This window comes from Erpetoichthys calabaricus, chromosome 2 (assembly GCF_900747795.2).
Source record: "Erpetoichthys calabaricus chromosome 2, fErpCal1.3, whole genome shotgun sequence".
Classification (NCBI taxonomy): Eukaryota; Metazoa; Chordata; class Cladistia; order Polypteriformes; family Polypteridae; genus Erpetoichthys; species Erpetoichthys calabaricus.
The window spans coordinates 56,595,351-56,667,439 of record NC_041395.2 but is presented as its reverse complement, the minus strand read 5'-3'; the positions used below and the strand labels follow the sequence as shown (position 1 = coordinate 56,667,439).

At 37.7% G+C, this 72,089-nt stretch overlaps 1 protein-coding gene across 1 annotated transcript; it reads left to right on the top strand.

Moving 5' to 3' along the window:
• Window positions 1-34,686: 34,686 nt before the first annotated feature.
• chst1 (carbohydrate (keratan sulfate Gal-6) sulfotransferase 1) lies at window positions 34,687-43,307 on the top strand. Its single transcript, XM_028793823.2, has 2 exons — window positions 34,687-34,774; window positions 41,836-43,307. Exon 2 carries the CDS (start codon window positions 41,886-41,888, stop codon window positions 43,146-43,148), a length of 1,263 nt encoding a protein of 420 aa, XP_028649656.1. The 5' UTR covers window positions 34,687-34,774; window positions 41,836-41,885; the 3' UTR covers window positions 43,149-43,307.
• Window positions 43,308-72,089: the final 28,782 nt, after the last annotated feature.

The window sequence follows — 72,089 nt, the reverse complement described above, 5'->3', positions numbered from 1 at the left end:
TTTGAATACAAAGAGATCAACAAACCCCTCAGTTTGTAATGGTGGACAGACAGCCTGAGCCAATAAAAGGAAGTGAAAATTTCACTTGGTCAGCAGAATAAAATAACAGACCTTTTATCTTGAGCCATCATTAATGACACTGAACCACTTCAGGTTTTTATACTTCATACTCTTCTGTCTCCGTGAACAAGCTTCCCAATGTATAATTTTTGTAGGAAAAGATGACCACCATCTTTGGATTGGGAACTGTGGAGATGGCATGTGTGCCCATCATTGTTATGACAATAAATGTCTTTATATAAAAAGAGGAAGGATAGTAACAGTGGAATTTCCAGATTCATCATATGAGGATCCAAAAATTAATGGAATTTGTCAGTAGCACAAAAGTAGGGTGTGATTCTTGAATAGGTATGGTATGTCTACAGTCTGCCAAGTGGCATAGTGGTGAGTTAATTGAGCACCTATTTCTGAAGTTTATTCTACAATCGTGGAGGTGACTTTCTGGATTTTTTTGTCCACGCCACCAGGACAGATTTTCAAGAGACAATGGTAATCGTTTTTTCCACTTTGTTGTTCAAATAGAGTTTATTCTATGTGAACAGACTGTTAATAAAGGACATTATCCTGAAGTGCTGAGGTGTCTACAGGAAGGGATTCTAAAAAAAAAATACGTCTGGCGTAGTGGTACATGCAAAACTGCATTTTGCACCATTACAGAGCACCTGAACACACAGTGGTATCAGTCAAACCTTTTTTAATCAAAAACAACATGAATGTTCCTTTTAACCTCCCTGTATTCACCAGATGTCACTCCCTGTGACTTCCTTTTGTTCCCAAAATAAAACTAAGACTGGATGGGCTACCATTAAAAAAACACAGGAAAAAATATCAGAGACTCTAGACCTGGCAACAAAAGATGACTTCAGAAAATGTTAGCAGGAATGGGAGAAGCACTGGAACAAGTGTATTGCATCTCAAGGAGAATATTTTGAATGTGACTAAAAGGGGTTTTCTGAAAGTTTTAAATAAAGGTTTTGTTTTTTGGGTCCCCCCTTGTATATGCCTTGTAATGGATTGTAAGGATGGACTCGCTTCCTGAATGAGGTGAATGAACCCTTGCCTGAAAACCTGTATAGTGGAAGGAGGCCTTAAATTGATGGATGTCCAAACCAAGATGGTTGGCGCTCCCTTTCCTGGGCAGAACAGTGAAGCAGAAGGACAGGAGAAGACTGCCTGTTAGGGCTACATACTCCCCCAAAGCACTACATATCAGTGTCACGTTACTGGATCACCCGAGTGCACCCCAATGGGTGCATCCCAATTATATACCCGTTGTAGGCCCTGCTGAGTAACAAGGGTGCCGCCAGAGTCAGCTGCCGAGAGCAGATATTCTTATTTTGAAATGCTTCCGTCTGACCTGGAAATACTTCTGCTGTGCAATGCTCTGTCTCCTGAAGTACTCCTGGGTCCATCATAAAAGGAACCACCTCACCTCAATCTGGAAGTCAGAGTCAGGTACACAGGAAGGACAACGCTCATTGCAGAGGAGTGGTTGAGAGAGAAGAAAAGAAAAGACATTGATTGTGAAGGAAGACATATTTCTTAAAATAAAATAAAAAGTTTGTCTTGAACTCGGGACAATGTTGGTGCAGTGGTGTCTGGGGATTGAGGCTCTGTTGTGCCCACTAGTGGTGATCGGCTTTATCCAGTCTTTGTAGACTGAAATGAATATATCTTATTAATTTTACTGTTTTTTATTAATTGAACTTTGATGTCTGTTCTCTTAACTCTGTAAGTTTTTACTGTTAAAGGCATAATGATAAGTAAAAAATTGGAAAAGAAAAAGGTGTAAGGTATAAAAGTAGATTTTAAACTTGCTGGCATGGAGAGCTATCTTGTGTATGAGTAGTCTTTAGGGTTAACGGAACAAGATGTGCAGTGAAGTGTGCCAAGAGCGAGGCATGCGATTAAACAAGATAGGGGATGTAATATCGGTGGCTTTGTTTGCTCATATTTATCCTCTTTAACATTTCAAGCATGTTTTTGAAAAAAGAAAAAATGTATTTGAATTTTTTTTACCCTCTTTCTTTCTTTTTTAGTTTATATTTAGAGTATTTCTAATTACATAGAGGGCATTGTCAGTTTATATTTGTTTAAGTGAAATGTCCAAGGGAGGAATATGAAAATGAATCAATTACATCTACATATTATACATATAATATACACACATATGTATGTGTAAAATGCTAAGGAATGTCCATCTTTGAGCCTTAATCATCATCTCAATTGACAGTTTATGCCATGATAAGTATAACACAACACATGAATTGAACATACAGGGTACCTCTGCCATGAAATTCAGCTTCAGGTCCTTTTCACAGCAGGCAGCTGCATGAATCATGGCAAGCAGCGACATGGATGTATACCGTGGCGGACATCCTTTTCATGGCAGGCAGCAATGTGGACACTCACCTCACAGCAAGCAGTGATGCGAACGCACACCATGGCTGAAAGTAAAAACAAAGCACCGTGTGGTCAGAGCCATGGCTCACAAAAAAAGAGCAGATACGCAGCCTCAGCTGAGATAACTGCTATTGGTATGCTGATCATCCACAGGCTAACACAATGCTGGCTACAGATAACAAGGGAACTTTTCATCTTATCATCCCCCCACCTGCTTGTGGAAATGGTCGTGTGTCCATGTGCCAAATCACTACCGCATGCTGAAATCCACCACCCCTCACCACGCTCGAGGAAACAAACGTGTGTGCTGAAATCACCAAGGGGCACCACCCCTTCACTCATGGAAAAGATCTAATGTTTCCATGCACTGACATGGAGAGTGGGAACTACCACACTACATGTAAAGAACCTGGAGTACACATGCTGAAATGTTAGAAGTAAGTTCAAGGTTCAAAGAGCTTAATTTATTAAGTCATCGTGGGACCTGTGGGGGTTTTAATCTGGCTTTGGAGTCAAGCCAAATGGATATGACGTCTACTGACAATGAATGAGAAATGATGAGATTGCAGGGCAGTGCAGCATATATGAAAGTGAGAGGTTGGCCTAATGAACAACACCATAATAATAAAGTACAGTGATAAACATGGTGACATGACAGACAGAAAAGTGGGGCTGGACCAGAGGTTCCTAGTATAAACCGATTGGTTAGAAAAACGTGCGTGTTCTGTTTTCTCTTCACCTGCTATGATCTGTGAAAGATAAAATTTTATTTGTGAATTGGTTTTAAAGAGTACATACTCAATGAACATTTTTAAAACATTGCATATTTAAAAGCTTCAGCCTTCTGTATCACTCTCCATTTTGAGGGGTACTGTGAAAAACATAAAGCAATGTGTTCCATGTGCAGCAGAAATTGTCTGGTGCTCTTCTGTTGTTTCTGTCTGTCTACATCCTGACTACTTGGCAAATTATTCATTACTAGGCTAAAAAATTACTTAAGCTGCTAGAATGACATCGACATCTCCAGAGACCACTACAGCTTTATGTTTGTCTCTTGATGATTGCAAGGCTGAAACAGTTTTGCTGGCCCATAATTCTGTTGTTCTAAGACAGGAGATTGAGCTTCTGGTCAAGGTCCTCCTGCGTCCTCAGTGACAAATCACAAATTAGCTCTCTCTTCTTTAGAGTGGACACATTTGCCTTAGAAGCGCAGTCAGGTTGACCTTTAAGATGAACAGCAGGGTGGCTCAGCCTGTACTCACTCTCTCTTAAGCAGTGACGTACTGTAGTTCAGATGGAACAGCATTCCATTTAACTGGAAATATCAAAGAGTGGCTTCTTTAGGTTCATTTTATAATGTTGAACTCTATTTACTCGTATCTGCCTGCTCATTCTTTTCAGCAGACCTGCTTCTAATTAGACTTTATAGTTTGTTTCTCGAACTTTTAAATTGTTTCTTAGAAATTATTATAATTACCTTCGTATAATCTAAACACTGAATAATCTTCCAGGAGTGTGGATTATTCCTTAATCCACACAGAGAGTTGGCAATCAAAACATCTGTCCAAAGGATGATATTGCACACCAAACCTTCACCCTCACTAAGATACAGACTTTTGTAGATACAAGTAGTTAAGCTTTTTTTTCTACTTACTTATTCTGCATATGAGATGTCCATGTTACCAGTTTACTTTGGACCTGCTCACACAGCTCCTTTTGAGATTTGGACATTTCAATTTACACTTGTCAAGTTGCAAGTAGGTACTGACCTCTTACTGTTTTATTTTCTTGGCTTGCTCCTATAAACATAAATTTCTGCAAAATGCTGTCCAATCACCAGTTATATTTTACACATGAGATTAGAGTTCAGAGGCAAACAGGCCAGAAATGGTGTTCAAAAGACACTCACTGAAAAAAAGAATCAACTGTACAGTTGCTGGCACTCATTCACTGTCTGGCTTGTATTTGTGCAATTGTGCCAAAGGTAGCTAAGGGCTCTCTGCCTCAAAAGAAAACTGGGCTGTTATTTGGCAAATGTTCAGTCAAACATATGAAAACTAAATCAATCAAAAGATGATCTAGAGAAACCATTATAAACATGGGAGCTCCCTAAATAAATAACTAAGGTATGTAATAGGCTGCAATAGATGAAGACGAAAAGTAGCAAATATTTTTGGTTTTGTTGCACTTTTAAGTATGCTGTTCTGGATGGTGGATGTGTGCTGAAGTGTTCAGGGGAAACATTGTTTACTTCTGTTTCCATTTTCATGGTATGACTTGCAGGCCATGTCAAATCAATAGTCTCCACCAATCACATGTGGTTACAGGTCAAAAACAGACAATGGACAAGAAATCTGCAGAAAAATGACACCACTAGATGGCCATCCATCTACTCGTAGTAAGGTGAGAAAATGTTGATACTGTTGTGAAGAAATATGAAAAGGCACAGAAAAAGGGTTGGGGTACAATAAGGTATGTCCTGTATAATGGAAGAAAAATAAACAGTGAACAGTTCTTCACAAAGTTAAAGATCAAACAGATAATTCAATCAAAATAAGAGATCACTACTGGTGCTGGTTGTGGCACTCAGACTTTGGTTCCAGTATTGAACGCCAATCCTGTAGGCGCAGCTCTTTAGATTTGGTCCTAGGGAAGTGGTGAGCCTTGTCTGGGGGAGGAAATGATGTCAGTTCTCTTGTAATTGATCGGTCCTGAAGGTATAAGAGGAGAGGCTGTTGCCAACAGCACCACCTCTCATTTGGGGGTGGTATTACAGATTTTGAAGCTTTGTAGTGGTCCCCATTGCTTGTGTCTCAAATTTTTTAATTTAGAGTATTCAATCATTGCAAGCAAGTTTCTAGTTGCGTGCAAGTGGAATTACTCAGCAAGTGGAACTGTGATGTTTCATTTTTTGTGGCCAATCGTTTATTAACAAAATATTCTTTTGCGAAAAGCCAGACATTGTGTCCAAATGAACAGAGATGAAGAGAATGAAAAATCTCATTGTCACAATGTAAGCAATGATAACATAGAAACCATGAAGCAAGTCCTTGATGGTCCTGCAGTCAAGAGTCGGAGAGTTTCAAAGTTGATTCTCAGAACCACACTGAGAAGATGGAAAGGAAACAAGTAAAAACAAAACAGGGTATAATAATTAACAGAGATAGAGAGAGAGAGAATGTGGATTGAGAGACTAAAAAGACAGCAAGGTATCTGTCTACTAACCTCTATCAGGAGCATATAGATCACTAGAGAATGCCAACCACAGTATTACCCACCCTAGGTACTTTATTTCTGCAGTCAGTGGACTCAAAACACTAACTTTTGTGAACTTGTGGTACTAAACATGCTAAGGGCATAAAGTTGTAGAATGTGGGCAAACAATGGACATTTGACTAGTTGTTAAGATTTCCATTTTGTAATCATGAAACATTTAACAGCAATCATTCAGAAAGCAAAGATTGTTTAAAAGTCAGTAGGTGGATACATACAGCAGAATGAAAATATGGGGTAGAATGATTAAGAGGAAATCAACAGAAGAAGGTCAAAAGTAAATAATATCAAGCTAGACAGGCTGAGAGGACCATCATATTAATAAGATAGCTCCTGGTTGTAGAAGGCATAGGAAATGTCCATGGCATAAACCTATGGGGGTATTTATAGTCTGTGAACCAAATGATTTTAGTTTAGTGTTTTTAGAACATATTTTCATATTTTTGAAAGTGGTGTTTCAGAAGCATGTTTTATTTATTCCAGATATAAAGAAGAGGAAAGGGTTGATAAGGTTTGAAAAGCAATGAGAACTGAGAAAAGGTAAATCAGACAGGCACAGAGATGAGGAACAGAGAGAGGTTACAGAGATTTTAGGAAAAAGCAAACTAAAAGAATATATAGAAGTGTGGTAGTTTTTACAAACTATATTGAACATTCAAAGGCCCAGCTGGCCAAAAATTGTTCCCAGGTATTATAATCTCACAATGACTAAAAAGCGCAAGAGGGAACTCAGTTATAAAGAAAGTTGTGTTCAATTTCCACCTAGAAATAGCAAAAAGGAGGGAGCCATATTCAAACTACCAAAAGGCAAACCTGCCCTCTACACAGTTCTGTGCCACCTGAGAAGGCCTCACCCCAGGAAGCCAAATCCCAAACATAAGTATCAGTCTAAGGCCAGGTTTATACTTTATGCAACACATGCTTCAGCGGATGCTACTGCTATGCAGGCATCTTACTGTTCATATTTGCGCGCATACTTTACATAAATCTGGAAGATTCCACCAGGTGGCAGTGCAAGGTATCATCATGGTGAGAAAACGTTTCGGCTTTGCTGTGTTGTGAATTGCCTGAAACATCCATTAAATTCCAAGGCAGGCCAGTCCTGGAGAGCTACTGTGGCTGCAAGTTTTCATACTAACTCTTTTCTTAATTAGTGACCAGTTTTTGCTGCTAATTAACTATTTTCCTTTATTTTAATTGACTTTTCTTGAGACTCTGACTGCTGAATTGATTCTTTTTTCCTTAAACTGCATCTAAACATAAATTTGATGTGAAGTGAGCCAACATATGACCAACTAAGTTGGGGCCTCAAACTCCAACCAACTTCACTTCATTCAGTTTCTTACTTTGAAGCCAATTCTCGTTGCTAATGAAACCCATTATTTAATTCCACGGCGCTCATTCTGTTATGGCAGACATTTCCAAAATCATTGATTTTCTTTTTTAAGAGCGCTGTCAAAATGTTTTGTGGACCTGAGCAGATCAACATTACTGAGGCCTTCACCTTTCTTTATTTTCTTGTTCTTTTGTTGTTTATGTGTTGGTTCATTTTTTGTCTTAATATTGTCTGGTTGCTAATTAAGGAAAAAAGAAATAATTAAGGGACCTGAGTCTTAAGTTGTGCATCAATTAAAATTAAGGCAACGAATTAATTAGCAGCAAAATCTGGTCACTAATTAAGAAAAGGGTTAGAATGAAAACCTTAAGCCACAGTAGCTCTCCAGGACTGGAGTTGGAGACCCCTGTTCCAAGGACACCTTATCCTCTCTGAAAAGGATGTTTAGTGATTAAATCCATCAATCCAGGGATGTGCCCATTCCAGCTAGCATTGGGCACGAGGCAGAAACAATCCCTGGACAAGGGCATCAGCTCATCGCAAGGTGAATACAAGCATTCACATATACTAGCATTATTTAAGCGTCAGCCAAATCTGCATATCTTTGGAAGGAAACAGGAGCACACTGTGGAAACCCAGCAGGAAAACGTAAACTCCAGGCAGGGAACACCAGAGACATGGCTCCCTGTGAGACAGCAGTGTTACCGCTTCACCACCGTGTCACCATCATGTGTATAATTATTAACAGTATTCATTATTTAAATGAAATTAATGATTTATCCTGTAAAATGTAACATACATACTTTAATGCATTTCATCATGAAAATGATATCAAGTATAAATCTAAGAATTCTAAATGTGCAGAGAGTTAGAATATCTTACATTTAATGTGTTTTGTGTGGGGATCTATTGCTACTTACCTCTGCTGTCAGGTCAGAAGGAAGCCCCAGAAGCACATAGCGATTAACAACTGGGTCGGTTTTAAGATGACGTTTACAACGGTCTACTTTAATGATAAAGTAAACTAAAAGATTAAAGCCAAGATTTCCACTTTAATCACAAAATACACCTTTTCACCATGTCCTTAGTTTTTTTCTCTGTGGCTCAAATACAGCGCTGTACATTCTGTTGCTGTTGTGAAGGTGTTAGAGAGATATCAATAATTAAGAGACATGGCTCACATTTCAAGGTGCACCTCCCAGCATGCACGAGAGTGCATATTATGGGATGTTCAAAAGCGAAAGAGATGCACGTGTACTACAGTAGTCATTTCCACATAGAGAAACATTTGTTTGTGATAACTAAGTGTCAGTAGTGTCCTGAATTACTAAGAAGTGTGCGTTAATGACCAGAGACCACACATACACATATATACCTATTCAAATACAGGTATATATCTTCAAATAAATAAGTCAATTTCATTCTGAGCCTCTGTGTGGAATTCTCTGCATCATTTAACAGGGTCCTGACTGACATTACGGAGTGAACACTATAAGTCCTGAACACACTACAGATACAGTAGCCCTTTGCTACAAATTTTGGTCCTCTGAGCCAGATAGTGTGTTTACAATGGAAGAAAGATGTCAGAGTATCAGTCCTACAGTGACTGAAAGAATCTTAAAGAATTTGAAGTTCAGTATCCTGGTCAAGTTCCTTTCACATCTGTGTGCCCATACAGCACGTCCATCATCTGATCAGGAAAGGTATCAAAAGCACGCCAATAAATGCTACATCCCAATGAAGTCAACAAGTAACTTTACAGCCTCATCTGCTACCAATCAGTACAGTTCCTATGGAGGAGAGAATAGATTGTAAGCTACAGTGGTTCGGTGGGATGTACAAGATATGAAAACACCTTTACTTCAAAAAGAAGATGCTGATTTCTTACCACTGAGATACAAATTAGTTATTCATGACCTTGAACTTGAGAATCAACAGTTAAGACAGTCCACACAGTCCATGGAGGGAGGAGATCAGACGCTTATGGGAGATGCAGGTAGGCATTCAAGAGAAGTTAAAAACAATCAACTGCCCTCAACCCACAGGCAACTGATCCAAGATCAAGTTCCCCAAGTGCCTGCACCCTGAACTCCCATTAGATCAGCAGAGAAGATTGCCTTTAACTTTGATCGAAATACTCCACCAGTACCCACTCTGTGGCATAGACAAGTAGCAGATAAACAGGAATGTGCCTCTCTTGACGGCAGTGAACCTGGTAGAGGCTGAAACTTCATTAACCATAAAGCATCAGGGTCCTCATGTATAAACGGTGCGTACGCACAGAAATGTTGCGTACGAACGTTTCCACGCTCAAATCGCGATGTATAAAACCTAAACTTGGCATAAAGACACGTACATTTCCATGGTACCTCATACCCTGGCATACGCAATTTCTCCGCTCGGTTTTACAGACAGGCGGCACCCAGCATCAAAGCAGTGCTACTGTTCCTGTGTGATCACCCTTTCTTTCTTAGACCCACATTCCTGACGCGGCTTTATAAATACACTGAAATTAACTGCATATTGTTTATTAGTGTAATGCATCTGATTGTAATTAACCTGTAGCAATATAATGGTCCAGGGAATAGCCATAGTATTCCAAATACCATAACTGCTTTACCGTTGTTACGCTCACTGCATCTTCTTCTTCTTCTTTCAGCTGCTCCCGTTAAGGGTTGCCACAGCGGATCATCTTTTTTCCATATTACTCTCACTGCACCACTCGGAGTATTTATATCACTGTATCTGAGTGGGGAATCACAGCAGCAGCTGATCGGAAAGAGAATTATCGGTATACAGTTTCAAGCACACACTACCTCAGCCACGGCAAAACGCGTCAAAGCTTTTCCTGTACGGACCTCGCGTTTCAGAAACAGTTTCATCCCAAGAACTATAAATGCACTCAATCAAGTGCTCCTTGTAGAACTGTTTGTACTTATAAGTACAATTACCCCACTATAAACTTGCAATACAGTTACAGCTATAATATTGCACAACCTGCTCCACTTTATAAAGCGCGTATGATGACAATATCATTTTTAAGATGAAATGCAGCAAAATATGTTGCTTATAGTATACAGATAAAACTTTAACTTCATTTAAATAATCTGTATTGTTAATAATTAAACATGTGAGGACACGGTGCCGCAGCGCTAGCTAGTTCACGGATAGCTCCTGCCTTGCGCTGTATTATTGCTGGTGCTGACACGACACTGGAAGGATAGACGGATAGAATAATTAAACATGTACTATGAAGATATTTCAATGTTCCTTAAAAGTTTTGAAGTATCGGCATTGTAAGCTTACAGATGTCTTAACATCTATTACAGCGCTGATTGTGTGGCGATTGGGTATTTGGAGAAAGAAAGTAAGGACAGAAATTGGAGGTTAGTACGTTTAAAAGAGACAGTACTTCTGTAATAAATTATTTCATCAAAGGTTGCACATGGCGCAGCAGGCCTCTTGCGTGAGATATGAACAATCACTGCGCCACCGTGTTCCCATGTTTAATAACATGCTTTCATTCCTATCATCCTGAAAAAGATATCACGTATACATCTCAGTATTTTAATTATTCAGAGAGCTGTAATATCATGAATGTAATGGATTCTGTGTCCTGTCGGAGAAAGAGAAAGAACGGAAGCACGTAGTGATTCGCACACATAGAGCACATAGAAGATCAAACACAGAACAAAGCATTTAGCGTGCTACTTGAGAAACTAGTAAAATAAACGATTTTAAGATGAAGTTTATGATGTTCTACTTTAATGACAAAATAAACTACGTGATTAAAGTGGAAATTTCGAGATTAAAGTTGACATTTTGTGCTTTTTTCCCACTGTGTGCCTATTTTTTTTGTCTGTACCCTAATAAGCTTTCATATGACACTCAGGTCTGCTATGAGTCGCCTTTTCACGCCGACTTTGATATGTGACTTCTTTTTTATTTCGGGCACTCTGCAACTTTGTGAACTTGAGCTTTCGAGTTTCTCCGACACGCTATGTCACTCGATCAACTTTCTTTTGTTGATTATACCACTGTTTAAACCAACAAATAGTACGTTTTTCCTTTGCCTCCACTTGGTATTCACTGAAATTCTTATATTTTCCCCCGTGCTTTTCCCATTGTCTTTTCACAGAAGGCTATTTATATCGATTTGCATATTCAAAGAGGCATAATTCTGGAAGGAGTTGGAGAGGGACAGAAGGCGTGTGTACGTGCGTTACTTTTCACGCTGATCGGGATTTATGTAGTGGAAGAACGTGGAAGTATGCGTACATACAGATTCCTGCATCTGGATTTTTCTGTGCATACGCACATTCCTGCTTTTGTGCTTACGCCATGTTATAGTGTGAGTTCTACGCACGGCGTTATACATGAGGCCCCAGGAGAGCAGCAAGCTCTTATGGTTCCACAGCCCCCAGCCATTCAATACGTATATGAAGAATCTTCCCCTATGTATGGATCTATTAACCATTGCTCTCCACAACCAAGTTATCTGTTGCATACTCCTACTAGACACTATCAAGATCTCCAGAAGTCAGAGCCACTAGAACTGACTAAAACCTATTCAGTACCTGACGAACACCACTGTTCTTATACTCCCATGTTGCACTCTGCTCAAATGGGGTGACAGAACAGTGTTACTAAGCAAGAAATGACATATAGAGGTCCAAAACCAACCATTCCACATTTCAGCCATAGGGACCCCAGCAAGTTTGCCTGTCTTAGATTAGCTTTGATGAACTTACTGCCAGAAGATGCCACTGAGCTCTTTAAATATCAGGTGTTGTTGGATCATCTGAAGTTAGAAGAGGCACATCTAATAGCTGACTCATTTCTGAATTCGGTTACTCCCTATGCAGAAACCATGGCAGCATTAACAGAAAGATTCGGACAACCTCATCAACTAGCTTTGAGCAAAATAGCTGCAGTTATGGACTCGCCTGATATTTAACCTGGTGATGCAGCAGGATTTGAAAGGTTTGCCCTTCAGATACAAGCCTTAGTAGGCCTACTCCAAATATTAGGTCCAGAAGGTGATGTCGAATTACGTTGTGGCTCACATGTCGCTCGCTTACTAACCGAGTTACCTTCAGAGTTGCAATCATCCTTTAGAAGACAAATGTGCTACCAACCAGGCACTATTTATACCGTTCTGGATTTGGCAAAATGGCTTAAGTTCGAATCTTGGTGCCAAAACTATGAAGAACAGAGCAGAGGCAAGGGACACAAGGATCAAGCGATGCACAGATCAGACAACAGAAGAGATATAGGAGCTAAAACCCGATAGACCACTATCTTTCATGACACAGAGCAATCTTCAGTGTCACCTACTTCGACATCATCAGTATCAGTGTCACAGTCTACAAGTAAGAAGCCTGAGAAGAGCAAAGTTTTCTGCCCATACTGTGATAGCACTGAGCATTACCTGAGTCAATGCTCTCAGTTTCAACAGCTTAATAAGGAGCAGATAATCAACTGGATTAAAACTAAGAATAGGTGCTGGAGGTGTGGACGAGACCATCAAGCTGCTCAGTGCACACTGAAGAAACCATGTCATCTCTGTAACAGTAAGCATCTTCAAATCCTGCATGAAGTAAACGATAGATCACCAAAGGAAGAAATTTGTTTAGTGAGTTCTGCCAGTGAAACTCTGTACCTAGATAAACCCGAAGGCTCCAGCTGCGTCCTCCTTAAAATAATCAAAGTTCGTCTGGAACACCAAGATAAAGTTTTAGACACATATGCTATTCTTGATGATGGATCAGAGAGAACAATCCTGTTATCTACTGCTACCCAGAAACTAGGTCTGAAAGGAGAACCAGAGGATCTAATACTAAGGACCATTAGACAAGATGCGAAGACACTACATGGTGCTTCAGTATCCTTCAGAATAGCTTCAGTTTCTGCTACCCAGAAACTAGGTCTGAAAGGAGAACCAGAGGATCTAATACTAAGGACCATTAGACAAGATGTGAAGACACTACATGGTGCTTCAGTATCCTTCAGAATAGCTTCAGTTTCGCAACCTTTCAAAAATTATCCTATCACAAGAGTCTTTACAGCTGAACAACTGAACCTTGTAGAACACTCATACCCAATAACAGACCTGCAGCAACAATACAACTACTTAAAGGGTCTTCCACTACAGCCTGTTCATAAAGCATGCCCTCTCTTGCTGATTGGAGCTGAACATCCACACTTGATCACCCCTATTGCACCTGTGTGTCTTGGACCACCAGGGGGTCCTGCAGCAGTTAAAACCAGATTGGGGTGGACATTATAAGGTCCAGCACAACTACTTAAAGAGAACATGCAAACACAGCAATGCCTTCATATTACCCTCATCCCTTCAATGTCTGAACCTTTCAGAAATATTGAAAGACATTTGGCAAGCAGACATCATCCCTCACAGAAATGAAAGACTCCTAACAAGGTCTAAACAAGATTAAGAGGCCATAGATCTACTGCATGTGAAAACAATAAAGGTAATGGTAGATGGTGTAAACCACTATGCCACACCACTGCTACGCAAGAAAAACATGCCTTGTCTACAAGCAAACCAAGATGTGCAACATTGAAAGACGTCTGTCAAAGGACTCTACAAAGGCAGGTGCATACAATGAAGAAATTAAAAAACTTGAGGAGGCTGGATATGCTATTAAATTACCAGCAGAAACAATCACCTCCTCTGAAGAATCTTGGTTTATTCCTCACCATATGGTTCAGCATAATGGGAAGAACTGGGTTGTATTCAATTTCTCCTTTAAATATCATGGACATAGCCTGAATGAATACCTGCTCCCTGGGCCAGCCCTGGGCCAGTCAGTGTCTGAAGAAGTACTTAAAACAGTTCTCATCGAAATAGAGGAAATCCTGAACAGTAAGCCTCTGGGGTATGTGTCATCAAATGTTGCTGACTTGGACTCAGTTACACCTAATTTCCTGCCGATGGGACAGCCTGATAGTTCTCTACCACAGGTTGTCTATCCCGTAAATGAGCTGATGGGGCGGTGGAGATGGAAACAGAGTCAAGTGCTTACTGAACAATTCTGGTCAGGTTTTGTCAAATACTATTTACCCAGTTTATAGGCCAGACAGAAGTGGCATAAGGAGCCTGAAAACCTCCTAGAAGGAATGATCCTCAGCTTCCTTGAGCACTTTGGTTAATAGGCCGAATTGTTAGAACCTTCCCTAGCCCAGATGGTCATGTAAGAGCTGTAGAGGTGAAGGTGAAGGATAGACTCTATACTAGGCCGGTTGCTCGTCTTATTCCCCTTCTGGACATTCAACTTCAGGACTCTGATACAAATAAACCATAAGTTTCATATTTTTTTCTGTATGAAATGAATAGCAAATATGCACAGCATATTTGGGGGCGGCAATGTTAGAGAGATATCAATAATTAAGAGACACGGCTCACATTTCAAGGTGCTCCTCCCAGCATGCACGAGAGAGCATATTATGGAATGTTCAAAAGTGAAAGAGATGCACGTGTACTACCGTAGTCATTTCCGTGTAGAGAAATATTTGTTTGTGATAACTAAGAGTCAGTAGTATCCTGAATTACTAAGAAGTGTGCGTTAATGACCAGAGACCACACATACACATACTGTATATACCTATTCAAATACAGGTGTATATCTTCAAATAAATAAGTCAATTTCATTCTGAGCTGCTGTGTGGAATTCTCTGCATCATTTACCAGTGTCCTGAGTGACTTTCCGGAGTGAACACTATAAGTCCTGAACACACTACAGATACAGTAGTCCTTTGCTACAGAAGGTGCCAAAAAAGACAGCACAGAAGATTGTATGTGAGACTTTTAAAATGTATCATGTCATTACAATGGGGAATATGCAACACTTGAATATAAAAGCACCACAAATGCATTTGTATGTCGGCATCTTGCTTCACCACATCGAACCATTTATCAAACATCGAAGCAGGCACATCGATCCCGTAGGATCCTCAAAGTGGCTTTCTGCCACATGTAGATAGTAAACAGAGACTCTGATGTTACATTCCAACTTTTATCACACTGCGCCCCCGATTTTTTCTGGGACTGCAACTCACTCATGTGTTGCGTCAATTTCTGAAGACCTGCTCAGAGGATGTTTCAAATGAACGCTGGGAATGCGATGCAGCCATGATGCATGCGCGTATGCATTCTGAGCATGAAGTATAAATGAGCCCTTACTGCCTGCACAGGCCCAAAAATGGGGCAATTGTTTTTACATATTAACAAGTTCAAATAGATCTTCAATAAGGAGGAGAGAAAAACCATAAAACCTTTGGTTCTAATACACTCAAAGAAATGTTCCTTTAATATTTATAATTAATTTATTAAAGAATTCAAAAAATGGATGACAAAAAGACAAGACAGGGAAATGTAACAAAACTGAGAAATCTAAAGAGCAAAATAGAAGCAGGAACTTACAGAGAAAGTAGGAGTTGAAGCAAGAGAAAACAAACAAAGCACAATTAAAACTACAGGAATTAATGTCAAGAGCATAATGACAAAACTGCAATTACCTCTGCAGCTTTGACTTTTATACAGCTGGGAGACTGCGCCTTAGGCTGTACATAATAAAACAAATACAATTAATACATACAATCTTAACATAGTACAAAATTGAAAAATTATGAATAAACATCACTATATTAAGCAAATAAAACACAGAACTAAACTAAAATCAGAATTCATAGCATGATATTGTATATATTTCATAATCTAAACATTGAACACCAGAAGGTGTTAGAAAAGAGGAAACAAGAGAAGACAGTCAGTGATAAGGAGATGGTGCTGGACATTATTGGAAGGCAGAGGTAATTCAATAAAATTGGCTGGGTAAGTGTGAATATGTTTAATACTAATGTATTTTTAAAAGCAGCTTGAAATCGTTAGTCATCAATGACAATAATCAGTAACTCAAATATACTATAATATTATCTTCATATTTATATCTGGGATCTAGAGATGTAATGGTGAATAAGAAGAAGTCAGTAGGTTCTAGAACTTCGAGTGCAATCTAGGTGGAAGGCAATTCTGTCCTGACGTCTGGCGATGATCCATATTTACTAATGCTTTCTTTATACTAAAAATAGTTAGCTAATTTTCAGTACAGAGAGAAGTCACCAATATGATTAGGAAAAGTAATTGAACTCAGAGAATACATTTGATTACAAACAAAACATATGAACAATTTTCATTAGATTCACTAGTTAAAAAGTCAGTCTTGCAATGTAGAAGGCAAGATTTTGTTTCTGAAGAGTATCAGAATCTGAAGCCTATTTACAGATGCCCAAGATAATAAATACTTAGTCTGAACAAGGTGGATCTTTTATTCGCAATAATTTACATTTGAGGCATTGGTCAAAATTGATCATGAATTTCTTTTTTTTTCAGAGAAACAATAGCAGTACTGCTAGTTTTCCAGCAGTGAGGCATACAGATAACAGTCAGACCATAATGCTTAAGAAATGGTGTCTGTCAATTGGCATCTGTAATATAAGAAGTGAGTATTCATAAAGTAAATTTGATGTCAAATCATAACTGAGTCTTATGAAGAGAGGATTCAAAGCTAGAAATAAGTTCCCCGGCCTTAATTTAGTACATACTGTAGTTTGCAAAGTGTAGTTAAATAGTGAATGATGCATAAATGAAAAACTGCATTATTGATGGAACCAAGAAAGGTATGATAATAGTGATAATGTTGGAAGTTGAATAGTTTTTTTGGAACCTCACGAAATGAATACTGTAAAGGAACAGGAGAATAGACATCAACAAATGCAAAATTGGTTGCCATATATTTTATCTTATAAAAATCAGAAAATATCTGAATTATTGCCACCTGAACCTGTATGAGTCAGATAACTTTAAAATCTGTAAACATGGGTTCTGAATTCGCAGATTCAAGCAACTGCGGATTGAAAATATAAAAAAAAAATAAATACATCCATCCATCCATTTTCCAACCTGCTGAATCCTAACTACAGGGTCACAGGGGTCTGCCGGAGCCAATCCCAGCCAACACAGGGCGCAAGGCAGGAACCAATCCCGGGCAGGGTGCCAACCCACCGCAGGACACACACACGCACACCCACACACCAAACACACACTAGGGACAATTTAGAATCGCCAATCCACCTAACCTGCATGTGTTTGGACTGTGGGAGGAAACCGGAGCACCTGGAGGAAACAAAAATAATACAGAATGTCCCAAAAATCAAAACTTCACTACTCTGAATCCACACAAATAAAGTGATGCTTAAGAATAACCTGTGGGATGCCAGCTTAGGGGAAGAACAGGCAAGGAGTGGCGTGGTTGGGCGAACATGCTGGCTTTCTGCTCTCGACCCTCGAGGCTCAGTAATAATCCTTCCAAAGTTTCACCTACATAAACCTTGTTAAAATTTTTAATTACTCTATAGTCAGATTTGAATGTCTTCTTGGTACTGTACCAGAGGCTGCAAGTAATTGTGGGAGGACAGTCTGAGGGCCTCACTAAACCATCCAAGACTAATAGCAATGGGTGATGTTTACAAAGTGCAGGGACTTAATCAGTGATAGCTCAAGAACTAAAGGCCCATTTATGCTTCATGCATCCCCATCTCCACAAGTGCAATGTGTGCCTTCAGAATTTTGTAACCGTGCGGCCTTGTGCACACCTGTGTGTGTCAACTGCATGCCCTCTAGACAAGAAAACATGTGCTCATTGGAGGAAGAGTTGTTTGAAATGTTACTACCCACACATACACAATCCAACATTAAAAGCACACAGTCATAGTCAAATGTCCAAAGATTCAAGGCAACAAATCGGCCAAACCCTGGGCAAAGATGAAAAAGCAAAGAAAAAACTTCAGAGGAAAAGCCGGGGATTCTGCAACCACGTGGTAGCATGTTAATAGCTGAAGTGGGCTGTAAGGTCAGTAAGAATGAATCAAGCATTCACACAATAAAGCAGAAAGAAGATGGAATTCATGAAAGTGCAAGGGCTCCTCGTTGCTGTTACAAGTAATATAGAAATGATTGAAGTGTACAGGAGGATTTGTGAAGGTTATATGCAAATATTATGCCATTTTATACAAGAGAATTGAGCATCCATGGATTTTGGTATCTGAGGGGAGTCCTGGAACCAATCCCCTTCCAAATACTGAAGGATGACTGTATTATAATATGTTACATATAGTAATAATTTTTTAATAATTTCTGTGCAGACTATAGACTTTTGAATATCAAAGTATATTTTCAGCCAGGTGTTTTGTTCATTTATTGCATCTGGAATAAAGTATATTTTAATTATTAATATCATACACTACTATGACACCATATTGTTTTATATTGTTTTGTCTGGAGGCCAGTCATCAAGAAGTAACTCCCATCTGCTATTGTGTGCATTTTGGAGGTTTCATCATTTGATATTGTTGACGTAACACTTTAAATACAAGATTTGGATGAAGACAAACAGCTTTTGTGCATGTTATTTCTTGTCTTATTGGTTTATTGGTATTTCCTCTTGACTGTGATTTTGCTTAGCATTTTGACGTTGGCAACAGATTTAGTGGCTACTGGTTTTCAGCTTTATTTTGTCTTTGAATACGTTCATCTCCAGGTCCATTTGCAAAAACTTTACTGCTCAATTCTCTAGCAGTACATAATCAAAGGTTTTCATTTGGAGTATTAAAGATGCCTGAGAAACCTGTCTGAAACTGAGAGAATTTATTTTTTTAAATATTTTTTAGATTTCTACCAATAAGTAGAAAACATCTTTAGGGAAAAGTCAAAAATGTGTTCAGATGACATTCTGAAATTTAACTTTCAGGGAGGACTAAAGAACACCAGCAAACCCAAACCAGAAATAAAGGTTTTAAACAAAGATGACTAAATATGAAGAACCTAATCAAACCAGGATTATTCCCCTGAGTGCAACAACCAAGTTTATTTTTTAAAATCAAATCCAAAACTATGATACAAAAGCTTTGCGTGGTCATCATTTATAGGTGGTACAATTTTGAACTAATATCTCTCATGTCTTTATGTTTTTTCTGTTGGCTTTATAACTGATAATAGTGTCCAGTCCTTTTAACCTCCTAAAGTCTAAACCATTTTTCATTGTTTTTCGGTGTGTTTTTATTAATTCTGCCTTTTTGTTGCATGAAGTTAGACAGATTTTACATTTTTTTTACAGTTTTACATATTTTTTCAGCACAAATTGTACTTTACATAAATGACTACTGTGACCGTGTTTAAATTGTAGTTTAACAAAGTGATATAAATATTGGGAAATTGGACAAACACTTTTCAGATTTTAAATTCATCATTGAAAAAAAACAAAAAACATTAATAGACCCAACAGTTTTGGGAAAACAAAATAGCAAAGACATGCCTTCAACAGGTTTTTCAGCATGACTCAACATTTTCCACTCAAAGCTCAATGAACTGCTGTATATACATTTTTTCTTATATCAGAAACATGTCCTATACTCTTCAAAAGAGTTCCTATCTAAAATTAAACAAAGCAGCCCCTTAAACTCCTTCCATTGCCAATCAGTTTCCTGTCTGCAGTTCACACGTTTCCTTCTCCCAGATGTGGCATTTGTGTTGGAACCATTAATGTTTGAAACTCCAACAAACACAAAAGCAGAGTGTTCCTGAGTGGGGGAAATCTGCAGAGACACTGCACATGACTTAGCTGCTAAGCTGCCTGAGTGTATATAAAAGCAAACAATATATTTTAGGTATTTACTTAATTTCAAATAGATCCAAAGTCTCCTAAAATGGTGATTATTCATTCAGGCCCAAACTATCAAGTTGAGACAAAGTATCAGCATTGGCATCACTTTCCAACAGCACTACTTGTTTGGTGGTGAATGCCTTTGCACGTGCGATTTCAACAAATCTGCTCACCTGTTCAGCCACACTGTGTTAATGAATGATGACTTGTTAACTCTATGGTAATTTAAGCCTGTTTCATGATCTCTAAAACAAGGAGACTAATCAAAGAACAAGGAAGCTCTGTACACATCCTAACTTTACATGATGACTCTGCTAATGGGAGCAACTCTTACTTACACTCATGTACTGTATCTTAGTCTCTGATTGGTTCCAGGAAGACAATTCAGGGTTAGATTGGTACTCTAAAATGTCATTCTTACAGTATTCCTACAGGAAGTCCATAAATTAAGCTACTTTGGATCTACAGACCAAAATACCCAACCTCCTCTGAGAGGATTGTGCATATCTCAGGTTCTTTTTTTCCCTAGATTTTCCGTAATGTCAGAGATGTTCAGTTGCTCTATGGAGTTCCTGTTGGGTAATTTCGAGAGCTCTAGTTGTGCCTTTTAGATGCATTTTACTGTTTTGTTTTTCTAAGTTAAACCGATTGTTTCAAATAAGATTTTAAACGCAGGGTGCGTACCAGCTCGTGTTCCTAGCTTGTCAGTGAGCATGATGGTTAAATGTACTGATGTTCTGTGTTCTCTGTTGGTAGGATGGAACCACTCTGATGTCACCACTTCTGAGCCCTCACTCAGGCTGTTTCAACATGAGTGAAAAGCCTCAAGGGTGCTAATCATTTGTCTGTTGAGGCTCACCTCAATAGTGTTTAAGGAAAAAAAAGGTTTGCTGTATTCATAATATTTTCTGTTCCATAGAAAATATCAAATTGCATGTCTAATTTATCATAGACTAGCAAAATACCCGCGCTTCGCAGGGGAGAAGTAGTGTGTTAAAGAGGTTATGAAAAAGTAAAGGAAACATTTTAAAAACAACGTAACATGATTGTCAATGTAATTGTGTTGTCATTGTTATGAGTGTTGCTGTCATATATATATACATATACACACACACATATACACACATATACAGATATATTATATATACATATACACATATTTTTTATATATATATTTTTTATATATATATATATATTATATATACACACATACATACATACATATACACACATAGATGCACTTACAATAACATAGAAATCAATATAAACAACATTAACATCATTATCATATGAGAATATGAAGTAATATATAAGAAGCACATTTCATATAAATATAAATTATTAAACAGTAAAATCTTCTTCTATAATTTGCTACCGTGGCTTTTCGTTGGTCTGTCCAGGATTTGAAATCACCTGTAGCTTGCAAACTGTTTCACCTATTGACTTGAAATCTGGTACACATATAATACGTCACGTCTGCTATCCGCTTTATGGGTGATGATTGTATTACTCTTTTTATGTTTATTTTATTTTAGAATCAACTCCTATCTGCGCACACCAGGGCGGCCGTGGGCAGATGCGTATGGTGTATTCACTCCATGTTATCGTGCATTGCGCTGTCAGTGGTATTTTGATAAAAGAATTTGAACAATATATAAGAAGCGTATAAATTATTAAACAGTAAAACATTAACATTTAAGAAGTAAAGTTACATTGAGTACTACTGCAGTGCCTTCGGGTATACCTCATTTTTTGTTTGCCCATTACATGCTTAAATGTATAAATTTTTTTGGTGTACCTACCCGAGAACACGCGACATATAACCGACCGTGGGAGAAGCATGGATTTTAAACACGCGTTGAGTTCATCTGCTGGTCTCCCTCGTGGAATAACTGGTAACGTTTGAGTAAAATCTACAGCGAGTAAAACGACATTACCTCCTTTTTTTTTTTTACGATCTCTGAGATCTTGCTTTTTTCAGTTCAAGGCTTCATAAGCTCTTTTATGTTCCATGGTGTACTTAATAAGTACTAATTATCCCAAACCATCATCTTTGAATGTTGCAAGACTTTCGCCTTGTATGTAGATCGGGGTAATTACATTCATTGCATTCCTAGTCTGAATCACAATCTGATTGTATGGGTGGTTACCTGGCACTGTAGGGTTGCCACCCGTCCTTTAAAATACGGAATCGTGCCGCGTTTGAGAATTAAATTGCGCGTCCCGTTTTGAATCAATACTGGACGGGATTTATCCCGTATTTTTTTTATCATTTTTTTTTAAAGCAGCGTGTCATGCAAATCATCCCACACGCATTTTATGAAGATGCCTCCTTTCCTACTTTTGATTGGGTAATACTTGATGTCATCGTTAGTTTGATTGGTCTTTTTAACTGTCCAGTGAGGAGGGCGTGTCTTTTAAGTACAGTCTGCAAAGTGTTGGCACTGAGATGTGGCGTCAGCGCCATAGTTGAAGTCCCTAACGTTGCGGTCAGCAAGTCGGCTAACATCCGCCATGTGCCGTCTTTCAGTTGCGAGAAGCAGATCATAGAATGGTTGAAACTGTTGCCCCTAACGTTGCGCCACGGCGTGTGGTTCGTTTATACCTCGTGTCTTGTCATTAAACTTTTATCTCGCGAATATGTTATTGCAATCCGCAGCGGGAGCGTTTCTATAAACTTAATTGAAACTTACGTTTTACACCGTGCTTTGTTTCCCTTATGAACATGCTTGTATGCTTAACTCACTCCGTTCTCAATTGTTTAATTAATTTTTTGCTGTTCGCTGTTTGTGGCTGTTCCTCCATTTCCCCCCACTTCGTTCTTTTATCTCGCGAATATGTTATTGCAATCCTTAACGGGAGCGTTTCAATAAACTGATTGAAAATAGTTTTGCATTTACCTTTTTAGTAAAAGGCGAGCTTTTAAGCCTGAGAAATCACCCCGTAAATGCACACGTTTAATTGGACATGTGTTAATATGTATGGTTACACAGTATTAAAAGACAGTGAACAACGTCAGTTACCTTTCTTCCCGCGTTTGATAAAAGGTGAGCTTTTAAGCCTGAGAAATCACCCCGTAAATGCACACGTTTAATTGCACATGTGTTAATATGTATGCTTACACAGTATTAAAAGACAGTCAAAAATTAACGTCATTTACCTTCGTTCCCGCGTGTGACTCGTGCTGTAAATGTGTTCCTTGTTTTTAGTTCACGTGATTACGTAGGAGGCGTGATGACGCGATACGTGACTCCGCCTCCTCCATTACAGTGTATGGACAAAAAATATGTTCTAGTTATGACCATTACGCTTTGAATTTCGAAATGAAACCTGCCTAACTTTTGTAAGTAAGCTGTAAGGAATGAGCCTGCCAAATTTCAGCCTTCCACCTACACGGGAAGTTGGAGAATTAGTGATGAGTGAGTCAGTCAGTCAGTGAGTGAGTGAGTGAGTGAGTGAGTGAGTGAGTGAGTCAGTGAGGGCTTTGCCTTTTATTAGTATAGAGATTGGATAGAATCCTCATTTTTCATTCTGCTTGTTAACAGATATCTGTTTTTGTGCATGATAGCCCAGACTTTTCTATTAAAAATGTGAGTTTAATTCTTTTATTGAAACAAATTTCCTGACTGACCTTTACAACATACTGTATATAGAAACACTTGTGCACATTTCTCACCATATGCAATAGTGAAGAGTAAATGAAACTCTACACCTGATGAATTGTAGTTCTGTGAATGAGATCTGGTAAAGCTTTATAAACATACCTATTTTTGATATTTTTTATAGAAACTTTGGCTGCAGGTATCATCTTGAAATCTTCATCATACTCTAGATTCAAGTGTATTGTCATGTTTACACAGTGTAATGAGATTATTCCTTGCAGACTAGTAATAGCACTATGTTCATAATACAACAATAGACAATGAACAACCTCCATTAAATACAACATCAGACAACTGACCTTTGTAGGTCCCAAAAGAACTTAGAATCTTCCATGTGTCTATGGTTTTCTATGTGAAGAAAATAACTTTCTAATGCTTGTGCACTGTTTACCCTTAACAAGTTGTGTCACTGTGTTCTTTTTGAAGATCCACCCTAATTTCCCTAATAATTCTGAACTTTTTGCTCATGTCACCTGTTAATCTCCATTTGCTAAAACTGAAAAGGTTCAAAACCTTTAATCTTTCCCCATCGCTCATACCATGTAGTCCTTGAATCAGTATAATCACTCTTCTCTTGTCTTTTTCTCAAGCTAGTATGCCTTTTTTGTAATTTGGAGCTCATTCCAGTAGTATGTTATACAGCTTAACTGTAGCCTCACTTGACTTGTACTCCACACATTAAGTTATATAATTTAACATTGTATTAGCTTTCTAAATCATTTTTGCACACTCTCTGGCTCCACAAATTGGAGTGCCCTGCAACTCATAACATGTACTTTCATATTTCAGACCTCCCATTGTGTATTCAAAACTAACATTTTTGATTCCTATATGTAATGATTTACATTCTTATTCTTAACCTCATCTGCCTCAAGTCTGCCCCAATGTGAATTCTGTCTAAATCTATCTGTAGTGATTGAGCTGATTCTAGATTATCTGTCATTAACCTAGTTAAGTATCATCTACAGATGTAACCAGCTTATTTAAATTCATGTCAGGATCATTGATGTTTATTAAAAGGAGCAGGTACTGTTAAATATTATTATTACTATTATTATTATTAATAATAATACATTTTATTTATATAGCACCTTTCCAAACCTCAAGGACAAGACTGTGGCATAGCATACCAGTATTTTTATCTGGGAATACAAAGATGCTATGCAGTACAAGGGATACGACATCCTCATTAGACTGGCTTTAGCTACTGTATAAGCAAACTGGAGAGATTTAATTTAACTAGAATGTCATTTGAATGTATCCTAGGACCAGTCTCTCAAAGTGTTTCATCTCTCTCATCTAGTGGGGGCCTCTAGTGTGTAATCACTGACCACCAATCTTAGTTAAAACTCATTTTGTATTTGCAGCCACTGAGTGAAATTAACTGTTCATTCAGTGTTTTTTCTATTAAATTTTCCATCTTGTTTAATCCGGTTCAGGGCTGCAGGGGCTTGAAGCTTAACCCAGCAGCATTAGGCACAAGGCAGGCAGTAAGTCACCACAGTAACTGCTAAGACAAACACCCACATTCATGTTGGGGCAGTTTAGAGTTAGGATTTAACATAACAAACACAAATTTGGAGAATTAGAAGAAGAAACTAATTAACCAAAGGAAACCTACTCAAAACTGTAAACAGGCAATAAATAGGCATATTCTGAGGAAGAAGCAAATATGAAAATTAAAATAAATACAGTATATTTAGTTCAGCTCCATGGTATTCAACAACTAACAGTATGTTCATTTATCTGCAATGTAATTACACTTATCAATATTAACCTTTGCACTGTTCATTCCTATAGTGAATCACACCTCTTTTTACTTATTTCCTATACATTGCTACTTCTTCTAAAGTTTACCATTGTTAATATTGTAAAACGTGCTTGAATATGATGATCAATATGTAGGATGCTATTGTAGAGTACCAAAAAAGATTTTTGCCTCCAGACAGCATGAGTTCCTTGAGGTATAGTTTCAATTAGGTGCTTTATTTATTAGGGATTATAGGCCAATGACGACTAGAATAGCACAGTTCCTGCATGTACTTTGACTAACCATTCATGCTGTAAGCCACCTGTTAGAATATATCTCAAAAGTGCTCAGTTGGGAGGAAGTGTGGGGATGTGGTAGTCCATTAGTGTAAACTGTTGTCACTGTCATTTTGTGTCTGTTCTTTGAGATAATGTGAGCTTGTAAAATTGATAATTTCCTATTGGTGTATTATTTGGAAAACCAGTTACATTGTGGGCTCTTGTAGGATGCATAAAGTTGGCAATAAAATTTAAGTACACTACGGCATTCAAATGATGCTCAATTGGTATTTAGAAGATAAAAGTGTGCAAAGATGACTTTTCCCCTCACAATTATACAACATGTTTGTACGATGGACCCAGGATAGAATATATCTATTGTTTCATGGCATTTGTGCCACATTTTGATCCTGCTATCTTCATGTTGTAGGAAAAATCCAATTTCCAATCATATCATCTAGTTGTTTTGATCATGTGCCAACTGCAGCCTCATTTTCCTGTTATTAACAGAGAAGAGTAGAAACAGCATGGTTTACGAGTCTAGCCATTCTACTCTGTCTTCTCTCATTAAAAAGCTGCCTTCACTTACAGAACTGCTGCTTTTTGTCTGTTGCACCATTGTCTGTAAACTTTAGAGACTGTGAAAATGCCAGGAGGTCAGCTGTCTCTGAGATATCTAAGTCCCTGTGTCTGGCATCAACAATCCACAAAGTCATTTAGATCACAAGTCTCATTCATTCTACCATATGGACATCAGCTAAGTCATTTGACCCCTTGTGCAAGGTATATATTAAATTGTAGCCACACAATTGGTTCTTTTTAGGAGTAGGCTATTTGCATTAAAAAGAAGGTCTACCTAATAAAGTGGTCACTAGGGCTACGTTCACACACAGTCTAAATGAAACAAAAGCAATCTCCACTCCCACTACCATTTTCATATCATTTTAGAAAGTACCTTCACCAACACTAAAAAAACGGAAAACATATATAACGTAGACATTCCCACATATTGGGCATGCATGCATCAGTGGAAAAGTCCTTGAAGGAGCGGTAATGCCACCACCAACAAAATTTACTTCAAACCTGTAGCAACCAGTAAATTATTTGCCTTTTGTGCAAAAGTGTGTATAGAATATAGTAAAAACAAAATATGACCATCATTTTTCAGAAAAAAAAACATTAAGTAATATTTTTACTTTTCTTTATATTATGGATATTTTTAATTGTATTTAATGTGATATCATTTGTGATCGCAGATTGTTATTAAATCAATGTTACTTTATGACTAATATTTACTTAGCAAATAAACTGGAAAATTATTAGTATGAATGCATATAAAAACAAGTTTTGGACTTTAACTGTAAATTTTGGCAAGTAGCTTAGCAAGAGTGTGACAAAGAATCGTATCGAGAAACACTGCCGTCATTTAGTGTAATTTGCTTGCTCTCACCGTGTCTCTGTTTATTTCCTCTTCCCTGAATCTAAAAACATAACTGAAAACAGGTCTGGTGTGTGTGCAACCTGTAATGGACTGCTGTCTGGCCCGGACTTTCTTTCTTTGGTACTGGAAATCCCTCCGTCACCATGCAAGACATGTACTGGAAAATGGATGGATGGCTAAGGACTTTTGTTTAGTTTTCACTAAAATGGACATGAATGAAATATTTGCTTGTAAGAAATGCTCAGTGATATTTTGATCTAATATTATTAATGTGGGATATTGAATCATGGGAAGGTTGCTCACAAAGATAAAACAAACATGCAAATTATGACAATAATTAAATTTCCATCATAGTTTGAATATAAACAAGGAAAAAATGATAATTTTTCATATTATGTTAAAATTATTGACAATGTTGTTCATTGTTAGTGTAAGAGACAATCCAAAGTTTTATTGAATTTGCAAGTGTGCGAAGTTAATGATAATGTGTAGCGGCTTTAGAATGGCTGCTGGTGATTTGGAAGAAGACAGACACAGCAATACCCAAATTCTGCCGTTTATTCTACAAAAGCGTCATCCACTTTTTTCTACAAGACAAGCAGTAAAGGGCACAGTCAGCACATGTAACGTCAGGCGCTCTCTGTCTCCTGCAAAAGCGTCCTCCAGCTTTTTTTTTTTTTTTTTTTTTAATTAACCATATATACACAAATACGATAAATACAAATTTAACAATTGAATATAAACAGCAACAATGAAGGACAATAATTAACGTTGCAACATACCTACAAGACAAGCAGTAAAGGGCACAGTCAACACATGTAACGTCAGGCGCTCTCTGTCTCCTGTAGCAAGCCAAACAAAATACCAATAAGGTTGGATCTCCGCTAAACCAAACACTTTTAAAATCCACTTCTGCCGACCAAAAGTGACAACAGACCCTCAAAACACATCAACAACCACGTGGTGTGATGTTTCCACTCAGTTTCAGACAGAAAAACGCTCATTTAAAACTTGTCAGCTTATACAAGAGACGGAGAGCATTGAGAAGCACCTTACCTGCAAAAGCGTCCTCCAGCTTTTGCCAGGAGCCTGCTGTACGTCACATGTGCGTCCTATGGGTGTTACATTAATTAAAGCCCCCCCTGCTACAACAGACAAATAAGAACTATATACAACAGATACAATGATTACATTCACATTAAACAAAATTCACAATATATAAAACAGAAGAATTTCAGTATAAAAAAAATATAGTTTTGAGAATGTTCACAATAAAACAAACTAACTCAGCCACAAATGCACATATTAATTTACAGAAACTCTATAGACAGGTTTCCTTTCTAGTGGACAAAGAAAATATTCCACAACAAGAAGACATTGCAAAATGGATATACTGTATCTTGAGGAGATACGTCTACCATTTATAGATTTAGACATTTATCTATGAATAGGTATCAACAATCCCAAAGTCTTTGAACAATGGCAAATCACACCTAGGAGAGGAGACAGACCTCACGCTGTGAAGACTGTACTTGGATGGATGGTCAGTGAACCACAGGAGGAAATAGACACTGCGGTAAGCTGCCTAAACATACAGTTAATCGTGTGCCAATAACAGAAATAGAAGAAACGTTGCATCAACAATACAATACAGATTTTCCAGAGCACAGCTGCAAAAAGAAAGAAAAAATGTCACTGAAAGACATCAAGTTCATGTGCATAGTCTCAGAATCTACAAGACTGGTTGGTGGCCACTACTGTTTAACTTTGTATTTAAAAGATGAGACAATTAAAACAATTGCCAAACAATCACTGAATTGCAGAACAGCATGCTATTAGACTCAAAAGAAAACTAAACAAAACTTCAGGTTCCCAAGAAGACTACAAAGCTTTCATGAGAAACATAACAGAAAAAGATTATGTTGTCAAGGTACCCAAAGAAAGCTTGAATCATAACAAAGGCCGGGTGTGGTACATTCCCCATCATAGTGTGTATCACCAAAAAAACAATATGATTTGAGTAGTTTTTGATTGTACAGCCACCTACCAAGAGACTTCTATTAATGAACAATTACTTGAAAGATCCTGACCTAACTAACACAATCATTGGTGTCCTTACAATATTTAGAGAGGAACCAGTGGAATTAATGGCAGACATCAAATCAATGTTCTACCAAGTAAATGTCCCAATTACACTGATCTTCTTTGCTTTTTGTGGTGGCCTGAAGGTAATCTAAGTAAAGATTTGGAAGAATTTAAAATGATGGTACATCTTTTTGGTGCTACTTCTTCACCCAATTGTGCTTGTTATTCTTTGCATAGAATATACAAGTTCTGTGTAGATGACTGTTTAAAGTAGGTTGCAAAAGAAGTACAAGTGTGTGAGTAACAGCAGAGCAGATTTATTATCTATTTCTGAAGAAGACAGAGCTCTTGAACAAAAGCATTAAGACTTGAGTCATAGTGTGCTCCCAAAAGAACTTGCCTGGGGTGTCCAGTGGTGCAATGAAATGGAAAGTTTCAAATTTCAGATAAAGTTGCAAGACAAGCCTGCTACAAGGCATGGTATTCTGTCTGTTGTCAATTTAGTTTATGACCCCCTTGGATTTTTAGTACCAGTTATGCTGCCAGCAAAGCTTAAGAGACTTGTGTAAAAAGAAATATGGATGGGATGACGAGGTGCAACTCAAGCATGTACTGAAATGGAAAAAATGGATGAATGACCTACAGTTACTGGCAAACTACAATGTGAACAAATGCATCAAACCTGCTTGGTTTGGAGCCATATTGTCTGCACAACTGCAGTGGGCTGGTGCCCTGCCCAGGATTTGTTCCTGTCATGAGCCCTGTGCTTCCTGGGATTGGCTCCAGCAGACCCCTGTGACCCTGTGTTAGGGTATAGCAGGTTGGATAATGGATGGATGGATGGATGTCAGCACAAATGTACCATTTTGCAGATGCCAATGATGATATGGATATGGTCACATATCCTCTCTTAACTTATAAAAAAAGAAGAAAAAAGTAAATTCTTAATGAGAAAATCAAGAGTGGCACCACTGAAGCATGTCACAATTCCAAGACAGGAGCTAACAGCAGCCACTGAAGTAGTCAAAATGGATAAGATGCTAAAAACCAAGCTTCGAATACCCTTGCAAGAATCTACATTTTGGTCTAACAGCGCCACAGAGTTGCCAACAGAATCTCAGTGATCAGAGATCATTCATAACTGGCTATGTCACGTCTACCTTAAATCCAGCAGATCGAGCATTGAGAGGACTGAGCATAGAACGCATTATCAAAAGAGCAACATGGTCACAAGGCCCAAGTTCTTATTGAAGCCAGAACAGGAGTGGCCAAAAAGGCCAGACCAAATGAAATTAAAATCAGAGTTAACATGACAAGTGCAAAAGAGATCACTAAACCTGTAAATAAACTGTGCCTGCTACAAGAAATAGCTAATACTTGAAATAAGAAATTCTTAAAGTTTGTTCTGTAGTTAAATTGCATTTGTAAGCTATATTTAGTATTTAAGTATAATTTGTGGCTCTTATTGAGGTGAAATGTAGTAATTGTCTCTGCTCCTGCATAAACAATTAGGGGCCAATCTTAGAAAGTTAAAGTTAATCAAATTCACATAAGTACCTGCTAATTTCAATAGAATATCAGCATCTCACAGCTACTTCAATTATGGTATAATATATTACCTCTGGTAAATTAACATGAAATAGATCTTTCTTATCTATTAGGAAATAGTTAGGAATAGTTAGGAAATAGCCTCACTGCTAGATATGTGGACTGTTAGATTAGCTTACAAACAGAACACTGGCACACAGTTTCTGACTGTCTCCTTATCTTTCTACAAATGTTAATGAACATATGAATCTATGACTGTATGACCATATTTAGAGAGAAATGAAATAAGATTAAGTAAACATTAAACAGAAGTTTCTTTAATCAATAACTTTTCTTTGTAATATCAATGTTTTTTCCATTTTTGTTGGAAATGTTTTACTTTCAATTTTACTAAACTTTTAAAATGAAGATCCTTGTATTGTAGCATTATTTGAACAATCGTAACATTATTGCCTGAATTGTTCTATAAATTAAGCTAAAGCTGCAGAATCTTAGAACTTTTGGACAAACACAAGCTACTCTTAGGTTTGTAGTTATTTTAGTAGATGTACAGAATAGATAAATAATTCCACATTTACCAGAATAATTTTAACAACCAAAAAAAATTATTAAATAATTAGCAGTTTGGTGAATCATTATGTGCATAAATGTTGTAAAGATTCGAAAAGCGTTATAAAAAGCCTGAATCATATAAAACCTGTTTACATAACAAATTGAAACGTTCAGTTGAAGAGATGCTGTACTCATGCAAGATTAGGGAGAATAAAAAGTAGATTAGATAAACTGTATTTATACAAATTTTTATTGATTAGAGGATAGATAGATAGATAGATAGATAGATAGATAGATAGATAGATAGATAGATAGATAGATAGATAGATAGATGTGAAAGGCACTATATACCATACATAATATATATTGAATTAATTGCAATGGTTATAGATGAATAAATAAATAAATTGATCTGAATGACACTATATAGAGTCATCGGGAAGGTACTATATACCTTAAATATATTTGAAACACATTATATAGTACAGATAGGTATATCTGAAAAGCACTGTATAATACAGATGGATTTTAAAGGCACTATATGATAGATAGATAGATAGATAGATAGATAGATAGATAGATAGATAGATAGATAGATAGATAGATAGATAGATAGATAGATAGATATTGATTCAGTTATGGTGGTGACATGTACATAGATAAATTAATCTGAAAGGCACTATATAGATAGAGACATACAGTATGTCAGGTACTATATGCCATAAACAGATTTCACACAAGCTATGTAGTATAGATGTAGATTTCCAGGGCATTATATAATATAGATAGATTTGAAAGGAAGTATATAAAGGATAGATCCTGTCTTTTAGTAAGTTCATGTAAGTATATGTGTGTGTCTATGTAAGAAATGTATGTGAAATGCAACTGTGTAAAAAAGAGGGTATAGCATCAGGATTCCTACTCTTGCAAAAGTGAGAATTAACATAACTCAAGCAAAACTCAAGCAATGGTTCGTCTGCAGTGTTTTAATATCTTTTATCATTTATTAATGACACGTCGCTGTTAAGTTTCTCTCGTATTTTCAGCTTACAACACCCTAGTACTACAGACATTGTGAAGTTGAATTCGACCAAGAGCCACATTGCGCATCATTAGCGCCACCTCGAGGTAGCAATTGGCAGTATTCAGTGAGATGAGAAAGCGAGAGGAGGAGAGAGGGATAGATCTGGTCCGCCAATACTCTGCTCAGCAACTCCTACGCAATACTTTAAAAAAGGTTTCCACTGGAGCACAGGAGAGGAGGGGTTGTTAAGATACCAGATCGACTGATTTTCCCCCCTCAATCTTTAGACTGCCACGGTAACCGCAGCGTCTGTATTATTTGTATATATATTCTTTTTTTGGTAATTTCTGCCAAAATGAGCTGCTCAATGGGACAGCAGCTCTTCGACATAACATGCGTAGTGTGCGGGATTTAGTTATTTATTTGATTATTTATTTCTCTTCTGATCGAGCCCACCCCCCTGTGCGCTTTTCCTCTTCAGATGGCAGAAACGGGAGCGCTGCGTGCAGGCAGCATCCCCGGAATGTCGGCATCAAGAGAGGCAAAACCGAACCCTGGCCCTGGGAGCTTTTCGCTGGAGGCACATCTGCATCAGTGCCACACAGCTGCCAGCGCCTGCAGTCTGAGACCAGCCCACCTGAAGTGAACCAAGGCGAGTATATCGTAAGCATGGCTTTTTACTCCTCAGTTTAGAAGATTTAACATTAGGTTATGCTTTATAAAGCGGGCAATGCGACGTGGTTTTAAAACATTCCGTGAAAGTCTCGTAAATGTCACTTTTTCACTTTTATTGAGGCAAAGGACGGAGTTGTGCATGGTCTGTGTGAAAAAAATAAAAATAAAATAAAATAAGAGAAGTGATTGATGTGTGAGAGATCCAAGAAAGAAGAGGTGGGATCGTTGCGTTTTGTCTGTGGTATGCTAGTTTAAAAGTGTCCTAAATGCAGGAATACAGATTTCGTTCTTTAAACACAGAAGCAGAACCGACACTTCCTTCCCACACCACACATACATAAAACCACATCTGGATCATAAGAGGCACATTCGTCATGCGGCGTAAAAAAAATAATTTGCGCTTCTTCTGGCTGTACTGCAGGACTCTTATAACTACGAAGGAGGACTCGTACGTTTGAAAGATTCGTCATTGTACAACTTACTTATAAATGCTACCCTGTAAAAGGGCAGTCCAGACAGCACATCATTTGAAATAATAATACTAATAATATAATAACGGTGATGCAATTTCACATCACTTTTTCTTAAATACAACATAAACAACTAAGACATAATCTCGATGGAAGGAAAACAAAACTAATATATTAGCAGGTATGCTGGAAAATTCTTTCTTTCTTTCTTTCTTTCAGAAAGATAGAACAACAATAAAAAAAGAATCTGATCTGAGCAAACACACTCCTCGAAGGTGTCCATTTCGGGTGAGGGGGCTGTGATACACAAACGTCCCGTCCAGTGCTGTTTCCTGCCGTGCGCCGATACATAGAAAGTAGAAGGAGGGATGTGTGTTTCAAGCTATCATTAGAGTGATCATTTAACTGCTAGTTTTCTCATTTGAAAAAACTGAAAGGTAGAACATAATTAAAAAAAGTCAGGGGCTAGGCTATATTTTACTTTTAAAGAAACCGGTTTAAAACAGTCAGTATTGAACTTCAAACCTTATGTTTGCACTAAGAGTTAATCTTTGTATTATCTTTACAAACCCAATTTCTTTGAAGCAATAAACTTCAAATACCTTCAGATGAAGAATGTGGTGTAGTATAATTAAAACAGTAGAAATCTGAAATGTTTCAGAGTAAAGCATTTTTATAAGGATGTGTTTATAATAATATAAAGAGACAAAAGTAATTCTAAATTTACTATTCTTCTGATCATTATATTTTTAAACAGATATTTTGTTTTGTTTTTCAAGAAAAGCATATGCTGTAATATTTAATAAAGTAAATGACATTAAAAGGAAAAAAGACACATCTGGTGAAAATAGTCATTCAATGAAAATAAGTAAATAATAACCATGTTTGCAAAACATCTATTTTTCCATAATTAAGAAAAGACTTTTAAAGGTAAAGTTTTTGTTATTTTGAATGTCTTATGCCATAGTTATTAGACAGACAGACAGACAGACAGACAGACAGATAGATAGATAGATAGATAGATAGATAGATAGATAGATAGATAGATAGATAGATAGATAGATAGATAGATAGATAGATAGATAGATAGATAGATAGATAGATAGATTCCTGCTTTTTGCAGAGGGAAGACTTTCAAAAAGTTATTATTATTAAGAGAAACCTGCTATAGCCTTAGCAAAGTACTCCAAAAGAGGTAAAAAGCCCATTACTGTGCAGTGCTTGCTAATTTACAGTATGCTAGTTTTTAAAGTTGGTTGAAAAACTACATACAATAAACTTAAAATTGGAGTGATATAAAAATGAAAAAGCTGTCATTTAATGACATGAAGACAATAAAAATATTCCTTATAACCATATGACACAGGTGTTTTAGTTGATGTATTGATTAAATATTCATTGTATTTCAGGTGATGGAAATGAATCTGATATATCAAGTTAACCGCAGAGGTGATTTAATCATTTTCTGCAATCTTGTGTAAGTATATCCTGTTACAAGCAATTCTGAGGATATTGAAGTGAGCAGGCTGAATATGTAGTATAATGTATGATACAAAAATATGTGTATAAAATTTAATGGTGCTTCTCCTTTGTCCCTTTGTGAACATATGTGTATTTGCTTTGCTTTAAACACATAATAATAAATAGTAATGTATTTTATTGATATAGTACCTTTTCCATGCTCAAAGCACATCACAGATTTTCAAACAGGTACAAAAGGAATAATAGCACAGGAAAAATATGAAATTCATAACACTGGATACCAACTAAAATCAAACATTAAACACCAAAATTTGCAATAATATAAGAAACACAATGTTCTGAATTAGAATTAGAAACAACAACCAATATAAAATGCTAAAAGACAAAAAGGAGGAAATAATATAATTTGTTTAAGGTTACATATAAGAATATCAATGAATATGTTAAATGACCCATAAGAATGAGGGGCTAGGAAAGAGGACAGGATTGAGGTTGCAGTTCAGTCCGCTCACTTTCCTAATGTTAATAACTGAATTAATACACCCTAATAAACTTTAACATGATGTCTAGTTTTAAAGCTCTCATAACTACTCTTTAATCCAAAGGAATACAGCTAGAAGTGTTGTATTTGTTTTTTCAGTCACTGAAAATGGATGTTATTAATCTTTCTAGACATTATTTCATTTTCATTTCACCACTCATTGCCAGGTTTTTGTTAAGGATATGCAAGGGCAACTTGTGACCACTTGGTATCTTAGCCCTTAGATAGTTACAGTAAATGCATACACTTTTTGTGTAATTATGGGATTCCATCCAAAGAATTGTTTCACAGATTTGGGCTAACCCTTTATAATTTTTAAGAAATAAATGATTACTGTTGTGTAATGTAATATTTGATGAATGTGGTTTGTCATGCAAAAATACAAGCTTTCTTTTGGCATCAGATTAAAGAATTACATCTTTTACCATGAATATTTAACAGCCGAATTAAGGCAACAATGTAATATGTAGTTTGTGAAATATTTTAAGTGGCTTTCAGCTTTTCTTAATACTGTATATAAGTGAGGTTTGGTATTTGCGGGCTCAGGAGAAGTAAGTCTTTGCCTGATGATGCTCCAAGTAGCACTGCTATCTCACAGCGCTTTGAAGTCAGCCAGTTGCAGGATGAGGTGCCTTCTGAGAGGAGTTTCAGTGTTCTTCCTGTGTCTCCTGCTTCCTTCATATTAAAATAAAAAAAGCTACCAAGTGCATTACCACTTTAAATTGGGTCCATTCTTAGACTAGTAACCCAAGCAGTATCAATTTCTGTCTACCAACCATTATGGTGGGTTCAGAAAATGTAAATGTAAGAAAAGAAAATGGGTGGAATAAAATGGAAGTAGTGTATGAATATCTCACAGGAGGAATGAAGAGATCAGTTCAAGGCAGAGTCAAGCATGGTGGCAAAAGCAATTATTGTTGAAGTAATGAAGGAATGATGTCAAGCAGCGGTGTAAATAGACCTCTGGTAAAATTTGACCCAGTTTTACTTTTGAAATCATCAAAAAACCTAAATTAAAGCAACTCAGGATGAAATTTGTGACTTTTTCAATACTTTTTCCAAATAATAGGCAGTAAAAAAATAAACATCCCATAATTTATACAGCTTTTAACACATTTTTTTTACCTTTCTCTGCCTTTAAGTTTTGACATCCAGTGATGTTAATGGCTTCTCCACTGCATGTAGCAACGTTAGTTTTATCTCAAACGTTACAAAACATCCCATATTTATCTTTTCAGCCTATAAATGTGAAGGCTTTCAGCAAAGTGCCCTAAATTTACAAAAAGCAAAAAGGAATTCCAAATGTCACAGTTTGGTATAGTTGCTCCACATTGTAAACGCTGCCATGTCCTTCAAGTCATTTTTAACTCATCATATGCTGAAGTGGATTTTGCTTTCCACTGAGGGCATTTTGTTTGTTCACAACCCAAAAAAAGCACTTCAGTGTCATCTGTTGTACAGTACAGTGAAAAAATTATTGACTCCTTCCCAAAATTTTCTTTTTTTTTTTGCATATTTGACATAATTAATGGCCTAAGAGGGCGGCACGGTGGCGCAGTAGTAGTGCTGCTGTCTCACAGTAAGGAGACCTGGGTTTATTTCCTGGGTGCTCTCTGCGTGGAGTTTGCATGTTCTCCCCGTGTCTGTATGGGTTTCCTCTTTGTGCTCCGGTTTCTTCCCACAGTCCAAAGACATGCAGGTTAGGTGCGTTGGTGATTCTAAATTGTCCCTAGTGTGTGTGGGTGTGTGTGTGCCCTGCCCAGGGTTTGTTCCTGCATTGTGCCCTGTGCTGGCTGGGATTGACTCCATCAGAACCCCGTGACCTTGTGTTAGGATATAGCGGGTTGAACAATGACTGACTGACCTGACTAATGGCCTCAGACGTTTAGACAAAATCGAATATTAGGGAAGGATACCTGATTGAATCCACAATATAGTTTTTTCAAGGAACAAATAACCAACAGATAACAGATAACCAACACCTCTATTACCCATGTGAAATTCTAATTGCCTGCAGAGTGTCAATGCTAGGTAATTGCCGCTAAGTGTTTTGTATATTAATATCAGTGTTTCACATCACTCTTGAGTAATTTTAGCCCAGTCTTCTTTGAAGAACTGATTAAATTCAGAACCATTGGTAGGTCTGAGAGCGTGAACTGCTCATTTCACGTCCTGCCACAGCATTTCTACTGTCTTCTAATCAGGGCTTTGACTAGGGTACTACAAAACCTGGAATTTTGTTTTTTCTGAGTTTCTCGGCTGTAGACATGCCTTTGTGTTTTGTGTCATTGCTCTGCTGCATAGCCAAATAATGCTTCAGATTCCAGTCACAGACAGATAACTGGACTTTCCTCTTAAGAATATTCTGATACAGTGCAGTTTTCATGGTTCCTTCAATAATGGCAAGTCATCTGGGACCTGAGGCAGTAAAGCAACTCTGCACCATCACACCACGACCATCATGTTTTATTGTATATATGATGTTCCACTGCTCAACGCTTTATTAGCTTTACACTGGAAATATGGAGACCTGCGTCTTCAGATGAGTTCTACTTTAGACCCATCTGTCCAGAGAACAAAATTCTAAAAAGCTTAGCAATCATCCAGGTGTTTCTTTGGCAAATACAAAATGAGCAATAATTACTCTTGGATACCAGAGGTTTTCATCTTGCCAATCTCCTGTGTAGCCCATTTTTATCCAGTCTCATTCTTATCATGGAGTCACGAACACTGATCTTAGCTAAAGATAGACAGGCTTACAGTTCTTTGGATGTTTTTATGGGATCCTCTGTGACTTGAAATGAGCCATTCCTCTGCTCATGTGGTAATGTTGGCAGGCCAGCTTGCCCTGGGATGATTTACTACTGTTCCAAATATTTTCTTTTTGGGAATAAATAGCTTATACTGTGGGACGATTCAGTCCCTGAGCCTTAGAAATGGCTGTGTAACCTGTTCCTGAGGTGAGATCTAGATTTAACAGGTCTGGATGTGTTCAGTCAACTGAATTTAATTATCAATTAATTTTGGTCAGCTGTTTGAGTGAGTATCTAAGGAGGAGAAATACCTTTTCACAAAGGCAATACAGGTGTTGGATAAATTTCTTACACGCACACACACATACACAAGCATATATTTATATACAGTATATAAAAATGGTATTATACACTACAACCAAAAGTATTAGAAACCCTCAGTTTTTCTTTAAATGTAATCATTAGAAATGCAATGAATAATCTATATGGTGACAAGGTAAGCAAAGGTTTAAATTTAAAGTTTAGGTTAGCAAAAACTGAAAAAAAGGAAATAATAGAATTTTACAAATGGACCTTTATCAGGGAACAACTAATGGGTTACAACCTACAGATGTTCTGCAGCAATTAAAGTAAATTAAGCCACAAAAGTCGAAGCAAATAATTTGCCCAGGAATCACAACTTCTGTTAATTACTTAAAAACCTTCTGTCTGCCTGTCTTAAATCAGAGTTGGAACAGACTGTGTTACTAAGTAATACTTGGATAATATTCCAGTGATAATGGCAAGAAAACTGCAATTAACAAATGAAATGAGACAGTACATTATTAACATTAGAAGTGTAGGAATTTCATTTAGAGAAATTGTAAAAAAAAAAAAACAAACACAATCCAAAGGCATTTGGAAACTGTAAGAAACTCTGATAGGAAGAGATCAGGCAGACCAAAAGTCACAACCCAGTCAGAAGACAAGATTCTGAGGGTCATAAGCTTGCATAATAGGCATCTCACAGCATAACAGCTTCAAGCACAGCTTAACAGTGATTGAAAAAAGCAAGTCTCAGTTTATACTGTGAAGAGAAAACTTTGTGCCACAGGTTTAATAGGGCAAGTGGCAGTAAGAAAGCCATTCCTTAAAGGACAAAATAGGGCCTTGAAATACCGGCCGTCGACTACTGCAGACTGGACAAAGTCTCTTCACAGTAGAAACTGAGACTTGCTTTTTTTTCCCCAGACATTAATTGTGACAAATACACAACAAACAGGGATATTAACAAGAGAGCAAAAACTTTGTCATAGCATTCTGAGCTTAGATTCATTTGTAAATCCAACTAGGACGGTCAAATCTGATGTCTATGGCACATAAAAAGGAGTGACAGAATTAAACAAGACCCGTAAGTCACTGCATTCAGGCAGTATATGAAGACATTGTTAGGGTTAAGAAATTATAATTATTAGTGATTCACTCAACTCATTGTCATGTGGCATTATATAGTGCTCTTTTCAATGTATTGGTTATGAATGTTGAAAAAATGTACAAATATTTGACAGCGACAGCTAAATACAGTATAAACTGCTTACATACACATGTATTTATACTTTTCTATACAAGACATCCATCCATTAATAAATGTAAACTTAAGAATTCAATATGGTTTAATGTTTTTTTAAATTTGTTAAGTTCAAATAAAGTAAAATAAAAACACCAAAAATGACAGGTAACAAAAAAAACTTGTTTTACAAATTTAGTGAAAGTAAATATTCTGATCCCCCAGATGTTAACGTTCTGGTTGGTTCCTTGTTGAGTAATATATTAACTTTTCAGATGTATCCAAATTATCAGTATATTTATTCTTTTTCTGAACATGATTTTCACACCAAAGGAAGGTGGATCATATTCCAGGCATTATACATAAGCATTAAAGAATAAATAAATGAAAAAATCTCAGAAGTACAAAACTGTAATGTTCATTATTTTAAATAACTGATTTGCTCTTTCTAAATAAAGGTCTCCAGCCATGCAGTGTTCTTGGAAGACTGTTCTTCTGCTTGCCTTGGCTTCATAGCAATACAGTACACAGTGGTCCAGACCCTTACAGCCAAGCCCAGTGTCATGTTCACTGTCTACTGAATTGTGGTTTAGGACAAGAAACTGATTCCTTTGACTTACTCTGTAATGAGCAGATGTTTTTTCTGTCATCATGGCAGTTATCACTAAATTTTGTGATTAGTTTGCCATTAGCACACAAACATAGATCCTTTATATTGTAAAGAAAGAATTACAGATAGCACACTCAAAAAGATTTGGAGTGGTAGCCCCATATAGTGTAAGGTCCAGAGCAGCCTTTCCAGACTGATACATTCAAAATGAATCGAACAGAGAATGATATTTCGGTAGGTGAATGGTTTTTTTATAGTGAACTGGCAGGAAATTAGACACAGAGGGAATGCTGGGAAAATGGATGGGCGGAAATGATGTGGAATGTTGAAGCTGGAAGTGCAGTCATCAGGTGAGGTCAGAAGTAATGGCTTTGTTATTGTGTGCGTGGAATTGTCTACCAGTCTTCAAAACGGTGCGTTTATTCTTCTGTTTTTCTGTTGAATGAGACAAAACCCACTTTCTTTGTGTTATCATGCTTCATTGAGCTTGTCAGCTGCTCCCTAAGTGCACGTGTGTGACAATATGTAGAGGTTGCTTGTGTTTTCTCACAGTATTGAGCAAGCTGAACTTTTCCATTTTTTGCAAAACTTTATTTTGTTTTCACCATTAAAAAATTCAGCTTCACAGTGACCAAATTGGTGGTCTAATTTTGCTAATTAGTAATCCTCAAGCAAACATTGATGTAAATATGTAAAAACAATGCTTGCATATGCGTGGAAATTTTGAGTATTTGATGATTTTCTCAGTTGTCAGCATGTATTTCTCCGTCTTTGTAATTTGTGCCTTCTATATCCCACACTTGATGGTCAGTGGATATTACTGCTCTTCTTATTCCTCTTCCTATTATGGTCTTTGTCACGTAATTGGCAGGTGTCCCTGCTGTTTTTATTCTTTCCCCTATGTCACTTGGTTTTGCAGTCACTTTGCCATAAGAAGCACACAACCACAGGTCACTCTGCCAAGGTTGCCTCTAATTAAATTTTTTTTAATTTCCAGAATGTATCAAGCTATAAGCATTTGATTAAGACCAATATCAAAGTCAGTAAGTAACTCCATGACAGATGGACAGTTCTTGGAATTTTATTATATATGATTTCAGATGTCCTACCTCTTGAAGCCAAGAAAGAACACATGTACTGTATAATCTGCATCATCAGTGTCAGTTTGACTCAGCACATTGATGGATGTGTGAATGTTACTTACATATGAATGTGTCATTTCCTAACTTAATTAATCACTATTAAAACTGCTATACACCTGGGTAAGAGATTATTTAGTATACGCTTTTTGAAAGATCATCAATGATTCCTTAATAATATCCTTCCCTGTAATACATTGGGCCAGTTATGAATAGCTTTACATTTTAATTTTGATTAAGAAAATTCTAGAATGTTTTTGTAGGTGGGGAGGCAGATCAGGCTCTGAAGGTATCATTTTTCAGGATCCTTAATTACCCAAATCACCCCCAAAAATGTATCTTAGTATTTTTATTTTAAATCGAGGGAGTTTTTCAGTGTCCTGTTTTCTTACATTTCTGAATAGACTTTCTGTTCTGTGTTTGACTTTTTCTCGTCAGTAACTTACATTTTCCTTTTTACATCACAGATACTGTAGCATCAATACAAATTGCTCATTCTAAATGAAGGTCTCCAGCCATGCAATGTTCTTGGAAGGCTGTTCTTCTGCTCGCCTTGGCTTCCATAGCAATTCAGTACACGGCGATCCGGACCTTTACAGCCAAGCCCTTCCAGATGTGTCATGTTCCCAATCCACTGAATTGTGGTTTAGGACAAGAAACTGATTCCTTTGACCGACTCTGTGATGAATATCCATATTTCATGTACAACATCTCTAGAAAGACGCATATTTTGATTCTGGCTACTACCAGAAGTGGATCCTCTTTCATTGGACAGCTGTTTAATCAACATTCAGATGTATTTTATTTGTTTGAGCCTCTGTATCATGTGCAAACAACACTGATTCCACGTCTGTCTCATAGCAAAAACACAGCAGATCGGAGAGTCATGCTTGGGGCCAGCCGAGATCTGCTGAGAAGCTTGTACGACTGTGACTTGTATTTTTTGGAAAGTTACATTAAACCTCAACCTGTGAATCACACAACAGACAAACTGTTTAGAAGAGGTGCTAGCAAGGCTTTATGTTCACCTCCAGTGTGCGATGCCTTTCAGCCCAGTGAGGTCAATATAGAGGAAGGCGACTGTATTAAAAAATGTGCTGCTCTGAACATGACCTTAGCTAGACATTCATGTAGAGAGCGAAGGCATGTTGCAATTAAAATTGTGCGGGTTCCAGAAATCAATGATCTCAGGGCATTAGTTGAAGATCCACGACTAAACCTAAAAATTATACAGCTGGTGCGAGACCCTCGAGGCATCCTTGCTTCCAGGATTGAAACATTCCGAGATACATACAGACTTTGGAGAATATGGAGAGTTACTGGTCGAAAACCATATAACCTAGACATTTCACAGCTGACTGTTGTGTGTGAGGACTTCTTGAACTCTGTTTCAACTGGACTCAGTAGACCTGCATGGCTGAAAGGAAAGTATATGGTTGTGCGATACGAGGATCTAGCAAGAAACCCCCTTAAGAAAACCAAGGAAATCTATGAATATTTAGGAATGTCCATGGACAGTAATGTAATACGGTGGATACAAACAAACACCAGAGGAAGCAATGAGCTATCAGCAAAACACAAATATGGAACGGTACGTGATTCTGCAGCAAATGCTGAAAGTTGGAGATTAAAACTTTCCTATGATATGGTAGATTATACCCAAACTGTATGTAAACAAATTCTGAACCAGCTAGGATACAGAATGGTAGAATCCCCTGAAGAACTTAAAAATTTGTCATTGACGGTGGTTGAAGAAAGAAGTTTTGTACCATTTTTGTAATGAAAGTCTTTGTGGACAATTATTTTTGATATGTTTATAACTGTTGCCTTATTTAACAATTTTGCACTAAAAATAAAAAAAAGTCTTGGAGGAATCTTTTAGATACACTTTCTTACAAATGCAGCACAAAAAATAAATATTGAACTATATGAACTGAAATAAGCCAAGCTGGTGATGTTGTATGTTGTTTACATTTCATAAGGTGGGGAATATGAAACTACTTCAGCGTTTTCTAAAGATCAGCTCTGTTTACATCATGCTCCCTTCTTCCTCCTATAGTTTAACAACTGTTACATTGATCGAATGTGTTGTTGTTCTTTGTCCGTTTTAAGTATCTGGGCTAAATAACTGTGAAAGCATGAACTAATCCCAGTGGTGAAGATGCTTCACAAACTGTTCAAGACAGTGAAGTGCAAATAAAAGCCAAATGTTGCAGATTACAAAAGTTATGCTTATTCAGTATTATTAAATTTTCATTTCACTATGGACCTAAATCTGTTCGGAAAAACAGGTAATCACAAGACTATATCTACTTACTTGTCCGTAATACAACTGACAGGTGAGACTTTCCTAAAATTGGAGAAATTAGTCTTGTTATAGTAAACTGTTAAGGGACATTATTATTCTAAGGGGCATCTATTATTATTACATATTTTGAAAATACGCATGCACATGAACATGTATGAAATATATTGTCAAAACTGGTAGAAATGTGAACAGAAACATGTGATAGAGTAAAAATACTTGTACTTCTGGACTCCTTACTACAGCAGCATTTAGTCTTTTTTGGCTAGTAAATGAGAGCATCCCTCTCTCTCAGTTTCTCTCAATCTGACTAAGAGGTTCTCCTCATTACAAGTGATGAGTGAACCCTGCAGAGTTTGCTTTGCCATGAGTTAGGCAAAATCACAGAAATGTTAGGGAACTTTGCTGAACTCCATGAAATGCACTGAAGTCAATGGAGAAGGAGGAACTGAACTAGTGTTGAGAGGATTATAATGGTAAGGAGGTCTTTTGATTGTCTTAGAGTGCTAGGGAAGTTTCTGACCACTATGCTGGACCAATTATTGTGGCCAAAAATGTGATTTGAGCTGTGAGGCAGCAATACTAACCACTGGGCCACAAACAACAAAAGGCACAGACAGAACGATACACAAACAAAATACAACAAATGGCCACAAATTAGCAATAAGTAAAAATATATACATATATCACTGTTCTCACAGAGATCAAACTCTCAGGGCTGTGCCTCAAAGTGTCTGTGCGGAATTGGCTCATTCCGTTGTTTGAAGTCACAGCGCAGCTGGAATGTGTTTTTTATTTCTCATGTAGCTTTTCAGATACTTTAAACTTTTTTCCTTCCATCATGAAGATAAAAAAACCTTGTAAATAGTAATACTTGTGATCTTCCATTATTATTAATATTTCACAGGTACTTGTGCTTCCTGACTTAGGTGGGAAGGCTCCTTTAAGACTTGACTTGACTCATAGTTGCAGCACATAATAATAATAATAATAATAATAATACATTTTATTTATATAGCACCTTTCCCATGCTCAAGGCACTCATTATGCTGTGCTGCACAGTAGTTAGTGATTAAACAAGCATACAGGGATCAGCATTATATATCTGGTGGCAGTACTCATAATAATACTGCAAGGATTTTTTTTTAATGCAGGGGATGTAAATCCAGCTGGATCAGGTCATAACATCACTCGTGTGAAGCAGATTAGGTAACAATCGGGCTGCTACAACTGTGTGATATCATGCTGGTGTTGCAAAGCATCATGAGGCACTGGGAAAAAATGTTCACCGCATGGTGAATTTCTTGGAAAATATTTGGTGAAAAAGGTCGCATGCAAGTATAGCATATTCAATGTAAAGATTTTGCCAATCAAAACTATTCACTATCATCATAGTGGAAGGAATTTTTTAAATAACAGACCTTTTAGTACTTTATTCTGGATAACACTTACAGGTAAATGTCAGATCTTTGGAGCTGTAGGATTGAAATGATACAGATACATAAGAATATCTAGGATAACTTGTATTCCTAATTCTTTCAAGCATAACCTGGAAATAAATGTAACCACACAAACAAATATATATATATGTATATATATATATATATATATATATATATATACAGTATATATATTCAATATTTAAGAAGTATGTCACTATGAATGTGCAACAGAGCAAAAACATTTAAAACATAACTTGAAGAGAAGCCATTTGAAAAATGAGAAGGCATCAGTAATTCAAGCGTGTTTACTTAGCTAATAACTCAATGTCATTCCATCTTGACATTTTTATAGGTCATCAAGGTTTACTCTTCAACCCACATGACTATTCAAGACTGCAGTAGTTGGAAATTTCAGTTACCCCTTGCTACTGTCTGGTTTGTCTACTGTCAAACTCTTTATCTTAATGTCCACCAATCCATTTGAGTGTATTAACTCATTAACTAAAACAGTCTGATTGTATTGATAACATTAAGAAGAAAAAGACTGATATTGGAAAGACAATGAAAGAAATGTAAAGCTACAAATCAGTTTGCATGTTGAGATTTTACAGATTGTGAAATAGAGTGTGAAGAGTCAGATTGCGGGCAGAACACAAAAGACAAAGGACCAGGAAAGGTTAAGGGTAAATTTCATGCAAATATCAGAATTTTTTTCTTCACCCGGAGAAATGCAGATACGTAGAATAAGAATTCCAGTGTGGAAGATAGTTGTACTTCAACTTGGAAATATTTTGGAAAACGTTTGGTTATTAGAGACTGGCAAGCCATGTTTTTTTCATTTGTTGATGACTGAGGAAAGGAAACATAAAGGCAAGCAAAGGTGAGGAGAGTGAGGGCCTGAGTTGTATGTGCAGGCCTTCAATGAGTGCCGCCTTTTTCATCTTTAAGTTTGAGCCACTGTGAAACTTTTTTTCTTATACACTGTAGCTGTATATATAAACATCCATCTGATCTCAGAACACACATTTCTTTTTAAAGGTTATAGGCAGCCGAGAGCTTTCTGGCAGAATAAGGTGCAATCCTGGAACCAATTAAGGACAGGAAGCATACACAAAACCCATGTTTCTAGTCAGGTAGAAACATTTGTAATGTGGGAGGAATTCAAGTACCAAGAATAAAGAAAGAAAAAAGCATACATAGTTAAAGCATGCATATGACACACAGAAAGGCTAACTAAGAAAGAAGTGAACATAGGTCAACGGAGCTGTGCAATTAAAGGCAGTCCACCTCTAGACACAAACAAATAATCCTTTCTATACCATTTTCATTTAGGAAGTAAACCCCATTATGCCTTTTCAGTGTAGTTTTCATAACATGTATGAGACATTGCATTACAAGGTACACTTCTAGACTACGTCTTTTTAAGATTTTACTTTACTCTTGGATAACTTATTAACAATATGTCATAATAAGAGTAATGACAGTAAAATGTGCAAGTGCCCTATTTTTCCGCCAGTTTCCATTCTGAAGCCAAAACAATTTAGAGCACCATAAACCTTGATTAATTGTATGCTGTATATCATTATGCAGTTCACGGTGTTGATGCAGGATTTGTTCTTCCCCTGCGACTCTTTCCAGGCAAATCAATAATACTAACCAGGTGTTGGTCTAGAACAACCTTAAAGTATACCATGTTCCTTTTCAAAGATTGTGTGTTATATGTGGCTTATTTATATTTTTGCTTGATGTTTAACTTCATATCTTCTCAGCATTGGTTTAGTGTTTTTAGCTCTATTCCATTGATCCCTTATTACATGCACTTATTCCAATCAAAGAGGCTCATGAGTCCAGAGTCTAGCTTAGCAGATATGGGGGCAAGACACGTACTGTAACAATGCCAAAAGGGACTCTGCTCTGTTGGGCCCTTGAGCAAACACCCATAACCTGCAATTGCTGAGCGCTTTGAGTAGTGAGAAAAGCACTATTTAATGCAAAGAATTATTATTAATTTGTATTAATTAACAACTCTGGATGGACTATCGGTTCATTGCAGGGCATAGTTGTTTTGTATTCCAGCACTCATTCACACAGAGAACATTTCAAACCGGTCAGTTTATGTAACACACACTTCTTAGAAGAACTAAAGTATGTATAAAAAACCCTCACAGATTTAGAGAGAATGAGCAAACGTGAGGACTCTTGACCTGTCTGTGGCACCATGCCATTTTTATTAGGCATACTGTACATTAATGCAAAATTACCCTCCTAAAACTGAAAAATGCAATGCAGCTGCAATTGTTAAAATATAGCAAGTCTGAATTTCCTCATTTATTTTTAAGTTTTAATCATAATGAGGAGAAAATATGTTTCCAGCATATGGCTGTGAATATTTCAAACTAATCTCAGCTTTTGGCACCTCGTTCATTGTATTGCACAGGTAATTTTAGTGTTCATTTCATACAGTGCATTTACTGTTTCAGTTGATCTGGTGAATAAACATTTAACATTGTTAAAATAAGTACAAAAATCATTTTGTAATTAGAGTAGTATTTAAAAATAAAGCTTTTTACATAACTGTGCACTTCAGAAAAAACATACCATCAATAATGTATTCAAAGTCTCAAAAGACAGCTCATAGATGTCATCATTCTGAATATTAAGCACACCAACTTGTGGGTGTACAAACTTAATGTGTTTCACTTGCTTTCATCATATCATTCCTCTCCTATCTGAAGATAAACAAGTAAGCACTTAGAACTGAATGAAATCATGAGCAGCACACTAATGAGGGAGGAATAAGTCACAGGATTAACTGTGTTAATTATTCACTTAAAAATACTTTGTAGCACACATCGCTTTTTTAACTGTTAGGATATCGTATTTGGGTTACTGATTTTTCTGCTTGACTTCCTTATAAACACTTAAATATATGCATACACATTTAAATATACACAATGTATGTATAAATACAGTATAAACAGTGCATTTAAATAGTATTTAGAAACCTGTCCCTTATACACATTTTGTTATGTTACAGCTTTATGTTAAAATCTTTTAAATTCATTTTTTCTCATATCAAGCAACTCTCAATACCCCAGATTGACAAAAGGAAAACAGGATTGGAGAAATTTTAAACAAATTAAAAAAAAAAAAATTAAATAAAAAACTGCAATGTCACTTTGATACAAGTATTCAGACCCTTTGCTACAACACTTGAAATCTGCCTCAGGCGCGTCCCATTCTACTGATCATTCGGTGGATCAGCAATGCTAAACTGGCTCTAGTGTCTGTTTGTGTGTGTGTGTGTTTGTGTGTTAGTGTGTGTTTGTGTAATGGACTGGCAGCCTGTCCAGGGATTGTTCCTGCCTTGCACCCTTTGCTTGCTGGGAAAGGCTTTGGCTTCAACCACCTCAACTCTGCTCAGGATGAAGGAGGCTTTGAAAATGGTTTGGTATTACTGAGATGTTTCTACACTTTGTCTGGAGACCACCTGTGATCAATTCAATTGATTGGACATGATTAGGAAAGGCACACATCTGTCTGATGAAGTTTCCACAGTTGACAATGTGTATCAGAACAAGAACTAAGTCTTGAGATCTGAATTAACTGCCTGCAGAACTTTGAGATAGGATAGTGTCAGGGCATGGATCTAGGGAAGGCTACAAAAGTGTCTGTAGCATTAAATATTACCAAGAACAGAGTGGCGTCCAAAATTCTTGAATTAAAAAAGGTTGCAACAATTCCTAGATCTGCTGACATGGCCAAAAAGAACAATTTTGGTCAGGTGTTGGGTGGTGGTGACCAAGAACCCAATAGTCACTCTGGCCGAGCTCCAGAGACCCTAAGTGGAGATGGAAGAAAGTTCCAGAAGGATAACCATCACTGCAACACTCCACTGCTCTGGGCTTTATAGCAGAGTGGCCAGACGTAAGCCTCTCCTTAGTAAAACACACATAAAAGCCCACTTGGAGTTTGCAAAAAAGCATGTGAAGGATTCTCAGACTGTAAGAAACAAGAGCCTCTGGTCTGATGAAACCAAGATTAAACTGTTTGGCTTCACATCTGGAGGAAACCAGGCACCACTCATCACAAGTACAAGAGTGAGCGTCCATGGTTGTCTGTCTTACATGCTTTCCTCAACTGCAGTGTGCCCCAAAGATGTGTGCTCTTTCACCTCTTCCATACATCATCTACACTACAGGATGTTGGAGTAAATTTAAAAACAGGTTCATCGTGAAATATGCTGATAACAAAGTGATTGTAAGCCTACTGGATGAGAATGAAACCAGTCATGGTCCAGTGATAGATTTCGTTAACTGGTTTCTTTTGTTCTTTTGTTAGTCTTTTTTACACTTAAACCTTACAAAAACTAAAGACCTAATAATCAATTTTAGGTGAAACACCATTCACCCACAAGAAACCATTATCAATGTGTGGATATTATTGACAAATATAAATATCTCATGACAATCATAGACTCAAAGAGAGAGAGAAGTTAGAAGTATGCGCTGATACAGCACTTTGGCACACCCACCACAAGACAAACCACCTCAGGGTCCCAGATTACGACCTGAGTGCACTCATGCAATGGGTGACACCTCAGCATCACACTAGTTTAGACGGAATGGAACAGTGTGAAGTTTTTTATGGTGGCTGGAGTGCCAATCCTGTCACTAATCCCCAAGTTTTCTCTGCAGGTTGGAGGGCCTACTTGCAGGGATGGATGCAAGTTAATGTCATACCCAGGATGGAGCAATTACAGGTTAAGGGCCTTGCTCAAGGGCCCAATGGAGTGGAATCACTTCTGAAAAACTGATTTTTAATTAAAATACAGAAGCCATATGCAAAATGAGACAGCAGTGCCTCTACTGTTTAAGGAATCTGAGTCTTTTTAGTGTGAGTCCTGCCATTATGTCACGCTTTTATAAATCTTGTATTGAGTTTGTCTTTACATATGTTCCACTGGCCTAGTTTAAAAATCTTAAACAGAATCAAATTGTAAAATGCAGCCGTAAAATAACAAGATCTCAATGGTCAAATCTCAAAAACCTTTTTAATGAGTAAATATTACAGAAAGCATTCTCTATTCTGTCAGACAAGACTCACCCAAAGCATTCTCAATTTTAGTTTTAGCCTTCAGGTCTCTGATTCAAGGTGTTCTAAGGATAAAAAGCAAGCAGCTCAAGAACTCTTTCAGTCCAATTGCTATTAAACTTCTAAATAAGTTCAATTTTAACAGATATCCACAGACTTAAATCAAAGTTTGAGCAGTTAGCATTTGCATCAATCATCCATCCATCAGTCCAATCTAAATGTTGGTTTAGTTTTTATGTGTAATATGTTTGCCCTAATATTTCACCATAAGTATCAAGCTCACTGCTAAATTACATTTATTTATACTATGTTTATGTTTTTGGCCATGTTCTTTGTGGTGGGTTTTTAATGTTACATTATGGTTTCTTTGTAAAACCTTCTACCAAACCAAATTTCCTTTTTGGACAATAAAATCAGACTGAATCGAATTGAATACCATTCCAGTGGTAAAGCATGGTGGTGGCAGCAGGATGCAGTGTGGCTGTTTTTCAGTGTTAGGGACTAGGAGACTACTCAAGGTTGAGGGAAAGAAGAATAAAGCAATGTACAGAGTTATCCTTAACCCTTTTAACTGAGCCCCATTGTTTTTGGACCCATCTGTGGTACTGAACAATAATACAAAATTAAAAAAATAAATGTATAGAATCACTGATTCCCTCATTGCTATAAGTAAATTATAGTGTTTTGCCATTACAATGCCATATTGCATACCCCAATAACATGTTGCAATGTTTTTCTTTCTTCATACCAAGATGGCTGCAGTGCTGTACCACAGCAACACCTGTCCCCAAAATGGTTTTCTTGAATATCCTAATTCAATTATGTACAATTTGACAGACAGGGTGTTGTCTACAAAATGAGAAGGATGTTTCAGCTTTCAAATGGCACCACATTTATATTTTCCACTTTATATATTTCAAATTTAATTTTATGTAATTTTTAGAGATGTTTTTGAATTTTGAAACTATTGGTGTTATCATTTGAATACACAGTATAATTTCTTCAATATATGTTCTATCAGAGTAAGATCTGTCCTTCAAAATAATACATACGCCATGAGTCTTCCATAATGGATATGTATGCTATGGACACTTATCTGAAAACAATAGTAAAACAAGCATATTATTGGCAGATATTTCATAACAATTTATTTCTGGTTATTTCTCATATATTCACTGACACTTTTATACTTTTTGGGAGATATTCAAATAAGAATAACATTCAAAGTGTATTTTTTTGGTAAAAACATTACTGAATTTTGCAACTTTTTCTGCAGCAACATATGTGTACAACTTGTACAATTCATTGTCTGGACAAAAAATTCTGAGACAGAAATACAGTATCTGACCTTTATTTTGAAAGAGTAGAACATCAATATTGAGTGAACAAGGATCAAGTTATAGCAGATAATGGACATCATTAGGACTGAGTTTAAAGGGTTAATGAAAACCTGCTCCAGAGTGCTCTAGACCTCAGAGCTAGCCAAAAGTTCACATTCTAACAATAACCCTAATCATAAAGCAAAGACAATACAAGGGGGACTTAGGGACAACTCAGTGAATGTCCTTGAGTGGTGCAGCTAGAGTGTAGAATTCAGCCCTACTGAACATCTCTAGAGAGACCTGACGCTAGCTGTCCACTAACAGTCTCCATCCAACCCAGCAGAGCTTCAGACAAGAATGACAGAAAATCCCCAAATCCACGTGTGCGAAACTTGTCATGTCATACTCAAGAAGACGTTAGGCTGTAATGGTGCTTCAACTAACTACTGTGCAAGGGTCTGAATATTTGCATTAATGTAATATTTCAGTTTATTACTTTCAATAAATTTGGAAAAACTTCTACATTTTTTTTTGCTTTGTCATTCTGAGGTATTGAGAGTTGCTTGAGGTGTGAAAAATTGATTTAAATGATTTTAGCATAAGGCTGCAACTTGACAAAATGTAAAAAAAAATGTGAAGGAATTTGAATACTTTCTAAGTGGACGGTACAATCAATGTACAAATGCAGCATACATAGTGAATAAGAATAAATGTATTACTGTATGTATAGTTTGTATGTACAGTATATATACAATATATGTCTGCAAATATCATAAGTTGGATGTTGAATATGTATAAATGTCCATGTCTGGTAGCACTTGATGGTGGAAGAAGAACAGATGGAGAGAACAACAACAACAACATTTATTTATATAGCACGCTTTCATACAAATGATGTAGCTCAAAGTACTTTACAAGATGAAGACGGATAAAAGAAAAAATATAAAAATAAAAAAACAAAATCTGCAGGGGTTCCAAAGCCATGAGACCGCCGAGCCCCCACTAGGCATTCTGCCTAACACCAATGATCTCAATCATTCCTCATGGTTTTCAGGCTTCACATAGAAGAATTAGACGATGATGGTCATGTGGACCTCTGGCATTCAATCCATCAATGTAGGGACAGCACGGTGCTTTGATCAGGTGGTGGTGGTGCAGACTGCCACCACAGAAAACCAGAAAAAGAACAGCACAGAAACTAGGGGTTAGTACGGATTTCTGAGCCATGGAAAAAAAAGATAACTAAATGCATATACAGAATATCAGGGTTACACTAAAATGAAGCTATGAGAAAGCCAGTTAAAATAATGAGAGAAGGTGCATCTACTGTTTCAGTTTCTCTGTCTTGTGAGTTCACAAGGTTGTAACACAACAGAGACAAAATGATGGGGTGCTACATCACCTATTTGCATGTAAGGGTTGATCTTGTCCTTGAAGTACCTTTTAGAATTTTAATTAATTACACCAAAAATACAGAACATAAAAATGGACAGCAAGATTAAGAAATCAGTTGGTGCAGTAAGTAAAGAGAAGAGGGTCTACTGTTTTTTTGGCCAAATGTAAGTTGACAGCCATGAAGGTGTTTGTTTAACATTAATTATTGATAGCGATGATATAATCTTGATTCTTGATTAGGTGTTCATATTGATCGTTTAACTTCAGCCAATTCCCAAGTTTCATGAAGAATGCATGAAGTAATCCTGCTGTTGCTTATATTTCCATGGTTGTATTATTGTGGTGTATTCATCCATTTAGGATTCTTTAATGAACAGGATGCCAGTCTGTTGCAGGGGACATATTTTACATCCTCACTTAGCCACAGTCAATTTAGAAACTCCCATTGACAAGATAATATGCCATTGATCTGTACATGGATAACTACAGACAGAGAGACAGTGTAAATTTAATACAAAAGCAGTGGCTTCAGAATGTGGAATCAAATCAGGGGATCATGAAATCTAAAGCATGCTACTATATCATATGTAACACCATATCATTCACACTGTGCAGATAGATTATACATGTTTAGTATTTTTCATCTAAATATTTTAGTTGTTAAATGATTCACCAAATACAAACAGGGTTTTGCACAATATAAACACACAGTTTTTCAGTCCTGCAGCATTTTGTGCCATTTTTAAAATTCCTTTAGTAAAACCATTAAATTAGACATAGATAGATAGATAGATAGATAGATAGATAGATAGATAGATAGATAGATAGATAGATAGATAGATAGATACTTTAATAATCCCAAGGGGAAATTCACATACTCCAGCAGCAACATATTGATACAAAAAAAAAAACAATATTAAATTAAAGATTGATAACAATGCAGGTAAAAACAGACAATAACTTTGTATAATGTTAACTTTTACCCCCCCGGGTGGAATTGGAGAGTTGCATAGTTTGGGGGAGGAACAATCTCCTCAGTCTGTCAGTGGAGCAGGACAATGACAGCAGTCTGTCGCTGAAGCTGCTCTTCTGTCTGGAGATGATCCTGTTTAGTGGATGCAGTGGATTCTCCATGATTGACAGGAGCCTGCTGAGTGCCCGTCACTCTACCAGAGATGTCAAACCGTCCAGCTCCATGCCAACAACAGAGCCTGCCTTCCTCACCAGTTTGTCCAGGCGTGAGGCGTCTTTCTTCTTAATGCTGCCTCCCCAGCACACCACCGCGTAGAAGAGGGCGCTCGCCTCCGTCTGATAGAACCGTCTGATAGAACATCTGCAGCATCTTATTGCAGATGTTGAAGGACGCCAGGCTTCTAAGGAAGTATAACCGGCTCTGTCCTTTCTTACACAGAGCATCAGTATTGGCAGTCCAGTCTAATTTATCATCCAGCTGCACTCCCAGGTATTTATAGGTCTGCACCATCTGCACACAGTCACCTCTGATGATCATGGGGTCCATGAGGGATCTGGGCCTTCTAAAATCCACCACCAGCTCCTTGGTTTTGCTGGTGTTCAGGTGTAGGTGGTTTGAATCGCACCATTTAACAAAGTCATTGATTAGGTCCCTATACTCCTCCTCCTGCCCACTCCTGATGCAGCCCACAATAGCAGTGTCGTCAGCGAACTTTCGCACGTGGCAAGACTACGAGTTGTATTGGAAGTCTGATGTATATAGGCTGAACAGGACCGGAGAAAGTACAGTCCCCTGTGGCGCTCCTGTGTTGCTGACCACAATGTCAGACCTGCAGTTCCCAAGACGCACATACTGAGGTCTGTCTTTAAGATAGTCCACGATCCATGCCACCAGGTATGAATTAACTCCCATCTCTGTCAGCTTGTTCCTAAGGAGCAGAGGTTGGATTGTGTTGAAGGCGCTAGAGAAGTCTAGAAACATAATTCTTACAGCACCACTGCCTCTGTCCAAGTGGGAGAGGGATCGGTGTAGCATACAGATGATGGCATCCTCCGCTCCCACCTTCTCCTGATATGCAAACTGCAGAGGGTCGAGGGCATGTTGAACCTGTGGCCTCAGGTGGTGAAGCAGCAGCCTCTCCATGGTCTTCATCACATGTGATGTCAGAGCAACAGGCTGGAAGTCATTCAGCTCACTAGGACATGATACCTTTGGGACTGGGGTGATGCAAGATGTTTCCAAAGCCTCGGGACTCTCCCCTGTTCCAGGCGCAGGTTGAAGATGCGCTGTAGAGGACCCCCCAGCTTCCGATGCACAGACCTTCAGCAGTCATGGCGATACTCCATCTGGACCCACTGCTTTGCTGGCACGAAGTCTCTTCAGGTCTCTGCTCACCTGCGCTGTTGTAATTGTGGGTGGGGATGTCTCTCCTATGCTGGTATCAGCAGAAGGATCTATGGAGGGTGCAGTACTCCGAGGTGAGAGTGAGAGTGGGTTAGGGTGGTCAAACCTGTTAAAGAAGTTGTTCATTTGGTTTGCTCTCTTCACGTCTCTCTCAATGGTGGCACCCCGCTTCGAGCTGCAGCCAGTGATGATCTTCATCCCATCCCACACTTTCTTCATGCTGTTATTCTGCAACTTCTGGTTCAGCTTTCTTCTGTACTGCTCCTTCGCCACCCTGAGCTGGACTCGGAGTTCCTTCTGCACGCGCTTGAGCTCATGCTGATCACCGCCCTTAAAAGCCCTTTTCTTCTGGTTCAAAAGGCCCTTGATGTCACTTGTAATCCATGGCTTGTTGTTAGCATAGCAGCGTACAGTTCTTACTGGAACTACAATATCCATACAGAAGTTGATGTAGTCAGTAGTGCAGTCAACAACCTCCTTAATGTTCTCACTATGTGATCCCTGCAGGATATCCCAGTCTGTAGTTCCAAAGCATTCTCTCAGGGCCTTCTCTGTCTCCGGGGACCACTTCCTGAATGATCGTGTAGTTGTAGGTAGGACCCTCACTCTTGGTTTGTAGTGAGGCTGAAGCAGAACCAGGTGATGATCTGCTTTCCCAAGCGCAGGCAGCGGGGTGGCGCTGTATGCGTCTTTAACGTTTGCATACATTAAATCAATAGTCTTATTTCCCCAGGTGTTACAGTCCACATACTGGGAGAAGGCAGGTAATGTTTTGTCCAGCGTCACATGGTTAAAGTCTCCAGCGATTAGCACAAGCGCCTCAGGGTGCTGCGTTTGTAACTTAGCAACAGTAGAATGGATGATGTCACTCACTGTCTCCACGTCCGCCCAAGGAGGGATGTATACAATAACGACAATGACGTGTCCAAACTCTCTGGGCAAGTAATAGGGACGCAAACTTACGGCCAACAGTTCGATGTCCCTGCATCAAGAGGAGACTTTGACATTAACATGTCCAGAGTTACACCACCGTGTATTAACATAGAGAGCGAGTCCTCCTCCTTTGTGTTTCCCACAGGTACTTGCATCTCTGTCCGCTCTAACTGTGCTAAACCCGGGTAGCTCCATGTTAGCATCTGGGATGGTGGTAGTTAGCCACGTTTCGCAAAAGCACAACAAACTGCATTCTCTGTAGGTTCTGACATTTTTCACCAGCGCAGCCAGTTCGTCGATCTTATTTGTGATTGAGTTCACATTTCCCAGAATCACAGAAGGCACCGAAAGCTTAAAACACCACTTTCTCGCAAGCCGCTTCATTTTTAGCTTAGTGCTGCTGCCACGATACCGCCTTCTTACCTCGTCCAATAAATAGGGAACCACACCGGCACTGGCATTTGTTCTCAACACTCGAAGTTTAGTACTTGAATAGACGAGTCTCGGCTTGTTAAAATCCATGCCCACGTTGTAAAAGTAAGTGTGTCCAGGGAACGAATCCACATAAAATAAAGTGATAGGAGTGATCATTAAAAAAGAGAAAAAAAAATAAACAAAAAATAAAAGTAGAAAATAAAGTCATACACGGAGCTGCTGAAAAGGCTGCCACTCTAGGCGGCGCCTGAGTCATAGACCATAGACATGTTTTATTGGGTGTCAATGCATGTGCATGGTAAACAGCTTGAAGGCTTAGGTGATGGTAGTTCTCTGCTGAGACAGGAGGTTGTGCTGTACTCTATCATCCTCTCTTCTTCCCCTTCTGCAGAAAAGATGATTGACACTGTTCCATCTGACATCACTTCCAATGTCCGTCCACTAGACCCGCCTCTTCTACCCAGAATGCCTTACATTTGGAGGAGTGGCCATCCTGAGCATTCATCCTGAGACAGCAGTCCAGAAGACTCATTTCTCTGCGATTTATACACTTTATTTTCTTTCCAGATCTTAAGGTCTGCGGTGGGTTGGCACCCTGCCCGGGATTGGTTCCTGCCTTGTGCCCTGTGTTGGCTGGGATTGGCTCCAGCAGGACCCCCGTGACCCTGTGTTTGGATTCAGCGGGTTGGAAAATGGATGGATGGATGGATGGATCTTAAGGTATAATTATACGGAGTTGCCTGCAAGGTGTCTCAAATCTTTGATTTTGTCCTGCACTTTCGCTGACATGGGTCATATATGTTAAAATGTAGTCCTTTAGAACCTGGAATAAAGTTCAATTAGGAATGTGACACATAAAACATGCTTTTGTTTTCTGAAAAAGCAGCATACCATGATTTGAAGATATATTTTCATATTATTACTGTACCAATTAACTGCAGTCATACAAATGCCAATAACAAATTGTTTAATTATAGTAAAAACACAAAAAATACATTTTTAATGTAATGATGGTAATTTTATGATGGTAACTTCCTTGAGCTTTGACATGTTCATATTACGGATTGACTTTTCATGTTTATACTATTCACTACTACAATATAAGTAACATATTGACATGAGAACCAGCAGTTCTTATTTTTACATTACATGTTGGACTCCACTTTTAAAAAGTACCTAGAATATATGTGCTATGGGATAAAGTCAAGAGCTGCATTCCACAGGCCTCTTGTTGTACCTGCTATTCTGGAAAACACTATAAATGACATAAGCAATAAATTACATAACTTACAAATTGCTTTCAGTGTTGCTTTTCACTCCAAACATTTTGGGAAGTTTATCAGAACATTAACAAGCTGTATTTAGGATTCTGGGGTCTGCTTCACACATCAAATCCTTTGGACTATAATGAGATATTTAATGTTAAGACATTTGCCAGTCTTGCATGTGTAGCCTTTTTACACAGAACCATTATGTAATACTTTCATAAATGTGTATGTGAACTCTTCGAAAAATGTTGTTCATTACCTCAGCATTTTTCATATATTTTAAGGCTACTTTCACATTACAAGCATCATTTCTCAATTCTGATTTTTTGCTCAGATCTTGATGATTCACATTCATAAGTACAACTGACCTGCATCTAACGGTGATGTGAATGCATCTGTCCTTCGAAACAGCACTCATGCGCACATTGATGCGTTTGTGCCCAAGTCATCTGCGTCACCAACAACAAAAAACTATATATTTGTGAGGTATTTAATGGTATTAAAATCGACATAAGGGATGCATTAGCAGCTAGTGTATGCATCACACTTTGCTCCTGAGGACAGCAAACTTTTTGTTAGCTGTACATGATTAGGTCGAGAAGGCAAAAAGTCATATGGCTAGCTTTTGCTGTTTTGCTGCTGCACCAAGAGATGTGTGGGTGTTAGAAAGGAGTAAGCAATGGAGGGACCGTGGCTGTTGTCACAGCTGTAGCTCTCCTCAGTTGTTGTTTTGTTGCATTGATGCCTGATGATGGCTGCACTTAGCTCATGCCTATAGGCAAAAAAACCACATGAATGCCGATCTGACCTCTCTCATTGATGTTGCATCGACATGAATCCGATACATATCTGATTTAGGACCACATATGAAAGTGACTCAAATCTGATTTGAAAAGATCAGATTTCTGTGTCCATACAACCCTGAAAACCCTGTCACATTAACACAAAACACTGGATTTGAGTCACTTCAAACGAGTAATATGAATGTAGCCTAAGAGAAGGTTTACACAGTTTCTTACAAAAAAAAGGATTCTACGTATGGAAAAACTTCCTTTGTTAAATTTATTAAGAGTTATGTAGAACATTACCATAATGTTCATAAAATGACCATAAAATTTGCCAGTCCTACTTGCCAATTATTTCCACAGTTACTTTGAGTCAGGTACTGAAGGTCTCTAAAGTCCTGGGGTCTCATGTATAAACGGTGAGTACGTGCAAAAATGTCGCATACTCCCGTTTCCACGCTCAAATTGCAATGTATAAAACCTAAACTTGGTGTAAAGCCATGCACATTTTCAAGCTAGCTAAAACCCTGGCGTACGCAAGTTCTCCGCTCGGTTTTGTAAACTGGCAGTACTCAGCGTCAAAGCAGTGCTTTTGTTCAAGTGTGGTTTCCCTTTCTTTTTTAGATCCACATCCCTGACGCGGTTTTATCATATACACTGAAATTAACTGCATGTTGTTTATTAGTTTAAGGCATCTGATTGTAATTAACCTGTAACAATATAATGGTCCATGGAATAGCCAATGCTTTAGCATTGTTACTCTCACTGCACCTTCTTCTTCTTCTTTCAGCTGCTCCCGTTAGGGGTTGCCACAGCGGATCATCTTTTTCCATATTACTCAAACTGCACTGCACTGCACTGTATTTATATCATTGTATCCGAGTGTGGAATCGCAGATCTACAGCAGCTGATCGGAAAGAGAATTATCGGTATACAGCATCAAGCACACGCTGCCTCAGCCATGCTGCCTATTTGAACTGCTCTAATACAACAAACACTTCAGAGTCTTTCCTGTAGGGACCTCGCGGTTCAGAAACAGTTTCATCCCAAGAACTATAAATGCACTCAAATCAGTCAATCAAGTGCTCCTTGTAGAACTGTTTGTACTTATAAGTACAATTACCTCACTGTAAACTTGTGATAGTTATAATATTGCACAACCCAAGCCTCTTTATAAAGTGCGTATTTACATATGATGATGATATCATTTTTAAGATGAAATGCAGCAAAATATGTTTATTACATTATACAGATAAAACTTTAACTTCATTTAAATAATCTATATTGTTAATAATTAAACATATGAGGACACTGTGTCACAGTGCTACCAAGGAGCTGGCGCTCCGTTCACAGATTGTTCCTGCATCGCTCTGTATTCTTGCTGGGGCTGGCGCAACACTGGAAGGATAGATGGATAGAATAATTAAACATGTACTACGAAGATGTTTCAATGTTCCTTAAAAGTTTTGAAGAATCAGCGTTCTCCGCTTACAGATGGCTTAACGTCCATTACAGAGCTGATTGTGTGGGATTGGGTATTTGGAGAAAGAAAAGTAAAGACAGTAATTGGGGGTTAGTATGTTTGAAAGAGACAGTACTGCTGCAATAAATTATTTCATCGAAGGTCGCGCACGGCACAGCCAGCATCTTGCGTGAGGCATGAACAATCACTACGCCACCGTGTCCCCATGTTTAATACATGCTTTAATTCCTATCATCGTGAAAATTATATCAAGTATACATCTCAGTATTTTAATTATTCAGAGAGCTGTAATATCACGAATGTAATGGATTCTGTGTCGTGTCGGAGGAAGAGAAAGCCCATTTAAGAAGCACATAGTTATTCACACACATAGAAGAACATATACAAAACAAAGCATTTAATATGCCACTTTAGTTACGATGGGATTTGAGAAACTAAAAGAAGTTGGCGAATGCACAGATTTATGCATCTGGATTTTTTTATGTGTATGCACATTTCCACTTTTATCCTTATGTCATGTTTTAGTGTGAATTCTACGCACGCATTATACATGAGGCTTCTGCTGTTTACCATATTACTTAGTAATATATTCTACGTGTCTGTGGTTCTCTGTGTAAACAAGAACATGTGCCAAATTTGCCCCAAACAAGTTTTCATCTGTGACTCCGTGTTTGTGGATTTATAGTACAGCATTGATTATCCAAATATTAATCATCTGAACTGTCAATTATCCAAACCATTGATAAATAAAATTACAGCATCTACTTTTAGTACACTGTTTGTTATGCTGAAGTATTACTCCTGCTGCTTAATGCACTCATTTCTTATTTTTCATTTGAAAATATTTGCAGTGTAGCTAGTGATTAGCAAAAGAACAGATTCATTTAATGTGCAGTTTTGCGAAATTCATCTAAAATTAGTTTTTATGTGTTCTTTTTATAATTGTTTTGTGTAAAAAGTAAGGAATGTTGTACTTTAAAGGTTATTCCACAGTTCCTTTCATGTGGCTCCACATGGTCCCTTCTGCTTCTTGCTTGCACATTCACCGCTCCTTTCGGGTCAGAAGTAACACCATCTGTTTTCACTTTCCCCAGCTCCATAAGCTGATCCAAGCCTGTATCCTTCTAAAAGGGCTTGTCAGTGACCACTCGCCCAGACCAATGAATTTTAGTAGAGAAGTAGTGCCCCAGAAATGTGTGCAGACACTTGCTCTCTATCGGCATCCTCCGTTTCCATATTATGCATCAGAATAATAATGCTAATGCTTTTGCACAATGAGAAAAAGGCTACAGACAAGATAAAAAAAATATGTTAATGGATGAAATTGCAGTGACCTGGGGTCTCATGTATAAACGGTGTGTACGCACAAAATTTTTGTTTCCACACTTACATTGCAATGTATAAAAACTAAACTTGCCATAAAGTCACGCACATTTTCAGTCCAGCTCAATCCCTTGTGTATGCAAGTTTTCCATTCGGTTTTGCAAACTGGTGCCACCCACCGTCAAAGCAGTGGTACTGTTCCTGTGTGGTTTCCCATTATTTTTTAGATTCACATCCCTTACGTGACTTTATAAAATACACTGAAATTAACCACATATCGTTTTTTAGTTCAAGTCAAAATTGTAATCAACCTGTAACAATATAATGGTGCACCGAATGGCCAAACTATTCCAAACAGCATAGCGACTTTAGCATTGTTACTCAAAGTGCACCACTCAGAGTAGTTTAACCCGCTGTATCTAAGTGTGGAATCACAGCTCCACAGCAGCTGATTGGAAAGCACAACGGCAGATTGTGTCAAGAGCGGGGAGAAATATCGGAATACAGCTTCTAAAACCCACTACCTCAGCAATGGGCACAGTCTATTTGCTTCAGAGTCTTTCCTGTACGGACCTCACAGTTCAGAATCAGTTTCATCCCAAGAGCTATAAACGCACTCAATCAGTCCATCAAGTGCTCCCGGTAGAACTGTTTGTACTTATAAGTACAATTGCCTCACTGTAAACTTGCATTACAGTTGTAATATTGCACAACCTGAGCCACATATGCTTTCATATTGTACATTTTTCACTGTTTTTTATCCTGTTATTATTGTTGTTCTTGTTGTTATTTTACCATTTTATAGGAAAATAAGTTCATGGAAGATTTGAAAATTGAATCTCATTGTACCATACTATAACAATAAAAGAATTCAATTCAACAAAAGAGAGCGCATATTTACAGATCATGATGACGATTTCTAGGCGGTATCTTCTTGGAGCTCTTGACATCATTTTTAAGATGAAATGCAGTAAAGTATATATACTGTATATATTACATTATACAGATAAATTTTTAACTTCATTTAAATAATGTATATTGTTAATGATTAAATATGCAAGGACCCAGTGGCGATGCGGTAGTGATGAGTTGATGCCCCATTCAGGGATTGTTCCTGCCCTGTGCTGTATGCTTGCTGGGTCTGGCACAACCTTGGATGGATAGATGGATGGATGTACTGCCAAGATATTTCAATGTTTCTTAAAAGTTTTGAAGAATCAGTGTTCTAAGCTTACAGATGGCTTGACATTTATTAAAGAGCTGATTGTGTGGTGTTTGGTTATTTGGAGAAAGAAAAGGAAGGACGGGGATTGGGAGTTAGTACATTTGAAAGAGACAGTAATACTGCAAAAAATTATTTTATTGAGGTTCGTGCACGGTGCAGCAAGCATCTAACAGGAGGCAGAAACAATCTCTGGAAGGGACACCAGGTCGTCGCTACCACTGCGGCACTTTGCCTCAATGTTTTAAACATGCTTTAATTTCTATCATCATGAAAATGATATCAAGTATACATCTTAGTATTTAAATTGTTCAGAGAGTTGTAACATCATAAGTATAATGTATTCTGTGTCCTGTCACCATAAGAGAAAGCCTGTTTTAAGAAAAACGTAGTGATTCACACACATAAGAGAACATAGAACACATAGAATGCAAAGCATTTAACATGCTACTTTAGTTGCGATGGGATTTGAGAAACTATTAAATTAAATGAATTTAAGATGAAGTTTATGACGTTCTGCTTTAAGGACAAAATAAACTGCGTGATTAAAATGTAAACTTATACCTTTTTTCCACTCTGTCCCAGTTTTCTTTCTTTTCTCTTTTCCCTAATATGCTTCCATATGATGCTTAGATGATGACTACGAGTCGTCTTTTCACGGTGAATTTGATATCTGACCACTTCTTATTTATTTCGGGCACTGTGGAACTTTCTGAACTTGAACTTCGAGTTTCTCTGCCACTCTCTCATTTGATCAACTTCCTTATGTTGTTTATATCACTGCTTAAACCAACAAATATTATGTTTTTCCTAGCCTGTACTTGGTATTCACTGAAATTCTTCTTTTTCCCCCATGCTTTTGCCATTGTCTTTTTACAGAACACAAAATATAAGGGGCTATTTATATTGATTTGCATATTCAAAAGGGCGTAATTCTGGGAGGAGTTGGGGTGGGGCGGCAGGTGCGTGCACGTGCGTTACTTTTCATGCTGACCAGGATTTATGGAGTGGAAGAACGTGGAAGTTGGTGTACACACAGGTTTATGCATCTGGCTTTTTTTTTGTGCATACGCACATTTCTGCTTTTGTCCATACACCAAGTTTTAGTGTGAATTCTACGCAAGCTGTTATGAATGAGGCCCTTGGTATGAGCAACAGTTGCTGTGTACAAAAATTAATTCTTGTATGGTTGAAAGAAAGATTACCAACAGTATTTTATTAGTACTAGGGTGTTGTAGCGTGTTAGCCACTATTGATGTGGTGAGAAGTAAAGCAAAATGACAGCTTTTATTGGCTAACTTATTGTATTGCATTGCATATTGTAATCTTTCTAGTTAGCCAATAAAAGGTGTCATTTTTCAGTGTTTTAAAAATTACACCTCCCCAAGAATCATTATACTCTTTATTTATGTGCAATTACTAGTGTTTGTTTGTTTGATCAGTTTATGCAAAAAAATGTGATGTAACCATAAAGTAAAAATAAACATAATGCAGTATATGTTGTTTCTCCAGAACCTTTTGGTTATTATTTACAAACCATTTTCTGAATTAGTTATTTTTGTAATATTTCACATTTCAAAATACAGTAGCAACAACCTTACAGCATGTAGAATAATTTAATTGCAGGCCTAATTATAATTTGTTTCCTATAAACTGGATGCTCTTATGTATTTTTGATTATCTAAACTAATTGATTAAATGAACCAAACTTGGCCCCAATTAGTCTGAATAATCGCCATTCTACTGTATATTAAAGTGACATCAGACAACCAAAGTGCTAATTATCCTTGCAATTTTAAAAGCTTCAATTACGTAACCTCTTAATCTACATTTATTTGAACTTGCTGATGACGCCTCACTTGCATGTTATATAGCTTAAGCGTAAACTTCCGTTGACTTCTACTTTAAACACTGTGCAATATTACTGAACATCTTTTTAGCATTTTTAATGGCTTCTGTACCCTGTCTGCATTTAGATAGTAACAAGTCCACTATGACACTCTAGGACAGACTAGCATTATCCATTTTGCTAGGCTGGAACCCAAATCCTGGCTTAACAAACTGCTGAAAGACACCCTTTTTACCAGATAAATGTCTCAGTTTACCTGAAAGACCTCCCTTTCGGAATGCAGCATCTGCAGCGTTATCTGATAAGATGATTGATACCACACCATGTAACAGACTTGGACATCTTTATCTAAGGTGTGAAATGGACTCAAGTTCTGAACCATGGACAAGTAAGTAACATTGATGGACAAAACTTTGCACAAGTGGTCAACAAAGAGGATGGGATTATGTATAACCAAGAAGCCAATGACAAAGACCTCTATTACTCCCTATAAAAACCCTTATAACACCTGAACTAACTGCTCTTTTCTCACTATGCTGCTGGTTGATCTGGTCATAATTTGGCTGTTCATAGCCAGAGCCCATAGCTGATAGGGTGTGGTTGCAAAAGAGATCAACACAATCCCTTTACTCCAAAGGACAACTGTGCTGGACTGAAAGGGTGGAAGACTCATTTGTGTTGGGAGTTTGGTTGAGGTTGGGGAAAGCTGACCAGGAAAGGAAAAACAAAGCATCGCTCACCTCAAACCACAAGTATACCTTGATTGCTACACAAACACTTGTCCTTTTATTAAGGTGGATTTATTTATTAATTTATTGAGCTTCTATAAAAAGTTAAATTTATTCCTGGAGATGGAGGGACTATCTATCTATCTATCTATCTATCTATTTATTCATTCCCAGCCTTTCAAGGTGGTAGATAATTTTTTTCTGAAAATCCAGATAAATAATATCAAATGCTCTTCTCTGGTTACGTCTCTGTGGAAATCACACAAACCAAAGTACCCACATTAGGGATAAGAACGGCAATATTTGCTCATCAGAGCAAGAGCAAGCAGCCAGATGGGTGCAGCATTTTCAGGAAGTGCTCAAACACCCTGAGCCAGAAGAACCTGCCAACATCACAACAACAGACTACATCCTAGATATCAACATCAATCCCCCTGACCTTTCCGAGGTTAAAACTGCCATTCTATCCCTAAAGAGTGGCAAGGCATGTGGCCTGGATGCAATCCATGCGGAAATGCTGAAGGCCGATATTTTAACATCAACTAAAGTCCTTACCGATCTCTTCCAAAACATCTGGAACAGCAATGCCATCCCTGAAGACTGGTCTAAGGGCCTCATTGTCAAAATTCCAAAGAAAGGCGACACCAAAAACTGTGACAACTGTAGAGGAATCAGCCTTCTGTCCATCCCTAGCAAAGTGTTCTGCAGAGTCCTCCTTAACAGAATGGAGCCAGCTATTGCCCTTAAGCTTAGACAAGAACAAGCAGGCTTTAGGAAAAGAAGAGGATGTATAGACCAGATCTTTGCACTACGAAGCATCCTAGAGCAGTGCTTAGAATGGAACACACCCCTGTACATCAACTTTGTTGATTTCAAGAAAGCATTTTATAGTGGCCATCATAACACTCTTTGGAAGATACTCCAGTACTACGGAATCCCAAATAAGATAATTACAATCATAAAAATCTTCTATGAAAAATCTGAGTGCAGTGTCCTTATGGGCAACACTCTCACTGAATGGTTCCCTGTACAGTCCGGAGTGAGACAAGGGTGTATCATCTCTCCCATCCTCTTCCTACTTGCAATAGACTGGATCACAACCAATACAATAGCAGACAAACCCAGAGGCATCCAATGGACCCTGTCCTCTCAATTGGAAGACTTGGACTTTGCACATGACGTTGCTCTCCTTTCAACAAACCACTCCAACATGCAATCGAAAACTGACAGGTTTCATAAATATGCCAGACAGGCCGGACTTAACATAAACACCGCCAAAACCCAAGTGATGTGCATAAACTCCATCCCCACAGCACCCATCCAGGTAAATGGCGCACCACTCGAGTTTGTGGAGGAGTTTACCTACCTTGGCAGCCTTATCAGCAAGGACAGCGCTGTCCATAAAGACATTAGAGCAAGGCTGGGAAAGGCTCAGGGCGCCTTTTCCCAACTCCGTTCCATCTGGAGGTCTAAACAATACAGCCTAAAAATGAAGATGCTCCTGTATAACAGCAACGTAAAGTCTGTCCTCCTGTATGGTTCAGAGTGTTGGCGTGTGGTCAGTACAGACATGAGGAGACTTGAGGTCTTCCACAACAGATGTCTCAGACGAATCTGCCAGATCTCTTTTGGCCCAACAAAATATCAAACCAACAATTATACAAGAAAACAAACTGTCAATGCATCACCAAGAACATTACATTAAGACGCTTAAGATGGCTTGGACATGTGTTAAGGATGGAGCAAAACCGCATCCCAAGAGTTGCCTTAAGATGGACACCACCTGGAAAAAGAAAAATTGGAAGACCCAAAAACACCTGGCGTAGAACAGTGGTACAAGAGCTTCAAAAGATTAACCTGTCATGGGGAGAAGCACAACATGCTGCAAAGGACCACAGGTGATGGAGGGAGCTCATTGAAGCCTTACGTCCCACAAGGAACGAAGAGGATTGATTCTCTGGTTACATGTTCTTGCTGCTTCCTAGAATTCCAGCATATTTGTGAAATAATAGAGTATAACATAACCTGCTAGACTGTATAATTTCTATAAGAAACATTAGGTTATGTAATAGAAGGAAAATATTGATTTTTCTTCTTCTTCTTCCCATTTTTATATGGGGTCACTATTTTTTATTCGATTTCTTTAGCTATATTAAATATGGATTTACTTAGTCGTGTTTTATTCTTTCTTATTCAAATGTATTTTTGTATGTTATCAGTCATTCATTTATCTTCTTAACTTGCTTATCCAAAGTAACGTTGTGGGGCAGTTAGAGCCTATCCCAGCAAACATCGGGCTCTGGGAAGGAAAAACATCTAAACAGGGTGCCAGCCTGTAGCTTGCAAACCTATACACCTGCAATTTGGTACACATATACTACGTGACCTCTACTGTTCGCTTTTAGGGTGATAATTTTTATTACTCTCTTTATTTTTATTTTATTTTATTGTAGAATCAGCTCTCAGCAGCGCACAGCAGGCCATGTGGCGCATGTGTACGGGCGCCGTTCTCATTCATACCACCTTTGCCATCACTTTCCCTACCTCATCATATCTTAAATCATTCTTGAGGCAGTTTGAAAACTTAAGTGCAAACTTAAGTGAAAAATTAAGGAAAACATACTAAGTAATTGCAACACAAACACTGACTTAATCAGTTTTAACATGAAAAGACGCTGACGAAAGAAGAGAAGAAGCGGGTTGCTAGGGTGGAGAAAAGAAGAGCTACTCAGGAAGCAGCAAACACGTCAACCTCTGAGCAAACAAATGCTAAACGTACAGAGAAAGAGGATGAAAACTATGAATGCTCAAGTCAAGTGTATTCACTGCACGTTATCGTGCAGTGCACTGTTACTGGTCACAGATATATTATTATATCTTCTTCAATACGTACAGCATACTGAAAGGCTAGCAATACAGATAAAATTAAGATAAAATGATTACATGAAGTTAAGGCATTGGACAAGTTCAACTCTCAGATGAACTTGTCATGCAGCAAAACATACAGTCCTATAAGAGTTTGAAACTATGCAGATTGCAGTGGTCTGTTTTTTGTAGAACATGGTGAAGAATGCATCATTTGACTATAGTATATCAAAGTATTCAAGAAGGGGTTTTGGAGAGGCATAATGGCTACCTCACAGTTACAGGCTTTGATAACCAGTCCATTCATTGTGTTGAGTACACATTTTTTATGAGTTTTCAGGGTGAAGCCTGATTTTCTAAGTAGTAAAGACATGTTTGATTGTCAAATCCTAATTGGCCCAGTATGGCTGAGTGTGGATTTTAAAGTGAGTATGCCCTGTCATAGATCAGTGGACCATGAGATTAATTTCTCAGGTACTACTTTTAGGAATGGGACTTGCTTGTTCAAAGCTAATATATGTAAATCTGCATTATACTGTATATACAAGAGGGCTCAAGGAAAGTGAGCTTTATAAAAGAGAAAAAAGGCAAAATATTTGGTTAATAAAGGTCATTAATCATTAGCCTGATTGGCTTTGCATGACTTAGGGGATGTGGGTGGAAAAACAGAAAGCCCACATAAACACAGGGAGAACATACAAAATTCACATGGAACACAACAGGGTGCAGGAACTAAACCTCAGGATGGTGATCTGTGAAGTAGCAACACAAACCACAGCACCACCATGTTATATCCTATGAAAATGGAGAGTGTATTCACAGACATACAGCACTGACTTGTGCAATTGTTTTGTACATCCACAAACAACTAATAGAATTATAGGAAATGAATGAATCTATCTTATGCATTCTATATACTTTTAACCAACAGACAAAAGTAGCCCTTTTATGTCTTAACAGTTGTAATAGACATAATAAGAGTACAAACCGGGTAACATCTTGTAAAAACTAAATGAGTGAACATATTGGATGTTATATGGTATAACTACTACACCTGTAAAGACTGTGCCCCAAATACTTATACAATATTTTGTATGAGACAGAATCAGTTAAAGTGAGATGTCTTGTTTTACACACAAGATGAAACTAAACTTGCTGTTTTATTTGAAAAACTGAGCCCACTTTTTTGATCACTCTGTGGTCTAATTTGTCATCTGCTGAACTGAAGGCTGAATTTAAACAAAGCCTCAAACAGAATGAACATCTGAAGAGTTTGCTGTCAAACAGATGACATCTCTTTTGTGTGTACAACTGTGGACATTTTTACTTTATCTAAATACACTAAAATATATGCATTCCTTTGTACATAAAAACAACATCTCACATGCAGTTCAGCATGGCCAGAACTGTGACTAGTCCATCCACAGATCTATCCACTGAACATATTTTGGCCATTAGAAGGTCAAGAAGAACTGAACAGAAAAATTCAGTTACAATTCCTGTTCTTCCAAAAGTAATATATTTATTTTTATGTGCTGTGTATCACTTTGAAAGATACAAAATATTATTTGAACTAAAGGAATGTTGCCCATCGACAAAGGATGTCTTTTATGTTCAGTGAAAATAAATGTGGATTTACAAGAGTGCTTTAAGATGAAGCTCTGCGTGACAGAAGTTTGTCACACTGTGCGCTGATCATCCACACCATATCTCTAATCAGCTATCTAAATCGGGATCACATGCTGATTCCTAATACTGCAAGAGCAAACTTGCTTACTGCATGGATTTGCAAAGGCAGAATAATGCCTTTGTCCACAGAGAGATTCACTTGGGGCCTCTGTGCAATAACGCTGCTGAGCTGGAAGAAAATTTTTTAGCAATGGCCAGTATACGGGTGTACATTAAGTCGAAAGAGACCCAGAAGGCTTTATAAGAGTTGTAAATATGGCAGCTTTGCCTTTTATTCATTGAGGAAGTTGAGCAAATAATACTGGAGACTGCAAAATAAATCAAAGCCATTGTGACTGAATGAGAACAAGCTGTGAAAGTTAAGAAAGATAAAAAGTAGCAGTTGGAAATACAGCATACACTAGATAAGGAGCGTACTCTTGCAGACACATAAAGAATTATTTAAAGGCAAATGTTATCAACACAATGCAGATAAAAAATACAAGAGTGGGATTTGCTGAACAGGTGTTGATAAAAAAATAAAATTGTAGGCTATGATAAAAAATGAAAATGAAATATAAGAATATGGCTAAGATTACTATCATTTTTGTGGAGTGTTAAGCTTTAAGTCAAAATAAGAACACAGTCTGATCGAATTTCAATTTTGTATTGTATTTGTGTAATCAAATGTAAGTACTTACCACTGTTGTTTTGTTCTTTTCTTAAATACCTTTCTATGTTTCATACTGTAATGAAAAACAACCAGTTGTATTTGGGTCAACGTTTGCAACAGTTGTTGCCCCCCTGCTAAGGGACTGGATATCAACCACAAGGTTAGCAGGTCAGTCCCTTCTTAGGGTTAAGAACACACACCTTGACTTAACTATAAAAATGTGATTTATTGTCATTCATTTTGTTGTTGTGTTTTGTATTTATTATCCATCCATCCATTATCCAACCCGCTGAATCCGAACACAGGGTCACGGGGGTCTGCTGGAGCCAATCCCAGCCAACACAGGGCACAAGGCAGGAACCAATCTCGGGCAGGGTGCCAACCCACCGCAGGACACACACAAACACACCCACTCACCAAGCATACACTAGGGCCAATTTAGAATCGCCAATCCACCTAATCTGCAGGTCTTTGGACTGTGGGAGGAAACCGGAGTGCCCGGAGGAAACCCACGCAGACACGGGGAGAACATGCAAACTCCACGCAGGGAGGACCCGGGAAGCGAACCCAGGTCCCCAGGTCTCCCAACTGCGAGGCAGCAGCGCTACCCACTGCGCCACCGTGCCGCCCTGCGTTTATTATACTCATTCATTTTGAAATAAAACTACTTAGAAGATGCTTAATATTTTTTTTATTTGTAGGTTGACCTGTGAAATAAACAGCCACCACAAAAAGTATATAAAGGAAAGAGGACTATGTAATACTCCAACTCTTGCCAACTTTCTCCTAAAAGACCTTATGAGTTTCTTAATGATCATGCTCATCCTTTGTATTATAAATTCTGTTTTAGAAATTTGATGTGTGAAATTTGTCATTGTTCATCCATATTGCATTCTTTGTTTTGCATATTGTTATTAATTCTGTTTTTTCTAATTTATGCATTCATTATTGCTTCATTTATTGTTTATTTTGCTGATTATTAGTGTTTTTGTTAACTGCCCTGTCTACTGTATATGAACGAATGTTCGCGATGCACCATCTGTTGAAATAACAGACATAGCAACAGGATGGATACACAGAAACTCTGACACTTATCCTTTTATTTAGGTGGGCTTTGTAATAATTCTGTTTTTTTTTTTTCTGTGATTTATTTTTTCAATCTTGAGCTATTTTGCAATGTTGTTTTATGTTTGTATTATTTATATTAATCTTATTTGTTTTCTGCCCCGTCCGCTTTATGTAGACCCTAACGTGGTAGCCACCTGATTTTGCAGCTGGGTATTATGATTTATTTTTCTTGAGTTTTTCTAAGGCTAAAAAGTTCATCTTGGTGTCAGGTTGGGAGTTTTACCCTAAGATTTTAATTCTGTACTCAGCATTTTACTTAAGAGTTTCCGTTTTAAAGTCACTTATTTTTTTTACCGTTTTTTCTACTTTGGATTCACAATTGGCACAGCTATTTTGTAGCTTTGGCAATGTAGATTTCCCTGTGATGCATCGGGGCTGCATCAGATGTGATATCATTAGTGTGTCGGTACAAATAATTTCCTAAAA

Bases quoted from the DNA above. Each gene is read 5' to 3' on its own strand.
- chst1 (XM_028793823.2), top strand. From the start codon at position 41,886: ATGCAATGTTCTTGGAAGGCTGTTCTTCTGCTCGCCTTGGCTTCCATA.